The following is a 72,089-nucleotide window of genomic DNA, read 5'->3' on the forward strand; positions in this document are numbered from 1 at the left end:
TTTACATCAGGATTGAAAGAATAAACTCATTGGTCAATTTTGCATTGGAGGTTCTAGATAAGCAAAGAAATAAGATGTCTAAGAATATTTTAAAAGGAGATAAAACAGTCCTTATTTATAAACAATATGTTTATCTCCATAGAAAATTCAAGAGAATTTACAAAAAACTTTTAGACTGGTAACAAAGTTTGGCAATGTGCTGGGTACAAAACCAACATACTAACATTTTTTGCATTCTTACACATAGCAGTAACCACTTAGAAAATGTTTTCAAACAGCATTCTCATTTTTCATAGCTACAAAAAGTATGTTTCATAGTTACAGTACCTAAGAATAAATTTATACAAGATGTGCAAAACCTTTTATGGAGAAAATTACAAAAGAGTACTGAAGAATGTAAAATTTGATCTGAATATATGCAGAGATATAGCGGGTTCATGAAGAAAATACAAGATTAGGAAGACGACACTTGTCCCCATATTAATCTATAAATGCCACGGAATTAAAATTAAAATCCCAACAGAGTTTTCTATAGAGGTTGACAAGCTGACCCTAGTGTTTGTATAGGAGAGAAACGAGACTATAATAGGATTCTCCAGAGAAACAAAAGCAATGGGACACAAAAGATTTATCATGTGGAATCGGGAACTGGCTCATGCAGTTATGGAGGCTGAGAAGTCACGTGATCTTCTGTCTGCAAGCTGGAGGCCCAGAAGCGCTGATGGTTTAATTCCAGTCCTGGGAACTAGGGGAACCGATGGCATAAATCCCAGTCCAAGGGCAGGAGAAGACCGAAGTCCTGACTCAAACACGCAGGCAGGAAGGAAAAAAAATCCTCCCTTCCTTTGCTTTTTTGTTCTATTTAGGCCCTCAGTAGACTAGATGATGACTGTCCACATTGGGGAGGGCAATCTAGTTTACTGAGTTCACCAATTCAAATGTTAATCTTATCCAGAAACACCCTCACGGACATACCCAGGAATAATGTTTAATCTGGGCACCCCATGGCCCAGTCAAGTTGACACATAAAATTAACCATCACAAAAGCCAAGACACAGCCAGAGAGCTTGCTCTACCAGATACCAAGACTTACTAATTAACTACTTATTAATCGTAATGTAGACAGCATGCTATTTGAGTTGGACAAAAGAGGCCCCAGGCACATGCAGAGACTTGATGCTGGACAGAGAGGACCCTACAAATCAGGACGGAATGTATGAACTAGTCAAGAAACGAGTCTGGGAAAATTAATTATCCTTCTGGGAAGAAAATTAAGTCACTATCTTACACCTTGCAAAGACAAATTCCAGGCAGATTAAATATCTAAATGTACAAAAGAAACCACTAAAACACCTGGAAGAGAATAAAGGAAAATCTCTGTATGACCCTGAATAAATCTTGAGGATTCCATAGACAAGCACAAGAAAAAAAAACCTTAATTAAGGAAAAGGTAGCCAAATATAACTACACTAAAATTATAAACTTAAATACAATGAAAAACCATCTTAAACAAAATTTAAAAGACAAGTCATAGACAGGAAGAAGATATTGAGTGCCAACAGATTGGCAAAATGAAGAAAAAGGAGGTTTCATATACATTGTTGGTGTAGCTGTTACTTGATAAATCAGGATGGAGAAGAATTTCTCACTCCACCTTTGCAGATCTGTAACCTAGAGAAGGTCTCTGACCTGTGCATGAGGAAGCACACATCAGATTGTTCTTTGCAGCACTGTTTATGATGGTGAAAAATGGAAATAGCTTAAATGTTCATCAGCAGAAGAACAGGCAAGTACATTGTACTATATTCAGTAACAGAATATTATAGAGCAGTTCAAAAGAGGGAACTAGAACAACAAGGGTAAAACTCATCAAAACAATGAAAGAACGGGCGAGCTGCTGAATAACATCCCATACGACGCCACTTTCAAAACTATGGTCTTACTATGATACATGCACATATGGTAATAGTATAAAATATGCAGAAGCTTGATACCAGATGGGGTAATCACTACAGAAAGAAAGGGAATACATCAAAAGGTGGAAATGGAGAATGTAAAAGTGTTAACATCTGATAGACCCGAGTGTTGAGCATGTGGCTGGATGTCTGTTACACCACTCTCCAGATTAATATACGTTTGAAGCATTTTATAACAAAATGGGGAAATTGTTGCCTGTACTTTGTAAATTTCTTCCTGCTTGTAGAAAGTTTATGGTAAGAATCTTATTTCCCCTAAAACATTTGCCATCACCTTTGCTCCAAAACAACAGCTATTACTTGACTTCTTATTCTATGACCTGTACAACTGATAGTTTCTCAATCTTATATACAGTAAAAATAAAAACATCTTTAGAAAACTTTACTGTTCTTATTTACCATGATATAAATTCTAAGCTAAAAACTGTGTCTTTGCTGTGCAAACACAATTTCAAATATGTGTGTCTTCCCTCTTCCAGCCCTCAGCTCTACAAATTGTAACTTCTAAGTCTGTCCTGCCTAGAAATTCCACGGCCACCAGTTCATGTGGCCCTCCAAACACCATGGCAACATAAGTGTTTAGGAAGCTCTGGAGTTGTCCTTATCCATCAATGGCCAGAATTACAACTGGAGAATTATGCGCTCAACAGTCTATGGAACAAAACTAATTGATTCCGTGTATGTTGTGTAAGCATAAAACATCTTGGACATAGTTAATGCATAGCTTTCATCTGGCATTTTTCATATTATGTAAAATTGTTATGTCAGCAACAGATGGTACAGCTAAGTGTTAGGAGATCTTACTTATGTCCAGCTCTCAGGTTTGCAAATCTGAACATTAAACAGTTCACAGGTCTGTGGAAATGCATTAGGTGTTAGATTTTCTCCTGTTGCACTGTCTTGCAAAACATTAGTTTCTTGTTTCTTTCTCCTTCTCTCCTTCCTAACAATCCTTGATTTTCTTTTGATATCCTCATCTGAGCTCCTGAGATGACTCCTCCACTATTAGTTCAGCAAACCCTTGGCACATGTTTTCGGTAAATTGAAGAAGGACTTACAAGCTGGTACGAGTGAAGTGTTCATATCTCTGTCTCTCACCTGATGTGGCCAAAGAAGATGCTAGACATGATTTCCTCCAGCAGCCATTTAGTCACCATGAGGAAACCTCAGATTTAGGATGAAGCTGGTGTTGAGGACAGTGGAAAGGAGACTCAGAGAAAGCATGAGTCTTTAACATTATCAAGTTGTCAATTACCTATCACCTGCCCAACCTCTGGACATGGTTTTGGTCAGGTGAAATATTCTCTTGTTCAAGTCTGTGTGAGTCAGGCTTTCTTTTACTTAGAGCCCAAAGCACCTTGATAAAAGATGGAGAAACTTTAATATTCATTCATTTAGAAGTCTCTTGCTATAAAATTCATGAAATACGGTTGATCCTTGAACAAAGCAGAGGTTAAGGGCATCAATCCTCTGCACAGTTTAAAATACACACATAACTTATAGTTTGCCCTCCACATGCACAGTTCCTCTGTATTTGCCATTCCGTATCTGAGAATTCACCCAACTGCTCACAGATCGTGCAGTACTGTAGTAGTTAGTATTGAAAAAAATCTAGGGAATTCTCTGGTGGTCCAGTGGTTAAGACTTGGTGCTTTCACTGCCCTGGGCCTGGGTTCGATCCCTGGTCAGGGAACTAAGATCCCACAAGCCGTAAGGCGTGGCCAAAAAAAGAAAAATATATCTGTGTGTAAGTAGACTCACGGGGTTCAAACCCACGTTCAAGGGTTAACTGTACAAAGAAACGGAACCGTAGACCTGGATCAAGAGCATTTAACTTCCTGTTTCCCCACTTGGAGGCTACTGTGTTCACTGTCATTCGTTTGCAAAGCCAGAGCTCTGAAATCCAGCCTAGGACAGAAGGCTGCATTTACAGGTCTTACAATTGTTTAGCACTTCACAGCTTTTAAAATACTCCCATATATATGACCACCTCATCAACCCTGTGAAGACGGCTATGTAGGCATTTTTTAAAAGTACAGGTTCAGGGGAGTTCAGTGACATTATCAAGGGCAAACAAGTTAGAAACAGATCTAAATTCAGGACCACTGAATTTTCTGCTGAGTCTTAATGACTCTTCAAATATTATATATAAATAAGACTTTGTGGAAGAAAAAACCCTATCAATACTTAATTATGTGATAATAAGTGTTTTGGAAATTGTAATGGTCAGGATGGGATAGGTTATGCTGCAGCAATAAATGCCCCCAAATGTCAGCCGCTTACAACAGCAAAGGATTATTTCTCATTGTTGGGAAGAGTTGGGTTGGTCAACACCTCTGCCCCATGGGGTCCTCACTCCAGGCCCCAGGCTGATGGAATTATCTCTATCTGAATCATGGCTGGTCATCATGGCAGAGAAAAAGATGCATAGCAAATCACATGCTGGCTCTAGAACCTCTGCCTGTAAGTCATACGAGGTGGGTCCACTCTCATTTCATTGGCCAAAGTAACTTATACAACCAAGTGTGACATTAATGGGGTAGAGAAGGATGATCATTCCCTGGAGAGTGCTAGTGACTATGAACACAGAAGACTTTCCATATTTCCAATGAACTTCTTTTCTAATTTTGTGTCCCTAGACCCAATAACATACAGACTTAAGAATGAACATTTCACAGGGCTGTGATGTCACTCAGGGTTGGATGTAACTCATGATTGATGTAGGAAAATGTTTCTCAAAGTGCATCCTCAAGAACACTAGTTGGGTGAGACATTGCTAAAGAATGGCTTGCATGGTCTTATGATTTGGGAAAACACTATATACCAAATTCTCCATTATAACTTGGCAATTGATGGTAGTATGTTCAAGTCTCTGAGAAGTCTTGCAAAATGCTGGACTTTGTTTAATCTCAAACCTTCTAAATCTAATTCATCATGGAGCTTTTAATTTTTCTTAACTTTGTTTTGTGTAATACCTATTGACATCCCATAGCACTTTGTTCCCTGGCTACACGTTGGGCTAGCTTGCTACAGTAAAACTGGGCTTGTGGTCAGGTCCAGGGTTTTAGCTCCACCTCTTTCACCAAATAGCCATGTGAACTTGGCACACCATTCATAATTCTTTAATTTCCACACTTGTTAAATGGAAATAACATTTCCTGTGAGCCTCTAGTGAGATCATTAATGTGAAGACTCCTTGAATGATACAGTGTTTTACACATGCCAGGAACCAGCCTTGGACAAATATTTCAAGAAGATCTCTCTCTTCTCTTTGCACTGCCCATGAACCCATGTCTTCGAGCCTGTGTCAGAATGGGGATAAACCATCAAACGGGCTTGACGTGAGCTGTAGATCATAAGCTTATTTTTACAGCTCAGCTGTAAGCGTCAAGCCCTCCTCTCCCTGATGGCTCCCAGATATGAACCATATATAAGATAGTATCTGGGTACATGCCTTGTAAACTACGATACAGATTCATTAATTTATGAATGAGACGTTTTCCCTTTATTATGTATTAGTTCTTTTCAAGATTTTGTTAAACAGTAAGTTGCCTTTCAAATGCTATATTTATTTCTGAATTCAATAAGGAGTCCTCTTTGGACATTTTGAGAATACACATATACATACAAGCACATTTTCATTCATTCATTCATTCTTGCAGCAAGCAGATATTGAGGGTGTATATTTATATATGTGTATACATACACACACACATACGTACATATATATGTACACACACACACACATACATATACCTAGTTTTATCTTCCCCTAAATTTGAAGTGGATTATAAATCCAAGGTGCAACAAAAAATAAATAATTTGATGAAAAGGGGGAGAAAAAATTAATTAGGAGTGGAAGAAATAAAATGAGTCCAGAAGCAATTCGGCTCCAACCCCCATAGATTCCATAAGGTCCTGCCCTGATGTTGTAGCCATTGGACACAAGCTTGACTTGGAGCTATCAATGGCAATACAAAGACTAAAACACAGTCCACTGCAGATCTCCTTCAAGAAAAGCTGGGAATGCAAATGATGATTTGCTATATTCCAAGTTTTAACTGTTGACAGCTAATTTAAATTCGTTTAAAAACTGTGCACTGAACAAAGTATTTGTGAAAGCTGAAATCTAACGCATGGGTCTCAAGTTTACAATCTCAAGTGCCTGGGTTGGGGGAGGGTGGCTTTCACACGGGGAGAGGCACGGATGACGGGGCCCACTCTATCAAATGGATGCAGCACTGAATCTGGAGGAGGGGGAGTGCTATGATCTGAATTGCGTCCCCCTTGAATTCATACACTGAAGCCCTAATTCCCTACGTAATTGTATTTGGAGATGGGGCTTTAGGAAGTAATTTAGGTTAAAGGAGGTCATAAGGGTGGAGTCCTAATCCAATAGGATTGGTGGCTTTATAAGAGGGGGACCATCTCTCTCCCTGCGCATGCACTGAAGGAAGGCCCTGTGAGGACACCGTCTATAAGCCGGAAGAATGCTCTCACCAGAACCTGACCCTGTTGGCATTCTGATCTAGGACTGCCAGCTTCCAGAACTGTGAGGAAATCAAGTCCTCGTGTTTGAGCCAGGCAGCCTGTGGTATCTTGTCATGGCAGCCGGGCAGACCAACACCGGGAACTTAGTCTGCTTTGCTGGCCCCTGTGAGGGATGAGCTCCTGAGTCTCTCAAGGCAACCCCCACAATGGCTCATTCATCTCTTCAGGATTCTGGAGACATGCTTTGGCAGGAAATGAAGAAGAGAGAGAAAGACTTGGGGAGAGTCTTCTATTTGCAGGCTGGGCTCCCAGAGGAAGTGACACAGGCCAGCCAAGACGAGCAGCAATAAATGCCTGGATTTCGGAAGACATGCGACAGGAGGCTCCTGTCCCCAACGCAGCTGCTGCTCGAGGTGTATTTCGTAGTTGGTATAAACTTTAAGAACCTTCGTAGCCTGCTTTGTGGTTTAATGGCATTTGATAGCCCAATTACCAGTCATGCCCTCCTCAGGGTTTTAGACAAGCAAAGGAGATTTTGTAAGAGAGCGGAGTTAAAGCCAGAGAGAAAAGCAAAAGCCATGGTGTCACTGCTCATGGGGAGGCTGCCTTTCTCTTCTATTTGCATCTCCCCAAGCGGGTACCAAGGGAAGCCTCCAAATGCCCGCTCCAAAAGGGAGCAGCTCTTTTTGTGAGCAATGTCACCTTAAGCTACCAGGGGAGCATAATACATTGTCTCATCGATTTGTGCACCTGGGACTAAGTCCTTTATAAGAGTGATGGAAAAGTTACTTTCACATGAGTTCCACTGAGGATATAATTAGTATTTGATGATAAATGAAAATTAGTCCATGCAAACTACAGATACCATTCAGAAGCCTTCCAATACATCTTCATGTTATATGACTGGACTTTTCAGACTGAAATGAACTGACCCCAGCCTACATTTCCATGGTCTTCTGCTTCTTCTCTTCTCCATTCACTTTTGGTTACAGACACCTGGCTCTTCAAATATACCTGTGAATACTACCAGATATGTTCCTGGAAGGCAGCTTGTCATCAGACTTCAAGCAGGATTCTAAATCTAGGTTTGCGGATGCAAAGCACAGCTATGACCATTACTCCGTGACTTTGGCCAAGTTACTTAATATCTTTGCGCCAATTTCTTTTATCTGCAATGTGGGGATGACATTAATAGTACTTACCTCCCAGGGAGGCTGTGAGGAGAAAATGAGTTAATATTTGTAAAACTTTTGCCACATTGCCTAGGAGATGGTAAGTTTTATGTGCTTAGTAAATAAAATGCCTCTTTGCCTTGTACGTGCTTTTCCTGCTGCCCAGATGCTTATCCTCCACTTTGTCAGACCTCACCCTACTCCTATGACATTTTTAACAGCTTTACTGAGGTGGGACTGACATGCAATAAACCACACATATTTAAACTTTAGACATATGCAAATTCACGGTTACCAAAGGGGAAAGGTGGTAAGGGGGAGGGACAAATTGGGAGTTAGGGATTGACATATACACACTACTGTATTTAAAATAGATAACCAACAAGGACCTAGTGTACAGCACAGGGAACTCTACTCAATATTCTGTAATAACCTAAATGGGAAAAGGATTTGAAAAAGGATAGTATATGTGTGTGTATAACTGAACCACTTTGCTGCACACCTGAAAGTAACACAACAGTGTAAATCAACTATACTCCAATATAAAATTAAAAATTTTTTTAAAGTTTTGACATGTATACATTCATGACCACATTACCCCAATCAAGATAATAAACATATCTACCCCCCCAAAGGTTTCTCATGCCCCTTATAATTCCTTTCTTCCCTCCCTGTCCCCTCCTCTCCCACACCTGTTAGTCTGCTTCCTGTCACTATAGATTTGTTTGAATCATCTAGAGTTTTATAACAATGCAATCATAACATAGAGCCCTTGGTGTCTGGCTCTTTTCACTCAGCATAATGTTTCTGAGGTTCCTCCATGTTGCAGCCCATATCAGTAGTTAGCTCTTTCTTATTGCTGAGTAGTCTTGCACTGTATGGATACGCTATGATTTATTGGCCACCTGCTGACAGACACTGCAGCTTTGTCTCTTTGTAACAGTTGTTTTCCTAGTACCTTGAACACTGCCTGGCACATAGCAAGTACTCAATAAATAATTTTAAACAAATGAATGGAAGAATGTCCTTCTGATGTCCTTCAACTTGTCCTTGAAGCTCAAGTTAGTGCTCCCATGAATATTATGCAACCATTACAAACTATGTTTTCAAAGAATATTTGATCATATCTAAGAATGCAGATTGGGACTTCCCTGGTGGCACAGTGGTTAAGAATCCACCTGCCAATGTAGGGCACACAGGTTCGAGCCCCGGTCCGGGAAGATCCCACATGCCACGAAGCAACTAAGCCCGTGTGCCACAACTACTGAGCCTGTGCTCTAGAGCCCGTGAGCCACCACTACTGAGCCCATGTGCCACAACTACTGAAGCTCGCATGCCTAGAGCCCATGCTCCACAACAAGAGAAGCCACTGCTATGAGAAGTCTGTGCACCACAATGAAGAGGAGCCCCTGCTCGCCGTAACTAGAGAAAGCCCATGTGCAGCAATGAAGACCCAATGTAGCCAAAAATAAAAATAAATAAATAAATAAGAATGCTGATTGATGATAGTAAGTTAGGTCATAAAAGGCAAAGCCCCAGAGTGTATAAAGGCATAGTATGCATGGAGAAGGACTCTAATATAAAAAATATCAACAGATGTAATCTCTTTGACTTTCCTTTTAATACTTGCCATATTTTCCAAAATTTTGACAATGAAAATAGACAAACCTTTTTTCAAAAATGGAATTTTATTATTTTTAAGAATAATCTGGGGCTTCCCTGGTGGCGCAGTGGTTGAGAGTCCGCCTGCCGATGCAGGGGACACGGGTTCGTGCCCCGGTCCGGGAAGATCCCACATGCGGCGGAGCGGCTGGGCCCGTGAGCCATGGCCGCTGAGCCTGCGCGTCCGGAGCCTGTGCCCTGCAACAGGAGAGGCCACAACAGTGAGAGGCCCGCATACCGCAAAACAAAACAAAACAACAATCTGCTTAAATGTTACTTCCTCCATGAAGTCTTTACCATCTCCCTCAGGCAGCATCAATTACTCCTTCTGTTGGCAACATGATATGTATCAGTCAGCTCTTGCCAAAGTAATACTGCCTAAGAAATCACCCAAATCTCAGTGATGTACAACTACAAGCCTTTATTGCTCACTTTTGGATCTGCAGGTTGGCTAGGTGGGGGGTACACTGCTTTGCTTCAGGCAGGGTTTGACTGGGCGTCTGATCTTCTCCTGATATGGCTTCTCCTGGAAGAGATGAGGGCAAACACATGATGCCTCTCAAAGCTGAGGCTCAGAACTGGCTCACAGTCCTTTATACCCACATTCCATGGCCCAAACAAGACACATGCCAAGGTCACGCCAATGGGGCAGAATGATCCCTCCCATGGAGTTGGTGGGGGTAGGAGGCTACATACTTGCTGAACAATAATTTAATCTACCACATGAGAGAAGAAAAAACACGGTTTGGGGGTCTTTAAAACTTGGCTTTGGAAGCTGGCTGGACCAAATCAGGGCCAAGTGCTTTGGGGCAATTTATTTAAGCCCTGTTTCCCCTTTTGCTAACTGGAGATTATAAAATGCTTGGAAGAGGGGTTGTGAGCTTTGAACATGATAGCTGTGTGGTGACCATGGACATGCACCAGCCAGAGCTCCTTCTAGAGAATCGCTGCTGGGAGCCTAAGTGTTTCACAGCCTCAGCTCTGGATCCTCCCGTGGGTTTGCACTGAGGCTGTGCTTCCCCTAGGCTGCAAGTGGGCGACAATGAAGCACAGCAGAGACACCCTTTCAGGCCCACTGCTGGGGGACAAGAGACTCCTCTGATGGGAGATGAGCTTGAAGATGACCCATTGATATGGCCCAAGACTTCGTAGACTGCACCGCCGCCTGAGGGCGCCCTCCCCAGCGCGCCTGCTCCCTTCCCTGCCTCCTCTCACCGGCATCAGACCTCGACCGCTGCCGGAAGACGGCCCTGGCCTGCTACTGTTTCCTCCACTCCATCCTGCACAAGGGTTTCCCCAATATGCCTCTAGCATGCTTCACTGATCATTTCCTCTTGGCATCCACTCCTTGGAGGACCTCGACTGACACAGACTATCAAGTACCTAGAAAAGGGCCTAAGAACTATATATATGTATATTTTTGTTTGTTTGTTTGTTTTTTGGGTGGTTTTTTTTTTTTGCGGTACACGGTGCTCTCACTGTTGTGGCTTCTCCCGCTGCGGAGCACAGGCTCCGGATGCGCAGGCTCAGCAGCCATGGCTCACAGGCCCAGCCGCTCCGTGGTATGTGGGATCTTCCCAGACCGGGGCACAAACCCATGTCCCTTGCATCAGCAGGCGGACTCTCAACCACTGCACTACCAGGGAAGCCCAATATATCTTGTTTTCAAAATTTTTTTTAACATCTTTATTGGAGTATAATTGCTTTACAATGGTGTGTTAGTCTCTGCTTTATAACAAAGTGGATCAGCTATACATATACATATATCCCCATATATCCTTCCTCTTGCATCTTCCTCCCACCCTCCCTAAAACACCCCTCTAGGTGGTCACAAAGCACAGAGCTGATCTCCCTGTGCTATGAGGCTGCTTCCCACTAGCTACCTATTTTACATTTGGTAGTATACATAAGTCCATGCCACTCTCTCACCTCGTTCCAGCTTACCCTTACCCCTCCCCATGTCCTCAAGTCCATTCTCTACGTCTGCGTCTTTATTCCAGTCCTGCCCATAGGTTCCTCAGAACTTTTTTTTTCTTAGATTCCATATATATGTGTTAGCATATGGTATTTGTTTTACTCTTTCTGACTCACTTCACTCTGTATGACAGACTCTAGGTCCATCCACCTCACTACAAACAACTCAATTTTGTTTCTTTTTATGGCTGAGTAATATTCCATTGTATATATGTGCCACATCTTCTTTATGCATTCATCTGATGATGGACACTTAGGTTGTTTCCATGTCCTGGCTATTGTAAATAGAGCTGCAATGAACATTGTGGTATGTGACTCTTTTGGAATTATGGTTTTCTCAGGGTATATGCCCAGTAGTGGGATTGCTGGGTTGTATGGTAGTTCTATTTTTAGTTTTTTAGGGAACCTCCATACTGTTCTCCATAGTGGCTGTATCAATTTACATTCCCACCAACCATGCAAGAGGGCTCCCTTTTCTCCACACCCACTCCAGCATTTACTGTTTGTAGATTTTTTGATGATGGCCATTCTGACAGGTGTGAGGTAATACCTCATTGTAGTTTTGATTTGCATTTCTCTAATGATTAGTGATGTTGAACATCCTTTCCTGTGTTTGTCGGCAATCTGTATATCTTCTTTGGAGAAATGTCTATTCAGGTCTTCTGCCCATTTTTGGATTGGGTTGTTTGTTTTTTTGTTATTGAGCTGCATGAGCTGTTTGTAAATTTTGGAGATTAATCCTTTCTCAGGTGCTTCATTTGCAAATATTTTCTCCCATTCTGAGGGCTGTCGTTTCATCTTATTTATGGTTTCCTTTGCTGTGCAAAAGCTTTGAAGTTTCATTAGGTCCCATTTATTTATTTTTGTTTTTATTTCCATTACTCTAGGAGGTGGGTCAAAAAGGATCTTGCTGTGATTTAGGTCATAGAGTGTTCTGCCTATGCTTTACTCTAAGAATTTGATAGTGTCTGGCCTTACATTTAGGTTTTTAATCCATTTGGAGTTTATTTTTGTGTATGGTGTTAGGGAGTGTTCTAATTTCATTCTTTTACATGTAGCTGTCTGGTTTGCCCAGCACCAATTCCTGAAAAGGCTGTCTTTTCTCCATTGTATATTCTTGCCTCCTTTATCAAAAATAAGGTGACCATATGTGTGTGGGTTTAGCTCTGGGCTTTCTATCCTGTTCCATGATCTCTATTTCTATTTTTGTGCCAGTAACATACTGTCTTGATTACTGTAGCTTTGTAGTATAGTCTGAAGTCGGGGAGCCTGATTCCTCCAGCTCCGTTTTTCGTTCTCAAGACTGCTTTGGCTATTCGGGGTCTTTTGTGTTTCCACACAAATTGTGAAATTCTTTGTTCTAGTTCTGTGAAAAATGCCATTGGTAGTTTGATAGGGATTGCACTGAATATGTAGATTGCTTTGGGTAGTATAGTCATTTTCATAATGTTGATTCTTCCAATCCAAGAACATGGTATATCTCTCCATCTGTTTGTATCATCTTTAATTTATTTCATCAGTGTTTTATAGTTTTCTTCATACAGGTCTTTTGTCTCCCTAGGTAGGTTTATTCCTAGGTATTTTATTCTTTTTGTTGCAATAGTAAATGGGACTATTTCCTTAATTCTCTTTCAGATTTTTCATCATTAGGGTATAGGGATTCAAGAGATTTCTGGGTCTTCACTGGTGGCGCAGTGGTTGAGAGTCCGCCTGCTGATGCAGGGGACGTGGGTTTGTGCCCTGGTCTGGGAAGATCCCACATGCCACGGAGCGGCTGGGCCCATGAGCCATGGCTGCTGAGCCTGCACGTCCGGAGCCTGTGCTCCACAACGGGAGAGGCTACAACAGTGATAGGCCCGCGTACCGCAAAAAAAAAAAAAAAATTATGAGGCCCATCAAATGTATCCAGAAACTTGTAAGAGTTCAATGTCAACACCCTAGTTAGAGACACAATCCTCTCTTTGACGAGATAACTGCAAAAAGCCATGGTAAACAAAAAAGTGATGTACAAAATGATAACTGACCTGGATACCTACATATCCTTCTGTCATTCCTAAGGAAAAACACACGTTATATTTAATCTCTAAAATCATAAGGGCTAATGCTTACTAGCATTGGTTGGGACAACATTTCTTACCTGAATACCTGCAAAAAAGGATGGTAACACAACAGTTAGGAACAATATCCACACTTCCCTAGATATCTGAAGATCAGATCGTCTGCTGTGTGCAAAAGGCCCACCTTATCACTTATCTGGATGCAAGCCATGTCCCTTTCATATCATTATGAGGTTCATCATGACCTCTCAACAGGAAACTGGAAAACACATTGTGACGAATGTGTCTATGGACCCCCCTTTACTACCTGGACCCTGAAGATAACCCTGTCACCACCACTCTTGCAGGAGTCATCAAATCTACCTGGAATCTTGCAGTAACTCCAAGGTCCTGCAAAAGAAAACCATGATTACTACTGTGACACGCAGCTGTATAAGAATTACCTGGATATCTGCAAGTCTCTCAACAATTACACAAACATAAACTTTTTATAAAATAAAGAACAGGAGGATAACATGGCTTCCAGAATTGGTGAGACACTATCAATTCTTACCTGAAAACCTAGCCCTCAAAATGCCATGGCAAAACAGGAACAAATATCACTTACCTAAGCATATGAAGACTGGATGGTCTCTATGGGGTGAAAGTGCCTATCATCACTTACCTGGATAACAGAAATGTCTCTGAAAACAAACATTGTCAGGTTCACCACAATCTCTTGACATGAACCTGAAAAGGTATTATATGTGTAAAAGGACACAACTTGTTCTAACATGACACCTGCAAAGAACATTCACTACTTTCATCATTATGAGAACATCAGCTCTAACTGAATACTGGCAGTAAGCCCAGTCAGGAATATTCTCAGGTAAGCTGACATTTCTTAAGGGAACACATGCAAAATTTCCATGGTCACTACCATGGCTGGGGCCATCATGCTAATTACATGGTTATGTGAAATTACTCAACACTCACAGAGAAAGACAAAAAGTTTCTTTAAAATATAATAAATGAAAACTCCTGGTTTCTAGAACTGGTAAGGGATCCATCATTTCCTATCTGAACGCCTGCAAGGAAATCATGGTAACAAGCGTGAGGGATATCATCATCACTTACCTGGCTACCTGGAGATCAGAAAGCCTGTGCTGTGGTTGAGGCCCATATCGTCACTTACCTGCATCCCAGCCATGTCCCACCATCCACGACCAATGTTAGGTTCACTGTGATCTCTTGAAGGAAACGTGAAAGACATGTTTTGAAACATTTGTTAGGGGCACAGTTTTTTCTACCAGGACACCTGCAAATAATCTTGCTCACTTAATCGTTCGGAGATATATCAACTTTACCTGGATACTTACAGTAATCCAAGGTTGATGCCAAGGTTGGAAAACTGTCATTTCTTGACTGGACACCTATACAAATCCTATGGGTAGTACTGTGGTGGGGAAAATCATGATAAATACCTGTATACCTGTAACCCTTGGGCATTCCTAGTGTTAAACATAAATTTTCCCTAACATATAAAAAGTGAAAACTCATAGTCTCTAGATTTGGTAAAGACTACCTGTTCATTTCTTACCTGAGCACCTGCAACAAAGTCACAGTGACAAGCAGCACTGACACCTGTCATCACTTACCTACGTACAGGAAGACTGGATGGTTTAGGCCCACGCCATCACTTACCTCAACACCAGCGATGTCCCGCCATCAACTGCCATAGAGAGGCTTGCGGCCTGATCTCTTGGCAAGCCCTGAAAAACACAGTGTGAAAAATGTGCTTGGTACAGTGTCTCATTCTACCTGTGCACCTGCAAATTCCCTTGTCATCTGTATCATTTTGGGACCACTCAACATTACTTGGATACTTGGAGAACTCTGAGGTCAAACCCTAGTAACACACACCTTCCTCCCACGAACAGCTACTTGCAAATATCCCACGGTTAATAACGCAGTTAGAACAATATGACAAACTACCTGGATGCTTGCAATCTGTCTACCACTACAAGTGAGAAATACACGTTATCTCTGTACAAGAATACAGTAAACATTACCACTTGCTACTATTACTAGGGACAAATTAATTTGGCTTACACTTGCCAAAAAACAAGGTAAATATCAGATAATTACATAGATATGTGAAAATAAGCAATCCTCTAATGAGTTAATGTCACATCTCATACCTATGTACCACCAAAGACCTGAACAGAATACCTGCAAAAAAAAACAAAAAAATAGGGGAGCACAAGTGTTAGGGACACAATCATCACTTACTCATATGTGTGACGATCACATGATCTGGGCTGTGGTTTAGGCCCAAATTATCACTTACCTCAATACCTGCTATGTGCCTTGTTACCTGCTGTTGATAGGTTCACTGTGATGTCTTTACATGAAGCTGAAAAAATTGTGTAAATTGTGTTTGGTATACATCTTATTCCACTGGGACACCCACAAATTCCTTGTTCAATTCTATCATTTCAAGACACATCGGCCTTCCGTGGATAACTGGACATCTGAGATTAAACGTTAATAAGACATACCTTCCTCTCTTGAAGGGATGCCGGCAAAAATCCCAGGGTGAATAACAACCACTGATGGGCAGTATGAGAAACCACCTGGCCATCTACTGATCCATCTAGCACTCTGGGTATATAAAACCCATAAACCCGGGCTTCCCTGGTGGCACGGTGGTTGAGAGTCCGCCTGCCGATGCAGGGGACACGGGTTCGTGCCCTGGTCTGGGAGGATCCCACATGTCACGGAGCGGCTGGGCCCGTGGGCCATGGCCGCTGAGCCTGTGCGTCCGGAGCCTGTGCTCCGCACGGAGGAAGAGGCCACAACAGTGGCTGCGAACCACAAAAAAAAAAAAAAAAAAAAAAAAAAAAAAAAACCATAATCCCTAAACAAGAATACAGTCAAATATCCTGCTCACTGGTATTGCTGGGGTGAATTTAATTTCTGAACTGCATACGTGCCCAAGCCATACTTAAAGTAGTCTTGAAAGCACCATCATTCACACATATGAAAATAAGAAGCTTTCTAATGAGCTAAAGTCACATAACCTAACACCTGCATATTAGGAAAGGACTTAACAAAACACTTCCAAAATGACAGGATAACACTGTGTTAGGGAAATCATATTCATTTACCCAGATATCTGAAGATCACATGGCCTGTCGCCTGCAAAAGGCGCACACTATCACTTACTTGGATAAAAGCCATGTCCCTTTAATGATCATTAAGAAGTTCTCCATGATCCCTAGACAGGAACCTGGAAAACACATTGTGACAAATGTGCCTATGGACACAAGTTTCCTTACTACCTGGACCCTGAAGATAACCCTGTCATGACCATCACTGCAGGACTCAGCAAACCTACTTGGAATCTTGCTATACTCCAAGGCCTAGGCCACTGTTACACAGACCATTATCTCCTGCATTTACACCTGCATGGAACCTTGGTTAGTACTGTGACTCATAGCTCTACGAGGATTACATGGATATCTGTCACTCAACAATCAGATGGTTAAATATCAAGTTTTCTAAAATATAAAACTATAGGATAACATGGTTGCTAGATGTGTAAGGTGTCTACAATTTCTTACCTGACTACCTGCAAAACAGTCATGATAACAAGAAGCGTGAAGACACCTCAGCATTACCTAGATATGTGAATGTTGATCGTCTGTGTTGTGGTTTATACACACATCATCATCACTTACCTCCACACCAACACGCTGCAACGTTCACCACCACTGATGCGCTTACTGTGATGTGTTATCCTGAATCTGCAAAACAAACTGCAGTAAATGTAGCTGGTACACATGTCATTCTACCTCTACACCCCCAGATTCCCTTGGTCACTTCTGGTATGATTTTGGTACCCATCAACACTACCTGGACACTGGCCTGCAGACACTGGGGTCAAACCCTAGGAAGAGACACCTTCTTCTCAGAAGGGCTCCCTGCAATAACCCCTGAGCTAGTAATGCTGTGATGTCAACATGATAAATTACAAGAATCCCTGCATCTTTCATTAGTAGTTAAGTACCTGTTACCTCTAAAGAAGGACATAAGAATCTTATGAGTATTATTAGGGACATATGAACTTCGTAACCACATATATGGAAAAAACTAGGTGAATTTAAGAGTCTCAAAAACATTCATTTTGTAAATACTGATATTGGGAATGTCTCTGAGTTATTGTCACGTCATCTCATACCTGTTCACCATCAAAGACCTTAACAGGATCCCTGCAGAAAACCACGGTAACACTGTGTGAAGAGACCGCATGCTCACTTACCTAGGTGTCTGAGGTCAAATGACCTGTACTGGGGTAAAAGCCACTTTATCAAATACCTGTCAACTAGCAAGGTCCCATTCATGAGCACTGTTACGTCCACTGTGGTATCAGAACTGCTGGAACATGTAAAATCATCCACGGCAAATGTGTTTAAGGACTGAAGGACAACACTTGTGTGACACGAAAAAGAAAAAACCCGAAGAAAACAACAACAAAATCAAACAAATAAGTGCAAGAAAAAACGGCACCAGCAAATAATCTTAGTCACTTACATCATTCAGGGAACCATCAACCCTATCTGAACCTTTCAGAACTTCAATGTCAACATCAGTGCTAGAGACAGATTTCTCTGAGCACCTGTAGGAATCTCATGGTCAATACTGTGAATCCGAACTAGGATAACTTAGCTGCCACCTGCAGATGCCTCTGTCACAACTGAGGTTAAGCACACGTTATATGTACACTCTAAAAAAAGTAGCTAATGCTACTATCACTGATTGGGAAACATAATTTCTTAATTGCATACCTGCATAAAAACACAGGAATAGAAACACTAGGAACACCATCCACACTTTCCCACGTATCTGAAGATCAGATGGTTTGAAGGGGGCTAAAGGTCCACGTCATCACTTACCTCAATACAATCAAGGCTTGTTATCGATCATTATGATCTTTACCAGGATGTCTTTGCAGGAACCTGAAAATCACACTGTAAAATATGTCTATGGACATGCCTTTTCTACTAGGACCCTGCAGATAACCTCATTCACTGCCTTCCGTGCAGGACCTGCCATCAGCTCTCCCTGGGTTCATGCAGTCCTCCAAGGTCTATGCCACTGTTAGAAACTCCATCCTCTTTTCCCTGCTCACCTGCAGAAACGCCACGGTCACTACTGTGCCACACGCTCGGTCATCATTGCGTTCATACACGGGAATCGCTCAACACTCACAGGGTTCAAAATAAATTCTCAAAAATATAAAACAGTAGGTTAATATGACTGCTAGGATTGATAAAACGCTATCATTTCTTACCTGACGACCTGAAACGAATCACATGGGAAAACAAGTTTAGCCAATCAACACCGCTTACCTAGAGATGTGAACGCAGGATGCTCCGACGTGGCGAAGGTGCACATCATCACTTACCTGGACACCAGAAAGGACCCCCTATAACAACCATTCATTTTATCTTGATCTCTTGACGGGACCCTGAAAAACACATGCTACAGGTTCAAAAGGACAGAACTCGTAGCAGGACACCTTCAAACAACCTTAGACATTTCCTTCACCATGAGAATATCAACTCTACCTGAATACTTGTAGTACGCCAAGGTCGAGGGCATTGTCCAATATGACAGCATTTCATCATGGGGCACCTGCAAAGTCTCATGGTTACGAGCATCATGACAATCACCCGAATATGGCAAGTGCTCATCACTCACATGGCTCATTAAAAATTTTCTCTAAAATAAGATAAATGAAAACTCATGGTTTCTAGAATTGGTAAGAACAGTCATTTCCTACCTGAATACCTGCAAAGAAAAATGGTAACAACAGTTGTTAGGGAAACTATCATAACTTACCCAGCTATGTAAATATCAAATGACCTGTGCTCTGGTTTACTCCATATCTGGTTTAGTCCATATCGTCACCTACCTGTACACAAGCACTGCCCACCATTAATGAGCATTGTTAGTTTAATCATGATCTCTTCACACAAACCTAGAAAGGTAATATGAAATGCCTGTTAAAGGACACAGCGTTTTCTACCAGGACACCCACAAATAATGGTGGTCACTTCATCATTAGGAGACGCATCCATCTACCTGCATACTTGCAGCAATCCAAGGTCAACACCAACGTCAGATAAAATGTCCTTCTTTGACTGGACACCTGTACAAATCCTATGACTAGTACTGTGATGGGGAACGCCATGATAAATACCTGTATTCACATAATACCTCAGCATTCACACGGGTAAAAGTGAACATTTCCAGAAATAGAACAAATGAAAACTCATGGTATCTAGAAGCGGTAAAGACTATCATTCCCTACCTCGATACCTTCAAAAATCATGGTAACAAGACATAGGAGGACACATCATTACTTCCTTAGGTATACGAAGGTCAGATGGAATGTGCTGTGGTGTAGCCCCACACCAGCACCTATCTCCATACCAGCAATGACCCACAATAACTACCATCAATAGGCTCACCAGGATGTCTTGACATGAATCTGAAAAACACAGTGTGGAATATGTTTGGGGCACATAAATCATCCTACCTCTAAAGCTGTAAATTTCCTTGGTCCCTTGTACCATTTTGGTACCCATCCACATTACCTGGCTAGTTGCAGGAGTTCAAGGTCAATTCCTGAGAAGAAACACCATCTTCTCTTGAAGGGATACCTGAAAAAATTCCCAAGGTCACTAACTCAATGATGGCAATATGATAAATTACCTGGATCACCTGCATATCTGTTCATCACTACAAGTATTAAATACATGTCATCTCGAAACAGAATACAAAAAAATCTCATTTGTACTAATATAATTAGGGTCAAATTAATTTCTTAACTACACACATGCCAACAACAAGGTAAATATTAGAGTCTCAAAAATTAATTACACAGATATCTAAAAATCAGAATGTCTTTAATGAGTTAACATCACAACATCTCATACTTGTATACTAATAACTGAAAACAAACATGGTAACACGAATGTTTGGGACACAATACTTACTTACCTTCATATTGAAGATCAGAGGGTCTTCACTGTGGTAGGATCCGCTTTATCACTTACCTGGTTGAAAGCAAGATTCTGTTAGCAACCACTGTTATGTTCACAGTGATCTCGTGACAGGAACCTAAAAAACACCTTCAACAAATGTGTTTAAATATACCATTTGTGGGACTTCCCGGGTGGCGCAGTGGTTAGGAATCAACATGCTAATGCAGGGGGACATGGGTTCGAGCCCTGATCCGGGAAGATCTCACATGCCGCAGAACAACTAAGCCCGTGCGCCACAACTACTAAGCCTGCTCTCTAGAGCCCAAGAGCCACAACTACTAAAGCCCACGTGCCTAGAGCCCGTGCTCCACACAAGAAAAGCCACCATAATGAGAAGCCTGAGCAACACAACGAAGAGTAGCCCCTGCTCGCCACAACTAGAGAAAGCCCACAGGCAGCAACAAAGACCCAATGCAGCCAAAATTAAATAACTGAATTAATTAAAAAGAAAAAGATTAAAATTTGTTCTACCAGGACACCTACACCTAACCTGGTTTACTTCCATTATTATGGAACACATCAACTCTACCTGGGTACGTGCGTTAATTCAGGTCAACAACAATGTCGGGTAAGACTTTCACCTCTTAACTGGACACCTGCAAAAAACTAATGGTTACGACTGTGGTGGCAACTTCAAAACACTTACAAGATATGATCAACCTACAATATTCACAGGGTTAAATATCACTAGCCTCTAAAACGTAAAAAACGTAAACTCATGGTTACTACAATTATTAAGAACTTTTAGCATTTCTTACCTGAATACCTGCAACAAAATCTAGCTAACAAGAAGTGTTAGGAATGCCATCAACACTTACCTACATACATGAAAAACAGATGGTCTGATCTTCATGTACGTAGGTATATGAAAACTGAAAGCTAATGTTTTAAGAACTGGAAAGGAATCTGTCCTTACCTGAATACCTGCAAAGAAGTCATTGTAACAAGTGTCAGGCTCACACTCATAACTTACCTACGTATGCGCAGGTCAGATAGCCTGTGCTGTGGGTGAAGCCGAGATCGTCACACAGCTGCCCCCCAACAGTGTCGCCCGTTGACACAAATGCTAGGTTCAGAGTGATGTCTGGACAGGAACCTGGAAAAGACATGAGATATGGCCTTCCTACCAGGACACCTTGATTATGTTATCATTATAAGACGCATCAACTCTATCTGGTTACTTGCAGTACTCCAAGGTCAACACCAAGGTTGGAAAGCCATAGTTTCTTGACTGGACATCTGAAAAACCCTATGGGAAGTAGTGTGGTGGGAAAACCGTAATAAATATCTGCGTATGTGCAATCCCTCGACACTTAAGAGTGTTAAACTTTCTCTAAAACATCAAAAGGGAAAACGATTGTTTTCCAGATTGGCAAAGACACTATTATTTCTTACCCTAATCCCTGAAAAAAAACCCATGGTAACAGGAAGTGTTAGGACACATCCTTACTTACTAAGATATCCGGAGGTCAGAAGGCCTGTGCTGTGCTTTACGCTCACAGCATCACTTACCTGGACACCAGCAAGGTCCCATCTGCAAATCCATCTCTCACTACTGTGTTAAATACATATTATCTCTAAAGGAGACTGCTAAAAATCTCATCCCTACCAGTATTATTAGGGACACATTAAATTCCTAACACATCACATGTCAAAAACAAAGTCAATATGAGACACTGAAATCAGACATTATGTAGATATCTGAATATAAGAACGTCTTGAATCAGTGAATATCACATGATCTCATACTGGCATAACAAGCAAAGATAGTAACATGATACCTGCAAAAAAAAAAGACATAAACACAACTGTTAGGAACAGCATCCTCACTCACCTAGATATTGAAGATCACAAGGTCTGCAGTGTGGTTAGACGCACTTTAACACGTAACTGTTTAAGTGTTACGCTAGTAACCATTAGGTTCACCCTGTTCTCCTAACAGGAACCTGATGATATACATGCAACAAATGTGTTCAACACACAACTTGTTCTACCAGGATGCCTGCACCTAACCTCGTTCACCTCCATTATTAAGGAACACATCAACTCTACCTGGCTCCTTGCATCCATTCAAGGTCAACACTGTTGTCAGGAGAGACCAGGGGCACCTACCTGGGTACCTGCAAACATCTTATGGATACGACAGCGGAGAGATGTCACAACAACTACCTGGAGGTGAACGACTCCTCGATACTTACAGGATTAAACAAATTCTAACTAAAATACGAAAAGTGTAAACTCGTGTTTACTAGAATTTGTGAGGACTCTTAGAACTTCTTACCTGAACACCTGCAACAAAATCACGCTAACGAAAAGCGTTAGGAACGCCATCATCACTTAGCTACGTACGTGAAGAACACATGGTCTGTGATGTGCTTTAGGCCCACATCATCACTTACCTAGATGCCAGCAACGTCCCCTGTTATCTACCACTGCTAGCTCACCATCATGTCCTGACAGGAGTCTGAAAACACATTCAGAGAATGTGTGTGATATCCATATTATTCTAGGGTACACCATCAGATTTCCTCAGTCAACGGTATCATTTTGTATCCCATCAACATTACCTGTGTACTTGCAGAACTGCAATGTCATACCCTAGAAAGTGACTCCTTGCTCTCCTGAAGGGATACCTGCAAAAATTCCAGAGTCAATAAAGCAGTGGTCGACTATATGATAGATCACCTGGATACATATATGTTGCAGGATCATTCCAAGTGTTAAATATACAGTGTTTCCAAATAAATAATAAAATCTTATTCTTAGTAGTATTATTGGGGACATGTTAATTTCTGAACTGCATACATGCCAAAAACAAAGTAAATTTAAGAGCCTTGAAAACATTAATTATGTAGAGATCTGAAAATAAGAAAGTCTCTAATAAGTTAATGCCACATCATCTCATATCTGTATACTACCAAAGACCTTAACAGGATACCTGCAAAAAAAAAAAACCAAAAACAAAACGAAAGTATGGTATCACCAGTGTTAGGACACCAACAACACTTAGGTGGATATTGAAAATTAGATAGTCTACATTGTGGTTAGACCCACTTTTCAGTTACTTGGTTATGAGCAAGCTTCCATTAACAATCATTCTTAGGTTCACTGTGTTCTCTTCACAGGAACTTAAAAAAACACATGGATAAAATGTGTTTAAGGACCCAACCTGTTCTACCAGTACACCTGCACATCACCCTCTTCACTTCTATTATTACCTAACACATCAACTCTACCTGAATACTAGCATTAAATCAAGGTTAATACCATGGTCATGAGAGACCATCATTCTTCACTGGACACCTGCAAAAATCCTATCCTTACCAGTGTGGTGAGAAACTCCAATTACCAACACGATCAATCCCTGAACACTTACAATGGTAAACATAACTTTTCTGTAAAATATGAAAGTATGAACACATGGTTACTAGAATTGGTAAGAACTCTATCATTTCTTACCTGAATACCTGCAAAGAAATCATTCTAACAAGAAGTGTGAGAGACACTTCCTATCACTTACCTAAATATATGTAGATCACATGATCTATGCTATTGTTTAGGTCCAAATCATCACTTACCTCCATACCTGCTAGGTGCCTTGTTAACTACCATTGAAATACCTGACAAATGTGTTGTGGGAAATGTTCAGTACATGTCCTGTTCTACCTGTACACCGAAAACATTCCCTTGGTCAGTTGTATCATTTTGTAACTCATCAGTGTTAGCTGGGTAACTGCAGAACTCCAAGGTCCAACCCTAGTAAGAGGTACCTTCTTTTTTTGAAGGGATACCTGTAAAAATTCTATGGTCAATATCGCTGTGATGGACAATGTGATAAATTACTTGGATACTTGCATATCTATTATCACGAGTATAAAAAACACATTATTTCTAAACAAGAATACAGTTAATGCTCTTGCTTACTAGTGTTGTTCAGGAAGAATTAATTTCTTAACTGTATACATGCCAAAAGCAAGGTTATTGTAAGAATCATGGGAACGTCACTAATTAATTACCTAGATGAGTGGAAACAACTAAAGTCTCTAATGAGTTAATATCCCATAATATCATACGTCCTTACTAGCAAAGACCTTAATGAGATACCGGCAATAAACATGATAACACATATGTTAGGGACATCATCCTCACTTACTAGATACTGAAGATCAGACAGTCTGCATTGTAGTAAGACCCACTTTATCACTCACCTGGTTACTAGCAATGTCCTGGTAATGACCACTGTTAGATTCACCATGATTCCTTGACTGGAATCTCAAAAAAATATACATGACAAATACATTTAAGAAAACAACTTGCTCTACAATGACACCTGCAAATAATCTTGGTCACTTTCATCAATGAGGGAACCATCAACCTGGCAGTACTTCAAGGCCAATAATGTTCTTAGAGACACCACCACCTCTCTGCAGGGCACATGTAAAAATCTCCCGATCAGTACTGTGGTATGGACCTGTAGGGTCCCTTACCTGCATATACCTCTAGCACTACCTAGGTTCAACACACATTATATTTAAATTCTCATCCTGTAAGGTCTAATGCTTACTAGATTTGGTTGAGACAGTGTCACTTCTTACCTGAATATCTTTAAAAAAAAAACCATGGTGCACAAATGTTAGACACACCATCCTCACTTACCAAGAAATCTGAAGATCAGATATTTGAAGGGGGCTTAAAGACACATCATCAGTTACCTGGATATAAGCAAAGTCTCTGTTAACAATCACTTATGAAGTCACCATGGTCTCTTGATTGGACCCTGAAAAATACATTGTGACAAATGTGTCCAGGGAGACACATTTTCACCTGGATACCTTAAATGACCTTCCTCATCCATCACTGTAGGACCTATCGACCTACCTGATATTTGCAGTAGTCCAAGTTCTACACCACTGTTAGAGACGCCATCAACTCTTCACTGCACACCTGCAAATATCCCATGGTTACTACTGTGACATCATCCGCATTTACCTAAATCTGGAGATCACATGATCTGTAAGGTGCTTAAGGCTCACATCATCACTTACTGGGATTCATGCAAAGTCTCTTGATGATGATGAGGAGGTTCACTATGATCTCTTGACTGGAACCTGAAAAACACATTGTGACAAATGTTTTATCTACGGACACACATTTCCCACATGAATTCCTGCAAATAACCTTCTTCACTTCCACCACTGCGGGACCCATCAACTAGATTTTTGCAGTATTCAAGGTATAGCCATATTTAGCGACACCATCAACTCTTGACTTTACATCTACAAAACCCCATGGTTACTATTATGAAGCAGAATTCCAGGATAGTTACCTGAGTAAATGCAGATTACTCAATACTCACAGGGTTAAACATACATTTTTTGTGCAATATAAACTGAATAACAGAATAACACGGTCACTAGACCGCAGAATAACACGGTCACTAGACCGCAGAATAACACGGTCACTAGAACTGGCAAAACATTATCATTTCCTACCTGACCACCTGCTAAGAACTCACACATAAAACCCATGTAAGTGATCCAACATCATTTACGTGGATATATGAAGATCAGATGGTCTCTGATATGAAGATCATCACTTAGCTAGATATCAGAAATGTCCCCCTGTTAATGACCACTGTTTAATTTATCATGGTATCTTGATAGGAACCTGACAACTACCTTGTGAAATATATGTTAAAGGACACAACTTTTTTTTACCAGAACATATGCAAATAACCATGGTGACTCCATCATTACAGAGCATATCAAGTCTATCCGGATACTTGGATTAATTCAAGGTCAATACCATTATCAGATAACATCATAATTTCTTGCAAAACCCCTATAAAAATCCCATGATTACCACCTGGGGGCGGGGATGGGGAAGACCATGATAATTACCTGGATACGTACAATACCTCAGCGATCACAGAGTTAAACATAATTTTTCCCTAAAATGTAAGATGTGGAAACCAATGGTTATAAGAATTGGTTAGGAATCTATCATTTATTACTTGAATACTTGTAAAAATCATGGTAACAAGAAGTGTCAGGGATATATCACCCCTTACCTATATACATGAAGACCAGATGGTCTGTGCTGTGGTTTAGGACCAAATCATCACTTACCTTGATATTCCATGTTCACTATCATTTATAAGCTCACCACGACATCTTGACATGAATCTGAAAAACACATCGTGAAAAATGTGTTTGGTACACATCTTATTCTACCTGAACACCTGCAAATTCCCTTTGTCACTTATACGATTTCAGGACCCATCAATGTTGCCTGCATACTTGCAGAAGTCCAGAGTCATACCTTAGAAAAAGACATCATCCTCTCTTGGACGGATGCCTGCAAAAATCCCATGGTCGAGGACTTCCCTGGTGGTCCAGTGGTTAAGACCCCATGTTTCCACTGCACGGGGTATGGGTTCGATCCCTGGTCGGGGAACTAAGATCCCACACGCTGCATGGCGCGGCCAAAAATAAATGAATAAATCAATCAATCCCATGGGCAATTAGGTGTGATGGAGAATAAGATAAATTACTTGGATGCCTGCAAACCTATCACTGCGAATGTTAAATACACATTAGTTCTAAACAAGAAGATAGTAAAATCTCATGCTTACTAGTGTTCTTATGAACAAATTAACTTAACAGCATACATGCCAAGTAAGAGGTTAATAAAAGAGTTTCTATAACATCATTCATTTCTAGATATCTGAAATAGAGAAGGTCTCCCATGGGTTAATGTAACATAATTCCATATTTGTGTACTATCAAAGGCTGTAATGAGATACCAGCAAAAAAATATGGTAACACAAATGTTAGGGACACCATCCTCACTCACCTAGATACTTGAGGATCAGATTTGAGGCCTGTATTGTGGTAAGACCCACATTATCTTTACCTGATTAAGAGCAAAATCCCACTGATGTCCACTGAGAGCTTAACTGTGATCTCTTAACCGGTACCTGAAAAAAATTTAACAAATGTGTTTAAGGACACAACCTCTTCTACCAGGGTATGTGTAAATACTCTTGGTTATTTCTATCATTATGGGACACATCAACTAGACATGGATACTTCCAGTACCCCAAGGTTAATACCATTGTCACGAGGCCATCATTTGGTGAATGGACACCTACAAAATCCCCACGTTACCTCTGTGTTGTGGAACACCGTGACTGTTACCTGAACACATGCTCACTCAGCACTCTAATGAATAAATATAAATTTTCTCTAAACTATAAAAAAATGAAAACCCATGGTTTCTAGAATGGTAAGGACTCTACACTTTCATACCTCAATAGCATGCAATAAAATTATCTTAAGTATTATTGATACCATCATCACTTACCTATCTATCTGAAGATCTGATGGCCTGGGCTGTTGTTTAGGCCCTCATTATCACATACCTTGATACCAGCCATGTCTCACATTAAGTACCGATTATAGGCTACCCCCGATCATGGTTACTAGAATTGGTGAGGACCCTATTATTCTAAACGGAATAGCTGTACCAAATACACGGTCAGAAGGTGTTAGGGACACCATCACCACTTACCTACATTTCTGAAGGTCAGATGGCTTGTGCTCTGGTTTAGGCCCACATCATCACTTACCTGGACATTAGCAGTGTCCCCATTAATGAGCACTGTTAGGTTTACCATTATGTCTTGATAGGAGCCGAAAAACATATTATGAAGTACGTGTCAAAGGACACAATTTATTCTACCAGCGTACCTGCAAATAACCTTGTTTACTTCTATTATTATGGGACACATCAACTCTACCTGCATATAAGCAGCATTCCAAGGTCAGCATCATTTTGGGGGTAAGACCGTCATTTCCTAACTGTATACCTGCAAACATCCCATGGTTACTACTGTAGGAAAGAACACCATAATTACCTGTAGACTTGTAACCTCTGGACACTTGGAAGGTAAAACAAATTTTCTCTCAAAATATAAAATGTAAACACTCATGGGCTCTAAAATTGGTAAGGACTCTATCATTTCCTACTTAAATAGCTATAATAAAAACATGTTAAGTGTTAGGGACACTATTGTCACTTACTTAGATATCTGAAAATCAGATGGCCTGTGCTATGGTTTAGGCCCACATCATCACTTACCTGGACACCAGCAAAATCCCTGTCAATGACCATGGTAAAGTTCATCATGCTTTCCTGACTGAAACCCGACAAACACATTGTTACAAATGTTTCTACTTACACATCTTTTTTCTCCTGGATACTTATTGTATTCCATTGTTTGCACCTTTGTTAGTAACAATATCCTTTGTTGACTGGACACTTGTAAAAAACCTAGTGAACAGTAAGGGCTAATTCTTAGTAGTGTTTATGAGAGCACTAACTTTTCTTACCTGATATCTGCAAAAACAAAGCAAAACATGGTGACACAGATGTTCGGGACACCATCATAATTTACCTAGATTTCTGAAGGTCAGAAGGGCTATAGCGTGGTAAGACTCATATAGTCACTTACTGCATCCAGCAAAGTGTCATTAACCACCATTGTTAGGGTCACTGTGATCCCCTGACTGGAACCTAAAAGAAACACACTGAGACAGATGTATTTAAGGACATAACTTTTCCTAGCAGGACACTGGCAAAGAACTTTTGTCACTTCCAACTTTATGGGCACATCAATGCTACCTGAACACTGGCAGAACTTCAAGGTTAACACTGTTGTTACAGGTACCATCATCTCTTGACCTTGTACCTGTAAAAATCTCATGGTCAACACTGTGGTGGAGAAGGTTATGCATACTTACCTGGATACCTTCAAATCTCTCATTCATTCCTAAAGTTAAACACACATTATCTCTAAACTAGAAAACTGGTTAAACTAGATCTCACAGTTATCAGTGTTTGTAAGCCCCGTATCATTCTTTTATCTGAATATTTGCAAAAAACATGGTACTAACACGTGTTGGGGACACCATCATCGCTTACCTAGATTTCTGAAAATCAGATGGTCTATATAATATTTAAGGTCCACATCATCACTTGCCTGGATTCCATGATCTTCACCATTATCTCATGATTTGGAGCCTACAAACACACATGATGGCAACTATGATTAGGGATACGTCTCCTACATGGACCTCAAAAAATCCTATGATCACTACTATCATTAGGGGAATCATGATCTCAACCTGGATCCTTTAGTTCTAAGGTCAACACTGTAGTTAGAGACACCATCATCTCTTGACTGGGACCTGAAAAAAACACATGGTGGCAACCCTGGTTAGGAAAACGTTTTTCCATCTGGGCCTCTGCTAATTCCATCTGTCAATTCCATTATGGCAACCACCAACTCTACCTGGATATCTAGAGATTTCTAAGGTCAACACTGTAGTTTTGGACACCATCTGCTATTCACTGGATACCTCAAAAATCCCATGGTCACTACTACAGTGAGGGCGCTGTGATATATTATCTGGATACTTTCAAGTATCTTTGTCACTACTAAGTTTTAAGACAAAATCAACCCTGAACTAGAAAACAGTAAAATCTGATGGTTGATATTTTTGTTAGGGACATTAAAATTTCTTACCTGGATACCTACAAAAACACATGGTTTAGGGTGTTCTGAAGATGGCGGAAGAGTAAGACGCGGAGATCACCTTCCTCCCCACAGATACACCAGAAATACATCTACACGTGGAACAACTCCTACAGAACACCTACTGAATGCTGGCAGAAGACCTCAGACCTCCCAAAAGCCTCAGAAGCAGCAGATTAAAGCTCCACAATCAACTTGATGTACCTGCATCTGTGGAATACATGAATAGACAACGAATCATCCCAAATTGAGGAGGTGGACTTTGAGGGCAAGATTTATGATTTTTTCCCCTTTTCCTGTTTTTGTGAGTGTGTATGTGTACGCTTCTGTGTGAGATTTTGTCTGTATAGCTTTGCTTCCACCATTTGTCCTAAGGTTCTATCTGTCCGTTTTTTTGGGTTTTTTAAATTTTTTTTCTTAATTATTTTTTAATTTAATAACTTTATTAGATTTTACTTTATTTTATTTTACTTTATCTTCTTTCTTTTTTCCTTCCTTCCCTTCCTTCCTTCCTTCCTCTCACCGTCCCTCCCTCCCTCCCTCCTTTCTTTCATTCCTTCTTTTCTTCTTTCTTTCTTTCTTTCTTGCTTGCTTCCTTCCTTCCCTCCTTTCTTCCTTTCTTTCTTCCCACTTCTACTAACTCTTTCTCTCTACTTTTTCTCCCTTTTATTCTAAGCCATGTGGATGAAAGGCTCTTGGTGCTGCAGCCAGGAGTCAGTGCTGTGCCTCTGAGGTGGGAGACCCAATTTCAGGACACTGGTCCACAAGAGACCTCCCACCTCCACATAATATCAAAAGGCGAAAATCTCCCAGAGATCTCCATCTCAACACCAACACCCAGCTTCACTCAACGACCAGCAAGCTACAGTGCTGGACACTCTATGCCAAACAACTAGCAAGACAGGAAAACAACCCCACCCGTTAGCAGAGAGGCTGTCTAAAATCATAATAAGGCCACAGACACCCCAAAACACACCACCAGATGTGGACCTGCCCACCAGAAAGACAAGATCCAGCCTCATCCACCAGAACACAGGCACTGGTCCCCTCCACCAGGAAGCCTACACAACCCACTGAACCAACCTTAGAGACTGGGGACAGACATCAAAAACAACGGGAACTATGAACGTGCAGCCTGCACAAAGGAGAACACAAACACAGTAAGATAAGCAAAATGGGAAGACAGAAAAACACACAGCAGATGAAGGAGCAAGATAAAAACCCACCATACCAAACAAATGAAGAGGAAATAGGCAGTCTACCTGAAGGAATTCAGAATAATGATAGTAAATATGATCCAAAATCTTGGAAATAGAATAGACAAAATGCAAGGAACATTTAACAAGGACCTAGAAGAACTAAAGATGAAACAAACAATGATGAACAACACAATAAATGAAATGAAAAATACTCTAGATGGGATCAATAGCAGAATAACTGAGGCAGAAGAAAGAGTAAGTGACCTGGAAGATAAAATAGTGGAAATAAGTACTGCAGAGCAGAATAAAGAAAAAAGAATGAAAAGAACTGAGGACACTCTCAGAGACCTCTGGGACAACATTAAACGCACCAACATTCGAATTATAGGGGTTCCAGAGGAAGAAGAGAAAAAGAAAGGGACTGAGAAAATATTTGAAGAGATTACAGTTGAAAACTTCCCTAATATGGGAAAGGAAATAGTTAATCCAGTCCAGGAAGCAGAGAGTGTCCCATACAGGATAAACCCAAGGAGAAATACGCCAAGACACATATTAATCAAACTGTCAAAAATTAAATACAAAGAAAGCATATTAAAAGCAGCAAGGGTAAAACAACAAATAACACACAAGGGAATCCCCATAAGGTTAACAGCTGATCTCTCAGCAGAAACTCTGCAAGCCAGAAGGGAGTGGCAGGACACACTGAAAGTGATGAAGGAGAAAAACCTGCAACCAAGATTACTCTACCCAGCAAGGATCTCATTCAGATTTGATGGAGAAATTAAAACATTTACAGACAAGCAAAAGCTGAGAGAGTTCAGCACCACCAAACCAGCTATACAACAAATGCTAAAGGAACTTCTCTAGGCAAGAAACACAAGAGAAGGAAAAGACCTACAATAACGAACTCAAAACAATTTAGAAAATGGGAATAGGAACATACATACCGATAATTACCTTAAATGTAAATGGACTAAATGCTCCCACCAAAAGACACAGAATGGCTGAATGGATACAAAAACAAGACCCATATATATGCTGTCTACAAGAGACCCACTTCAGACCTAGAGACACATACAGACTGAAAGTAAGGGGATGGAAAAAGATATTCCGTGCAAATGGAAACCAGAAGAAAGCTGGAGTAGCAATTCTCGTATCAGACAAAATAGACTTTAAAATAAAGACTATTAGAAGAGACAAGGAAGGACACTACATAATGATCAAGGAATCGATCCAAGAAGAAGATATAACAATTGTAAATATTTATGCACCCAACATAGGAGCAACTCAATACATAAGGCAAATACTAACAGCCATAAAAGGGGAAATCGACAGTAACACAATCATAGTAGGGGACTTTAACACCCCACTTTCACCAATGGACAGATCATCCAAAATGAAAATAAATAAGGAAACACAAGCTTTAAATGATACATTAAACAAGATGGACTTAATTGATATTTACATAACACTCCATCCGAAAACAACAGAATATACATTTTTCTCAAGTGCTCATGAAACATTCTCCAGGATAGATCATATCTTGGCTCACAAATCAAGCCTTGGCAAATTTAAGAAAACTGAAATTGTATCAAGTATCTTTTCCGACCACAATGCCGTAAGACTAGATATCAATTACAGGAAAAGATCTGTAAAAAAATACAAACACATGGAGGCTAAACAGTACACTACTTAATAACGAAGTGATCACTGAAGAAATCAAAGAGGAAATAAAAAAATACCTAGAAACAAATGACAATGGAGACACGACGACCCAAAACCTATGGGATGCAGCAAAAGCAGTTCTAAGAGGGAAGTTTATAGCAATACAAGCTCACCTTAAGAAACAGGAAATATCTCGAATAAACAACCTAACCTTGCACCTAAAGCAATTAGAGAAAGAAGAACAAAAAACCCCCAAAGTCAGCAGAAGGAAAGAAATCATAAAAATCAGATCAGAAATAAATGAAAAAGAAATGAAGGAAACAATAGCAAAGATCAATAAAACTAAAAGCTGGTTCTTTGAGAAGATAAAATAGATAAATCATTAGCCAGACTCATCAAGAAAAAAAGGGAGAAGACTCAAATCAATAGAATTAGAAATGAAAAAGGAGAAGTAACAACTGACACTGCAGAAATAAAAAACATCATGTGAGATTACTACAAACAACTCTATGCCAATAAAATGGACAACCTGGAAGAAATGGACAAATTCTTAGAAAGGCACAACCTGCGAAGACTGAATCAGGAAGAAATTGAAAATATGAACAGACCAATCACAAGCACTGAAATTGAAACTGTGATGAAAAATCTTCCAACAAACAAAAGCCCAGGACCAGATGGCTTCACAGGTGAATTCTATCAAACATTTAGAGAAGAGCTAACACCTATCCTTCTCAAACTCTTCCAAAATATAGCAGAGAGAGGAACACTCCCAAATTCATTCTACGAGGCCAGCATCACCTTGATACCAAAACCAGACAAGGATGTCACAAAGAAAGAAAACTACAGGCCAATATCACTGATGAACATAGATGCAAAAATCCTCAACAAAATACTAGCAAACAGAATCCAACAGCACATTAAAAGGATCATACACCATGATCAAGTGGGGTTTATTCCAGGAATGCAAGGATTCTTCAATATACGCAAATGTATCAATGTGATAAACCATATTAAAAAATTGAAGGAGAAAAACTATATGATCATCTCAATAGATGCAGAGAAAGCTTTTGACAAAATTCAACAGCCATTTATGATAAAAACCCTGCAGAAAGTAGGCATAGAGGGAACTTTCCTCAACATAATAAAGGCCATATATGACAAAACCACAGCCAACATCATCCTCAATGGTGAAAAACTGAAAGCATTTCCACTAAGATCAGGAAAAAGACAAGGTTGCCCACTCTCACCACTCTTATTCAACATAGTTTTGGAAGTTTTAGCCACAGCAATCAGAGAAGAAAAGGAAATAAAAGGAATCCAAATCAGAAAAGAAGAAGTAAAGCTGTCACTGTTTGCAGATGACATGATACTACACATAGAGAACCCTAAAGATGCTACCAGAAAACTACTAGAGCTAATAAAGGAATCTGGTAAAGTTGCAGGATACAAAATTAATGCACAGAAATCTCTTGCATTCCTATACACTAATGATGAAAAATCTGAAAGTGAAATCAAGAAAATACTCCCATTTACCACTGCCACAAAAAGAATAAAATATCTAGGAATAAACCTACCTAAGGAGACAAAAGACCTGTATGCAGAATATTATAAGACACTGATGAAAGAAATTAAAAAGGATACAAATAGATGGAGAGATATACCATGTTCTTGGATTGGAAGAATCAACATTGTGAAAATGACTCTACTACCCAAAGCAATCTACAGCTTCAATGCAATCCCTATCAAACTACCACTGGCATTTTTCACAGAACTAGAACAAAAAATTTCACAATTTGTATGGAAACACAAAAGACCCCGAATAGCCAAAGGAATCTTGAGAACGAAAAAAGGAGCTGGAGGAATCAGGCTCCCTGACTTCAGACAAAGCTACAGTCATCAAGACAGTATGGTACTGGCACAAAAACAGAAAGATAGATCAGTGGAACAGGATAGAAAGCCCAGAAATAAACCCAGGCACATATGGTCACCTTATCTTTGATAAAGGAGGCAGGAATGTACAGTGGAGAAAGGACAGCCTCTTCAATAAGTGGTGCTGGGAAAACTGGACAGCTACATGTACAAGTATGAGATTAGATCACTCCCTAACACCATACACAAAAATAAGCTCAAAATGGATTAAAGACCTAAATGTAAGGCCAGAAACTATCAAACTCTTAGAGGAAAACATAGGCAGAACACTCTATGACATAAATCACAGCAAGATCCTTTGTGACCCACCTCCTAGAGAAATGGAAATAAAAACAAAAATAAACAAATGGGACCTAATGAAACTTCAAAGCTTCTGCACAGCAAAGGAAACCATAAACAAGACCAAAAGACAACCCTCAGAATGGGAGAAAATATTTGCAAATGAAGCAACTGACAAAGGATTAATTTACAAGCAGCTCATGCAGCTCAATAACAAATAAACAAACAACCCAATCCAAAAATGGGCAGAAGACCTAAATAGACATTTCTCCAAAGAAGATATACAGACTGCCAACAAACACATGAAAGAATGCTCAACATCATTAATCATTAGAGAAGTGCAAATCAAAACTACAATGAGATATCACCTCACACCAGTCAGAATGGCCATCATTGAAAAATCTAGAAACAATAAATGCTGGAGAGGGTGTGGAGAAAAGGGAACACTCCTGCACTGCTGGTGGGAATGTGAATTGGTACAGCCACTATGGAGAACAGTATCGAGGTTCCTTAAAAAACTACAAATAGAACTACCATACGACCCAGCAATCCCACTACTGGGCATATACCCTGAGAAAACCATAATTCAAAAAGAGTCATGTACCAAAATGTTCATTGCAGCTGTATTTACAATAGCCCGGAGATGGAAACAACCTAAGCGCCCATCGTCGGATGAATGGCTAAAGAAGATGTGGCACATATATACAATGGAATATTACTCAGCCATAAAAAGAAATGAAATTGAGCTATTTGTAATGAGGTGGATAGACCTAGAGTCTGTCATACAGAGTGAAGTAAGTCAGAAAGAGAAAGACAAATACCGTATGCTAACACATATATATGGAATTTAAGGAAAAAAACGTCATGAAGAACCTGGGGTAAGACAGGAATAAAGACACAGACCTACTGGAGAACGGACTTGAGGATATGGGGAGGGGGAAGGGTGAGCTGTGACAAAGCGAGAGAGAGGCATGGACATATATACACTACCAAACGTAAGGTGGATAGCTAGTGGGAAGCAGCTGCATGGCACAGGGATATCAGCTCGGTGTTTTGTGACGGCCTGGAGGGGTGGGATAGGGAGGGTGGGAGGGAGGAAGATGCAAGAGGGAAGAGAGATGGGAACATATGTATATGTATAACTGATTCACTTTGTTATAAAGCAGAAACTAACACACCACTGTAAAGCAATTATACCCCGATAAAGATGTTTAAAATAAATAAATAAAAATAAAATTAAATATATTTGATAGTCCAAAAAAACCACATGGCTACGATAAGAGTTTGGGACAGCATCATCACTCTTCTAGATATCTGAAAATCATATGTTCTCTAATGTGTTTAAGGCCCACATCATCTTTTACCTGGATATTAGCAAAGTCTCACATTTACTCCATTAGGTTCACCATCATCTACTGATTGGAACCTGAAAAATTCCATGGTCTGTACTGTGGTGAGTGACACCATGATAACTTATCTGGACAGTTACAAAATACTGTGAAGTCCACTTGGTTAAAGCCCACATTCTTTCCTTGTCATATTAAATCCCATGGTTACTACTGTGGTAAATTTCAACTTCATTTCTTTACTGGAACCTGCAAAAAATCATGGTGACAATCTTAGAGATATATCATCTCTTACCAGAACACCTGAAAAACCCATGATCATTGCCATGATTTAAGTCACCATTATTACTTAATGGATACTGAAGGGTAGCAGAGTATGCAACCACAAAATAGGCTTCCTTGGCACAAGGATTATTTTGAGCTTGTCATTTTGAGAAACTGAAGACATAGAAGCTCTGAAAGCAGGGTAGAAGTTACCCTTTTGTAAGGGAAATTTACATTAAAAAGGGGGCTTGCACCAGAAAGAGAGCTATTACTGGAGATCACTTTTTCACCTGAGAGACTTATCTTCATGGCAGGGCAAACTTTGTTTACCATCTATTTCTTCTTCTCGGCTTCCTGTAAATCGCCTTCCTCCCCTTGGAAACCCCAGACCCCTGTCTCTTCCCTTAGCTCAGGATGGTATGTATATAAGCCTCAGTTGCCTGGCTGCCTTTTCATATATCTTTGTGGGGCTCCCATATGTACATATGTGCATATGTAATTAAAATCACTTGTTTTTCCCCTGTTAATCTGTCTTTTATTACAGGAGGGTTTCAGCCAAGAACCTAGAACACTAGAGGGAAAATGTGTTTTCTTCCCCTACAATACCTTCATAGTCGCATATTCACTCTAGGTTTACCATCAGTTCTTGACTAGATACTTGCAAACTACCTTGGTTACCATAGCGGTTTACGACACATCATCTTTACCTGGATAAATGCAGAAGCCTGTAGTCTTTATTAGGTTTAGAAAAACATATCTTACACGGAGACCTACCAATTATCCAGATAAATGCCATTGTTAGGGACACATCATCTCTAACCTGGGTAACTATAAAGTATCTTGGTACTACCATTGTCAGTTATACATCATGTCTTACCTAGACACCTTCAACCCATGGTCGTCACATTTTTAGGGACACCAACATCTCTAACCTGAATACTTGCAAAATCCCTTGCTCAGTACTGGGGTTAGGATCACTAACATGTCTTGGCTGCATATACCTGCAAAATCCCATCATCAATTTCATGGTTAAGGACACCATCATCTCTTCACTAAACCCCTGAAAAATCCCATGGTTGCTTTTGTGGTTAGGTTCACCATCATACCAGGACTACCACAAAACACCACGTTCACTAATGTGGTAAGGGACACGATCAGCTTCTACCTGCCTATCTGAGAAATCCCAATTTCAGTACTGTATTGATAGTTAAGGCCACTATTCTATCTTAACTGGATATCTACAAAATACCATGGTCACTCCCATGGTTACATCGATCATAATTTTGTTGGAACATGTTCCTAGGTAGGAACATCCTCATTTCCTACCTCGCTATTTACAAAGTCCCATGGATATAAACATAGTCAGGGTCTCTGCCGTCTTTTTACTCTCCATCTACAAAATCCCATGGCACTAACATAGTTAAGGATACCATCATTTCTTCCCAGGATTCCTTCAAAATACTGTGGTCACTACATTGGTGACAGCCACTGTCATCTCTTACCTGAACAACTGCCAAGTCCTATGGTCACTGAACCTCTTGACTAGACATTCAAGGCTCTTCATGTCTGACTCTGCCTGCCTCACCAGCCTCAGCCCGTCATCCCCTCTCATCCTTTATGTGAACATTCTAAACCATTGAATTTCCCTGGTTACGGGCAGTAGAATTCTCAAGCCAGCCCTTACCATCTAACAGGAGCTGATAATTGCCATCTCTTGGCAACTCAGTGTTCAGCAGCCTTGAAATAGGCCATGGTGGAGTATTTACACCACAGAAACTGGCAGACGCTACACATCAGGCCCTTTCTTCTAGGTATTTACCAGGATGTACTGATGAATAAAGTAATAAATGAACAGACGGAGGCACCACTTAACATGACAACTCAATCTTGCTTTCTCATGAATCTGATGTGACTTTTGTGGATGAAGGAATGTGTCAGTTTATTCTACATATGCCTTAACATTTATTATTTTTCCAAATTTGTATACTTAATGAAAAAAATGGACGAACACTTATATTTCAAATTACTTAGTTTATACTAATGTTGAACTTAGTTTATACAACATTAATGTATATTAATGTTGATCAGGACTTACTGGATTTCAGTATGTCCAAAGTTGACAAACTTGCAACAACAACAAAAAATCCCAATAGTTAAATATTATTACACCTAACCAAAAAATTATATATCTATATATATATATATATAATTTAATATATATATCACCCCATTTACCAGAGCAAATCTTTTATCTCCCTTACCACTAAATTTCTTATTGGGCTTTTCATGACAATCTAGATTTCTATCAGTAACCATATTTGAATTTCATAAAGTTCTTAGTCACCTTTCCTTCGAAAATCAAGTAAAATGTCAAGAGGGAGAAGCAGCAATCCACACCCCCTCGTTTTAGGTCCACAGTGTGGGAACCAATTTTATGGTGATCCTTGGGGGAAAAAAGCTCCACGTGATGGCTGCAATTTTGATGGCTGTGTCCTTCAGATTGCCCAGAGGCTAAAAGAAGCAGAATGCAATTAGTAAAGGCTCCACTTCTCATGTTGAGGTTGGTTTCAGCTTCAAACTTCTTTATTTCTCCTTGCACCCTCACTTTTCTGCAACCCTTCCTGATAACAGAAAACTGATAAGTTAAATGGACCACAGAGATGATAAACACTACGTAAAACACTACGATAAACACTACGTAAAACTGATAGACCGGGGCTTCCCTGGTGGCGCAGTGGTTGAGGGTCCGCCTGCCGATGCAGGGGACATGGGTTCATGCCCCAGTCCGGGAGGATCCCACATGCCGCAGAGCGGCCGCTGAGCCTGCGCATCCGGAGCCTGTGCTCCGCAACGGGAGAGGCCACAACACTGAGAGGCCCGCTTACACCAAAAAAGGAAAAAAAAAATCTGATAGACCACCAGGCAATTTTCCTTTTATAAAGAAAACCTTCTATTTCTTAATGATTATTCTTAGCTACTAGCCATTTCTACTTACCAAGATCAGCCATCACCCGTGAGAAACGATACTGGTGACAAATTAATGCAGCAACCGGGGCACAAAGGGTCCCTGAGACCACCGTTCTACTAAACCTACATCCCACCTAATTCACTCTTTCCTTTTTCAAAGTGAAAAAGATGATTTTCCTTTTTCAAAGTGAAAAAGATGATTTTCAAAGTGAAAAAGATGATCTTCTTCTAGTACTGTAATGATCTTGTTACATGCACTGGTTGAATTCATATGGAATTATTTCCTGCCTTGTAGGAAATTAAATGTGCTTTAAAATTATAATGTGCTACTAACTGGGTTTTTATGTTCAAAACTCCTGGGGTCAGATTCATGTGGGGCTCTCCCTTTATATTTTGACACTAGGAGAGAAAACGCTTTACAGTCAGATCTATTACCAGTATGAAAGAGCAACTGAAGAGCTTGCCTCTCTGTGTTTATCAGCATCTACTGGGCAACAAGAGACAGCTGGGCCCTGCTGTAGGCAGAACAGAGGGCAAAGTCTGGCATTTGGGCTTCCAGCTATGGCACTTCCTGACTCAGCAAGGACCCTTGTCTTTGCAGCCTTGCACCCTCTCAGGCCATGACTGAGATGACTTCCAAAGTGAATTCTGTATTTTGTATATCTCATGTCTTGACTGTTATCTCTGAATACAATCACAATACTATATAGCTGTTATTATACGCATGATATATATTATATCATACATATTAGTATAAATCCTAATAATAACTTTATTTTATGTAAGCTTGGAACTCCAGGGGTTGATACTAAAATTACTATTACTAAAATTACTATTTTGGTTCTTAAGGTGCTAAGAACAATGATAACATGTATGGGGGGATTCCCCACACCAGCTGGGTGTCCCACAAATTTAATTCAGTTCTGACCCTAACTACCAGGAGAGAGCATCAGATCCCGCAGGTTAGGGATTCAGTCTCACAACACTGTTCCCCACCACCACTTCAGATGCCAATTGCAAGTCCAGACTGTTCTCTGTACTTCTGACAGAAGTACTTCTCTGTACTTCTGGCCTATAAATCAGAGGTTCCCACAACCCCCTCCTTGTGTTTGATTAATTTGCTGGAATGGCTCACAGAACTCAGGAAAACATTTTACTCATTAGACCACTGGATTATTATAAAAGAAGGTACCTCAGGAACAACCAAATTGGATGAGAGGCAGAGGTCAAGGTATGGGGAAGTGGCACAAAACTCCAAAGCCCTCTCCGAGCGCCCCACTCTCCCAGCACCTCTACAGGTTCACCAACCCAGAAGCCCCCCAAATCACATCCTTCTGGGTTTCTATGGAGGCTTCATTATACAAGTATAATTGACTGACTCACTGGCCACTGGTGATTGATTCACCCTCCAGCCCCTCTCCCCTCTCCCTTCCCTGGAAATCAGGGGGTGGGACTGAAAGTTCCAACCCCCTCAACAAGGTTGGTTCCCCTGGCAACCTGCCCCCCTCCTTAGGAGCTTTCCAAAAGTCACCTCAAGAACACAAACCCAGTAGTAGTGGAAAGGCCTTGTTTTGAATAACAAGACACCCATTTCACCTTTATGGCTCTGAAGGGATTTCAGGAACTGAGGACAGGAGACCAGATATTATAACAAAAGACACTCTCACTTACTCTTTTCACTCAGGAAATTCCAAGGGTTTGGGGAAGCTGTGAGCCAGAAACCATGAACGAAGACCAAATCTATATAAATCTCATAAATCACAATACCAGAGTACTTTTTTAAAAATCAAGAGAAACCAAATAGATACACAAACAGAACAGGTTGCCACTTCTAAGCATACTATTTATTTTAAAAATGAAACTCTATTTATGAATTCTGATTACTTAACTTCATTATCCTTTCCCTTTTTTTAAGCAGACACCAAACAATTAGATGTTCTAGGCCCAGTAAAAAACATCAACATCACTGTACATGGATCTGTATACCATTTAACAGATATTTATACAACCCAGCATTGTTAGTGTCAAATGACAAAACTAAATTTAGTAATGAATCTGATGCCCTTTATTCAAGGGAAAACAATCCGTGGAGTCGGGGTACAGTGCCTCACAAGCAGCAGACTGCTCTTCTTGAGGGATTATGGGCAAGAAAGAGTTTTAGAGGATATTGGAAGAGGCAACGTGCAAATGTTAGACCTGCGCGGTCTCCTAGGAGTTTCGACTCGCCCAGGAAACAACAAGAGTCGGAAGTCGATGCAAAACGCAAGAGGTTTATTGAAGGCCGGTGCACCGGGGTTCCTTGGTCCTCACGCAGGAGGTCGAAGAAGGAACCCTTTTGGGCGCGAATATGTCAGTTTTATAGGTTCCCACTTCCCCGTATGTAAATTATAGATTTGGTTGTGTTCTCCTGCTGATTGGTCCCGGCTTAGGCTCGGACCAGAGAGGGAACTTGTCCCCAGCTGCCTGATTGGTCTTTGACAGACACCTTTTTTACATTTTGTTATCTCCCTCCTTCTCCCCAGCTGCCTGATTGGTCTTTGACAGACACCTTTTTTACATTTTGTTATCTCCCTCCTTCTCGGAAGGGGGCCGGACATCCTGGAAATTCACCCATTGTCTAAGAAGCCCCTATTGTCTGGAGAGTTCTTAATCATTAGCTGGAACAATGTCCCTCAAGTCCCACATTCCCCCCTTTTTCTTGTGACTATTGATTCCAATCATGGAATCTCAACCTTCTGTTCGTAAACTTTGGTACTGTTGTCTTAACATTAGAACTTGTACAGTACTGATACGTTCTCTAATAAATGCTATCAAGCGATTTAGAACACATGGTCCAAAAGTTAAAATCAACAATACAACAATAAGAGGTCCCAACAGAGTAGAGATTAAGGTGGTAAACCAGGGGGACTTATCAAACCATGATTGAAACCATCCTTTTTCGTTCTCTCTCTCCCTTTGCCTTTTATCTAAGGGTTCCCTTAGTTTATCCATGGTTTTGGTAATGGTTCCTGAATGATCAATATAAAAGCAACATTCTTCTTTTAGAGCGGCGCATAATCCCCCTTCCTTAAGAAGCAGCAAATCTAGGCTGCAACACCATTTCTGAAAGTGAGGTGAGTGATTCCTTTAGTTGAGTTATGGAACTTTCTAATGCTCGAAGGTCGATGTCTACAGCCTGTCTTAAACTTGCATAATACTGGGGTTGTTGTATGAGGGCTGTGGTTCCTGTTCCTATCCCGGCAGATATTCCTAGTCCTAGAAGGACAGCCAATGTGAGGGTTACAGGTTCTCTTTTGTTTTTTGTTTTTTCTACATATTCATCTAAAAAGGATGAGTCTGAATGGTAGATAAGTCTAGGGACTAATTGCACTAACACACAAAAGTCAGCTGAAGTATTAAGAACCTCTAAAGAGACACAAGGGGTGAGCCCCGTGTTACATGTCCACCATCCATCTTGAGGAGGTACAAGATATCCTGAGCCTGAAGGGAGGCTAAAATCATGACAAAGGTGTCTATGGGACTGGGGAGGTGTTCCTATACAAGTACCATTTCCAAAAACCGAGGACAGGGTTAATTTACTGTTCCCTTCTTGCTTCCATCGACATTGGTCTGAGGAGGTAGAATTAGTATAGTTGGAGCTATATCTTATAGCATCATAATAAGGGGGAGGGGCAGCATAGCAAAGCCAACATGATTTTGTAGCCTCTGGGTTTGTAGCATTGAGAACCGTAAAGGCTGCCTGCACCAAAGAAAGCATCCTATCCTGAGGAGTCCCAGGCTTAACTGTGGGTTCTTTGGATCCAGGTTTCATTAGTCTCATTCTTTGTTGACGTAGTTGAAGGGGCCGGGGGAAGCAAAGGGGGGCCAAGTATGGGATTTGGGCCTATTGATGTAGGAGCAGGAGTCTCAATCTTTAGCTTAAGGGTCATTAATATTCCTAAATCATATCCCCTCACGTAAAATCTAACGCCCCAAGAATGACCATTTATCCATTTTTTATCTCTTTTTCCGGGATTACTAAAGGAAATTTTAAGGGGATGACACCATCCTGAACATTTACTCCGGTGTCCGGTATCCTCATTATGAGAATAATTAGCCGTTACAGTAATAAAATCCCAAGTTGAGGTGGGTTTCCAATTAGTATCCCCGGTAGTTTCACATCCCCAGCTTTTGCAATAAGTTTTCAGTTCCACCACATTTATAATTCAGAGATCAAGGGCGGTGGAACCCGGGGCATACGTAGAAAGTGAGGATACCAAGCATCATTCTTTTGCCTGCATTTTTGCAACCCGGCCCAAACCAATCAGTTTCCGAAACTTTGGAAGGGGCAGTGTTCATATCATGAGAATCTTCTGTATCCCAATAAGGTGCTCCTATAGCCAATTTACAAACATCAGGAAAAAGATCTGGCCACTAGGTCCAGGGGGGGTGCAGTATGACTAATGGACCAGGTTACATCTCCAGTCTGAGAAATTACCTGCCAAGTTAAACGTTGGGGGAGGTGAGGGCTAAAATCACTTACAGTCAGTAAAGGCAGTAAAACCAAAATTATAAGTCTTAGGTTCGTAGAAGCTTGAGTTTGAGCGGGTTGTCGGTTCTTTGGGCCCGCCATCCTGATGATGCCGTCGCTGGTGCAGCCTTCACATGTGAAGCATGGATCCAGGCAGCGATGCCGTCCACTTTTATGGCCGTTGGGGTGGTGAGGAGGACGGTGTATGGTCCTTTCCATCGAGGTTCCAACGTCTGGGTTCGATGCCGACGGACGTATACGGAGTCTCCGACTTGGAAAGGATGAGTTTCTCCCGGTGTTCCCGGTTGGTAGGCCTTGGCGAGTTGGGACCATATTTCTTTCTGGACCAATTGGAGTCCCAGTAGCCTAGCATATAAGTCAGTGTTATTTTGACAATCAGGTTTTATTTCTTTTCCTAAAGTGAGGAGGGGAGGCAGGGCACCATATAATATTTCAAAAGGAGTAAGATGGTATCGGGAAGGTGTATTTCTAACCCGGAATAGGGCCAAAGGAAGGAGCACCGTCCAATCGGTACCGCCAGTCTCCAAGGACAATTTAGTTAGGGTCTCTTTTAGAGTCCTATTCATTCTTTCTACCTGACCTAAACTTTGGGGTCTATAGGCACAATGTAATTTCCAATCAGTCCCCAAATATCTGGCCACATCCTGACTTACCTGGGCGACGAAGGCTGGACCATTATCAGACCCTATTACCTTTGATGCTCCAAATCGAGGAAAAATTTCTTCTAAAATCTTCTTGGCTACTACAGCAGCTGTTTCTTTCTTTGTTGGGAAAGCCTCTATCCATCCTGAAAAAGTGTCTACAAAAACTAAAAGGTATTTATTACCGTACCTTCCAGGACGCACTTCGGTAAAGTCCACTTCCCAGTAAGTTCCTGGGCGGTCCCCCCTGAGTCTCTTTCCAGTTTCAAGTTTCCCTTTGTGAGCATTTACCTGTTGACATGGGACGCATTCCTGCACAATTTGTTCAGCTAATTTTGTCATTCCAGGGGTTTCGTACCCGGCTTTTTGTAACAAGGCTACCATCTTTTTAGTCCCCAAATGTGTCCATCTGTGCATCTGTTGTAACATGGATTCTGCTTGCTGAGGGGACAAAGTTCCTTTTGTTGTGGCCGGGATGATTTCTTCATCGCGGCCTGGTTTTTCAGGAACTTTATCTGACAGTCCTAAAATGACTTCTCCCGATGCTATTTCTCGGGCCACTTGGTCAGCCATATTATTTCCCCTAATTATTGGGGCATTTCCTTTTTGATGTCCAGGGCAGTGGATGATACTGACTTTAGTAGGAAGCATGAGTGCAGTCAACAAAGCCACGATTTCGTCTTTGTTTTTAATTTCTTTGCCACCTGAAGTTAGTAGCCCTCTGTTGGTAAATGGCACCGTGGATATGAGCGGTAGCAAACGCATATATACTGTCTGTGTAGATGTTTACTTTTTTATTCTCTGCCATCTCTAATGCCCTCGTCAGGGCAATTAATTCAGCTCGTTGGGCTGAGGTCCCTTGTGGTAGTGCCGCTGCCCATATGACTTGTTTTCCGTCTACCACGGCTGCCCCAGTTCGACGCTTACCTTCCTCCAGGAAACTGCTCCCATCCGTGAACCAGGTGAAATCAGCATCAGGGAGGGGCAGGTCCATCAGATCCGGCCTACTGCCGTGTGCTGCGGCTAGTACTTCCTGACAATCATGTATGATGGTGGAGCCTTCCAAGTCAGGATCAGGTAGCAACGTGGCTGGATTGAGTCCTGTGGCTGGAGCAAACTTGATGCGATCTGAGTTTAGCAACAGGGTTTGGTAATGGGTCATCCTGGCATTAGTTAGCCACCTATCCGGTGGTTGACGGACTACATTTTCCAGGGCATGAGGAGCTGTTATCGTTAGATTTGGTCCTAAAGTTAGTTTGTTAGCATCTTTGACTAGAACGGCCACTGCAGCGATTATCTTTAAACAGGTGGGCCATCCTGATGCCACAGGGTCCAATTTTTTTGACAAATAAACAACTGGGCGATTCCAGGGACCCAATTTCTGAGTCAATACTCCTTTTGCAATGCCCTTATTTTCGGCCACATATAAATGAAAAGGTTTGGTTACATCTGGCAGTCCTAGGGCTGGAGCTGAAAGTAAAGCTCGTTTGATTTGGTCAAAAGCCCGTTGTTCCTTATCGCCCCAAACGAAAGGAGTGCTGTTTTTGGTTAGGGGGTACAATGGGGCTGCCAGCTCAGCAAACCCTGGAATCCATAGTCTACAGAATCCGGCCATCCCCAAAAATTCTCTAACCTGCCTGGAGTTTTTGGGAGCCGGAATTTGGGCCACCGTATCCTTTCTGCTCTCCGTGAGCCATCTTTGCCCCCCTTTTAATAGATACCCCAAGTAACTAACCTGTTGTTGGCATATTTGTGCTTTCTTGGCTGAGGCTCTATATCCCAGGGTTCCAAGTTCCGTTAACAGTTTTTCAGTACCCTTGATACAATCTTCTTGGGTCTCAGCAGCTAATAAAATATCATCAACGTATTGGAGTAATGTTACCTGGGGATTTGATTCTCTATATAATGCCAAATCCTGATGGAGGGCTTCATCAAAGATGGTCGGGGAGTTCTTAAATCCCTGAGGTAGCCGTGTCCATGTCAGCTGACCAGACATTCCCGATGTTGGATCTTTCCATTCGAAGGCAAAGTAGGGTTGGCTCAGGGGAGAGAGTCTTAAACAGAAAAAAACATCTTTAAGGTCCAAAACAGTATACCACGTATGTTGAGGTGGAAGAGTGCTCAGGAGGTTGTAAGGGTTTGGAACTGTGGGGTGGAGGTCTGCCACCCGTTTGTTTACCTCTCGTAGATCCTGCACCGGCCGATAATCATTTGTTCCTGGTTTCTTTACCGGCAGGAGAGGGGTGTTCCATGCTGATTGACATCTTATTAAGATGCCCAAGTCTAGTAGCCTCTGTATATGGGGACGGATACCGTCTTTGGCTTCTCTACTCATGGGGTATTGACGGACCGTTATTGGGGTGGCAGTTGCCTTGAGTTCCACTAGCACCGGGGGCCGATTTTTGGCCATCCCCATTCCGGCAGTTTCTGCCCAGGCTTGAGGGAACCGAGTTACCCAATCAGTAACATTAACTCGTGAGGATGAAGGCTGCTCGTATAATTTATATTCATCTTCTAATTTCATAGTCAATATTTGAAGTAACCTTCCCTTATTATCAGTTATGGTGGGACCTTCTGGCTGAAAGTGAATTTGAGCCCCTACTTTGGAGAGTAAATCTCTTCCCAGCAAAGGATAGGGGCATTCCGGAATAATCAAAAATGAATGGGTTACTCGTCCAATCCCAAGATCTACTGTCCTTCGTGTGGTCCATGAATATTGTTTATTCCCAGTGGCTCCTTGTACCCATGACCTTTTAGCTGAGATAGGACCTTTTGAGTGGAGAAGGGCGGAGTGCTGGGCTCCGGTATCTACCAAAAATTGAACAGGTTCCCCCTCCACTTTAAGAGTTACCCGGGGCTCGGGGAGAGGGTTCGAGCCCTGACTTTCCTAGTCGTCTTCTTTCAATGTTAAGATTTTGTTTTTGGTTGGCCTTCCTCCATTCTTTTTCTTAGGGCATTCTCTCGCCCAATGTCCTTTTTCTTTACAGTAGGCACATTGGTCCTTGTCTAATGGCCGCCTTCTGTCTGCCGTTCGCCCTTCCTGCCTATTTCTATCCCCTATATTTCTTCCTCCAACCACAGTGGCCAGTATCTTACTTAAATTCCTCTCCTGTCTCTTATCCCGTCTTATTTCACGGGGTTCCTGCTCTTTCTGCTTTCTTTCTTCCTTCTCTTCCTCTGTTTCTCTTTTGTTACATACTTTATCTGCCTCTTTTACTAACTCCTGAAGCGAAAATCCCTGCAAGCCATCTAGCCTCTGTAATTTCTTCTTAATATCAGGGGCCGCTTGATTTATGAAAGCCATTGCTATAGTAGCCCTATGTCCCTCCGAAGTTGGATCATAAGGGGTAAAGCGTCTAAAGGCTTCCATTAAACATTCCAGGAACACAGTTGGCGATTCCTGGGGCCCCTGAGTTACTTCCCTTACCTTAGCCAAATTAGTGGGCCGTCTGGCCGCTCCATGGAGACCCGCCACCAGAGCCTGGCGATACATTTTCAGGCGCTCCCTACCTTCTGGGGCATTGAAATCCCAGTTTGGCCTGACGAGTGGGAAACCAGCATCAATCTCGTTAGGCAGCTGGGTAGGTTGCCCATTGGCGCCTAATACATTTTTTTTTCTGGCTTCTAAAAGAACCCGTTGCCTCTCCTCAGTCGTTAGGAGAGTCTGGAGCAGCTGCTGACAATCATCCCATGTGGGCTGGTGGGAGAAAACAAGAGATTCTATTAAAGCGGTAAGGGCCTGTGGATTTTCGGAAAAAGTTGGGTTATGCATTTTTCAATTATAAAGATCTGCAGAGGAAAAGGGCCAATATTGGAGAGGTCTATTCCCTTGGCCATCGGGGGCTCGCTTCAAAACCGAAACTTCTTCAGATGGCAGTTACCACCAAGGGAACTGCCGAAACCGAGTGAAGGGGAGACAGAGTTTGCCTCTCCTTCCAGATGAGCCACCAGGGCGTCCCCTAGGGCTCATGGACGCCGGCTATTAGCACGTCTGCCTAGCCAGAGGTCCGATACAGATTCCATAATAAGCCGATTCTTACGGCTTTCCTCCGATAATGGCCCACAAAAACAAGGGACAAACAAGACAATCAAGCTCGAGCTTACCTGGTACCTCCAACTCCCGATGTTCTTGTGGTCCGGGGCGAGTGGAATCCCGGACGAGCCCCCAAATGTTAGACCTGCGCGGTCTTCTAGGAGTTTCGACTCGCCCAGGAAACAACAAGAGTCGGAAGTCGATGCAAAACGCAAGAGGTTTATTGAAGGCCGGTGCACCGGGGTTCCTTGGTCCTCACGCAGGAGGTCGAAGAAGGAACCCTTTTGGGCGCGAATATGTCAGTTTTATAGGTTCCCACTTCCCCGTATGTAAATTATAGATTTGGTTGTGTTCTCCTGCTGATTGGTCCCGGCTTAGGCTCGGACCAGAGAGGGAACTTGTCCCCAGCTGCCTGATTGGTCTTTGACAGACACCTTTTTTACATTTTGTTATCTCCCTCCTTCTCCCCAGCTGCCTGATTGGTCTTTGACAGACACCTTTTTTACATTTTGTTATCTCCCTCCTTCTCCCCAGCTGCCTGATTGGTCTTTGACAGACACCTTTTTTACATTTTGTTATCTCCCTCCTTCTCGGAAGGGGGCCGGACATCCTGGAAATTCACCCATTGTCTAAGAAGCCCCTATTGTCTGGAGAGTTCTTAATCATTAGCTGGAACAATGTCCCTCAAGTCCCACACAAACAGCACACAGCTGGCTAGGAGGCTGTGGATCTCCTTACAAGACGGGCAATCCTATTGTTACGGAATCCAAGCTCGCTCTGCTCACCACACGACAGGTCAATGAATCGGACACGAGGTGTGATTCAAGGAAGACGGCTGACCGAGAAGATGGCAGACTAGAGTCTCCGAGAAACCCTCCTATCGGGGTCTCATTGCGGGTTTCTTTTATGAAATCAGAGAGGGAGAGGCAGTGAGGAAGTAAAGTAAAAGGGCCATCAGTCTTGCAAAACATCTCCTGGAATGACAAGCCTCGGAGGGGATCTGTTAGTTTCTTGTAGCCATTCACAGGCGGCAGGGTCAGATTATCTCCCAGAGAGCTGAACAGCGGAGGCGCAGGGTTCCCTGAGGCAGGCCATTATGTATGATTATAATAACAAAAGCAACGAAAAGCAAGGGCTAAAGTCAAAGAAACAGATCCAACATGGAGTCCTATTTAGCTCTTCCCTGTTACACTATTTTCTAGGGTAAGGTAAGCGACCTAAAGCTGAGTTGGAGGGCTGTGACTGGTGTGTGCTAGATTCCCTTGAGAGGTATTTCTCCTAAGTGCAGGCTGACTTAGGGTTAGAATTGTGATGTGGGCCGTGCCGCAGGCGTGGCCTCCATTTTGTGGGCGCCGATATACGCATTGACCTTACCATTAGATGTAACAGAAAGTCAAAGATGGCAGTATTTCTTTTTTGTTGTAGAAGTTCGGTGTTTGGTGCTATTCAAGAGGACAAAAGTACTCTTGTCTGTTTGTTTTTCGGTACGCGGGCCTCTCACTGTTGTGGCCTCTCCCGCCATTGCGGAGCACAGGTTCTGGACGCGCAGGCTCAGTGGCCATGGCTCACGGGCCCAGCCGCTCCGCGGCATGTGGGATCTTCCCAGTCCGGGGCACGAACCCGTGTCCCCTGCATCGGCAGGCGGACTCTCAACCACTGCGCCACCAGGGAAGCCTTAGGCTACCAATTTTAAGATGCAACATCTTTAATACTAACTTTCTGAAGAGAAAGAATATTGTCACCTTATACCAAAACGTACCCTGATATATAATAAAGGAAGAAAAATGTGTATCTTGGAATTGAGGAAATACGTAAATTCAAAAGGAGAAAAATCCATATGTATAAAGACATTTACAGCAGTTATTAATAATTTTTTTAAAAAACAGCATTTGCATCCAATAATAAGGAAATGATTAAATAAAGGATATATATATTTTTTATATAAATACAATGGAATGTAACATGGTTATCAAAAATTTATGATAAAAGTGAAAATCAAGGGAAAGTGTTTCTAAAATAATGTTACAAAACGCATAAAATTTTTAAATGTATAATATATATATAGTTTGATGAACTTAGAAGCAATATATCCATATGGATAAAAGTTTGAAAGAACTCCAAGCAAATGCAAATCATTATGTTGTTGAGATACTGGAATTATGTACATTTTTAAAATGTCCTTCATATATTTTAAAAACACTTTAATCACAAATAAAGGTTTTACAAACATTCCCATCTTAAGTCATTCTCTTCCCTGTTTTTCCTTGGGTCCAGTTTTCTCCCCTCCTTGGCAGAGTGGGTAATTTAGATATTTAGCTGGGCAGCCAGGAAGAAGCCATGTTGTGATTTTTGGTAATGACATGTAATGTGTTTACACAACCACTTCCATTTTGTTTCATGAGTAAAGCGTATAATTATGTAGACACCGAGGGCCAGAGCCAATCAAGCAATCACTGGTCTGTACCCAAGAATCCTGCCCTCACTTTCCAGGAAGGGGAGGGGCTGGTGAGAATGCAGCACCCTGGTCACTGGTAACAAACCTCAGCATCTCTGCTGGTATTTCTCTTTCCTCACCTGGTGCTGCACCTTGGCCAGAATTCTAATCTCTGTCTAAAAATTAATTGGAATTTCCTGTTTAGAATAATAAGAGCCCTGAAGAATTTATGTCTTGTTACATTAGAGCATGGAATAAATCTATATGGGTACATCAATCAGTGAGTTTACATATGTGATCTGCCTATGAAAACTCAAACTATGAACATCCAAGACTTAAGCAGGCACGATATCTATATTTTAGGGCCAAGAGGCCCCTCTCATTTTCTCTACTTTTTCCATCTCTTGCTCCATAAGCCCACGCAAACTGGCTTTGACTCCAACCACTGCATGGAAATGTCTCTCGCCAGAATATTAATAACATCCTGATTCTACATTAAAAAAAAACTATTTTTAAACATTTTATTTTGAAATGATTTCAAGTGTACAGAAGATGTGCAAAAATAACACAAAGCTCCAGTACACCCTTTACCCAGCTTCCCCAGTTAACGTTTAACTACACTTGCTTTCTCTCTCTCCCTCGTGTGTGTATATAGTCATTTCCCCAGTGACCCTTCAGTATTTCCTAAGAACAATGCCATCCTGTAACGTAACCACAGTGCAATTCTTAAATTTAGAAAATTTAATGGTGATACACAGTACTATTTATCTAGTAGGTACTTCTAATTCAAACTTTCCTAAGTCTCAATAATTTTTCAACTGAACCAAATTATTCTTATCAATAGATTTTTTAAAACAAACAAAACAGGTTAAAATTTGAACTTTTAAAAACATTTGCAGTGCTTTTAGACCATATTTACAATAATTATACTGACTTCCCAATTTAATAGACTTTTACACTCACCATCAGGACTTCTACCATGCAGTTTTACTTCAAAAGTCTTCATTTTGATTAACCTTTCAGTCATTTACAGTACACACGTGAGCGAATTTTTTCAGAGAGGGTTGAATCTTCAGAGCCCGTATATAAGTGAGATTTCTGTGGCTTTCACCCATGACTTGACATACTATTATGACATATTATTGAGTCACAAACAGCCTCCCCCTTCAAAATATTACATATGCTGTCTTGTGTGTGCTGTTACTCTGACACGCAGCAGAAGCCAGATTTTGTACTTTGTGAACAATCTTTTTTCTAAAAAACGATGACATTCTTCATCTTTGAAATTTAAAATGTTAGCTCTTCACATCTAGGTACTGAACAATTTTCGTCGATTTTGTGTTGACTGTGGTAGGGACTTCTCATCTGAAGATGAAACATTTTTCTTCGTCTAAAGAAAACTATTCTCTTCTCCAAATATTGCTTTTCTTCCATTGGTTCTCGAATTTTCTTTTAGACACTGGATCTCTAGTCTCTGGGTCTCTTATCTGTTTTCCTTAGGCTGCTACCTAAGATAGGTCTTAAGATAAATGTGTTTATATTTTGAATTTGAATCTTCCAAACAGTTCATCTCCTGGTCAAAGCTGGAGCGCCCCATTAGCAGTCAATGAGAACAGCAGCTATCTTTCCCTCCCTTCGTGTGCAAGTCACAGCAGGTTGTAAAGTTTTTGAGGTTCTTTATTTTGTAAAACTGGGTGCTGGGCGGGGAGGTGGGGGTGCTAACCAAATTTCTTTGGAAAAGGAACTTTTGGTTGCTTTTTTTTTTTTTCGCAGTACACGGGCCTCTCACTGTTGTGGTCTCTCCCGTTGCGGAGCACAGGCTCCGGACACGCAGGCTCAGCGGCCATGGCTCAAGGGCCCAGCCACTCCGCGGCATGTGGGATCCCCCCAGACTGAGGCACGAACATATGTGCCCTGCATCGGCAAGCGGACTCTTAACCACTGCGCCACCAGGGAAGCCCTTTTGGTTGCTTTTAACAGATGTGTCCACCAGCAGTCCACTCTCAGCCACATCTGCGTAGGTCAAACGGATGGGTTCGCGCAGGCGCACAGGGAGAAGATCACGCAGGTCGCGCGCGTAAGCTGCGGACTCTAGTCGCGCAGTACCCGGATGTCTCGCGTATAGTTTAGGCGCGCGCAGGCGCTGGAAGTGGCGAGAGGACGGGGCGCGGGGACGTGACCCAAGTCTGAAATCTCCAGAGCCCATCAGTTACTACCCAGCTGTAGCAGCTACACCTCAGTAATGTTTTTGTTTTTGTTTTTTGCGGTACGCGGGCCTCTCACTGTTGTGGCCTCTCCCGTTGCGGAGCACAGGCTCCGGACACAAAGGCTCAGCGGCCATGGCTCATGGACCCAGCCGCTCCGCGGCATGTGGGATCTTCCCGGACCGGGACACAAACCCATGTCCCCTGCATCGGCAGGCGGACTCTCAACCACTGTGCCACCAGGTAAGACCCCAGTAATGTTTTTTAATAGCAGTTCCCCTCTCTCCCAATCCAAGACCCTATCCAGGATCACACATTGCATTTTATTGTCATATCTCTTTAGTTACCTTTAATCTGGGAGAGTTCCTTACCTTTCTTGGTCATTTGTGGCATTGACATGGTTGAAGAACACAGGGCAGTTGTTTGTGACATAATGGGGGTTGTGTGATATTTTCTCATGATTAGGATCAGGTTATGGATTTCTGGCAGAAGAATTTCTTAAGTGATGTAGCATCCTTATCAGTGTATTGTATCGGGAGACATTTTGGTGTTGACTCATCATTCGGTTAAGGTGGTGACTTCCTGGTTTCTCCACTGTAAAAAAAAAAGTATCTTTTTCTCATTTGCAATTAATATGAACTATTAACAAGGAGACACTTTGAGACTGTAAACTACAGTGTACTTTTAGTTTTTGTGCCACCTAGACACTCCACAGTTACTTTTATCACAAGTCCACGACCAACCTCTTTAGCTTCACCTCTGCTTTGCTCTCCTTTATAAATTTAGCTTTTAGCTTTTGATATCATTGTCCACCTAGATACCACAGCTGGAAACCTCAGGCATCTTTAACTTCTTCTCCCTTACACCCAAACAGCTAACAAATAAAATACTGATTTCTGTCTCAAACCTCTCCCAAATCAAGTGCCTCCTCTACTTCAATATTTCAACAGCCTCCTAATTGGCCTCTGTGCTTCCAGGGTTATCTCTGTTCTAGGCCATCCTCCGTGCTATGCCTAGAATTATTTCCCCTAAACCTAACACGATCAGGTCACTCACTGCTCTGCTTAAAATCTATCATCTAGGGCTTCCCTGGTGGTGCAGTGGTTGAGAATCTGCCTGCTAATGCAGGGGACACGGGTTTGAGCCCTGGTCTGGGAGGATCCCACATGCCACAGAGGAACTAGGCCCGTGAGCCACAGCTGCTGAGCCTGCGCGTCTGGAGCCTGTGCTCCGCAACAATAGAGGCCACGATAGTGAGCGGCCCACGCACCGCAATGAAGAGTGGCCCCCGCTTGCCACAACTAGAGAAAGCCCTTGCACAGAAACGAAAACCCAACACAGCAAAAACAAATAAATAAACTCATACCCCCAACATCTTAAAAAAAAATCTATCATCTATGATTATCTATTTGTTGGCCACCCTCTTACAGAGAAAATAAATGTTCAAGATTTATAGACTATCATCCAAGGCCCTATAACTTGGCCCCCAGTCTGCCTCTCCAGCCTCCTATTCTGGTACTCCCCAGTTTCCCCCTAAAGTCTAGCCCAAATGAACTCATCATTCCCCAGATACTTCAGGTTCATTAAGAATCTTATGACTTGGTCCCTGTTCTCTCAACTTGAGATGCCCTTCCTTGGTTTATTCCTATCACACTCTCAGTCCTCCTTTCTAGACCTCTATCAGATAGAATCTTGTATGTGAAGATTCTCCTGTCTCTTTCCTCATGAGAATTAGTCCCCCTCTGCCCAGACCTATAAGCTCCTCAGTTATCAAGACTGTTTCACATTCAGTCTTGTGCCCCAAGCACCTAGACAATTCATAGTCACTATTTAATAAATGTATGAGTGAGTAAACAAAAGAGTGAAGCAGACAGCAAGCCTAAACACTTATCTGAAGGAATGTGACACTGAATATAAAGCTTTGCATATAACTTGTGAAAGTTAGATATACTTGTGTCCCAGAAACAGTAAGGTACTATAGCAAGCCTCAACTGCATGACAGTTTCCATTTCCACACGTACTGAGGTATGCTGAGAAAATTTCCAGCAGAGCCCAGATGGTATCCCAGTTGTAAAATAGAAATGCTGTCATTGCAACTGACTGCGTCACGTCTTGGGGGCCTGAGAAAGTTACAATTCCAAAATTGCTTAATACTCTGCGTTTAGTTATTAGAATAACCTCTGCCATTCCTAAAACATTAATTAGAATAATGCATTTCAGTTGAGGGGGTCTTTTTTTTTTAACCTTCTGTGTTCACGAAAAAGGAAGGATGTTATCATTAACAAAGTTCTTATCAGAGATTTATTTCTACAAGCATTTTTCAGGTGACATTAACATGCCAGTGTGGAGTATTTTCTACATAGTAAACAATGAAAATATAATACTGTTATTGGGGGAACATAGCAATTTAGTTTTAAAAGTACAGTATAAATCTTTATGAGTTAAGGTAAAACTATGCTATAACATGTAAATCCAAAACCTCAGGGGCTTAAAAAAATAGAAATTCCTTTCTTTCTCATGTAAGGTCCAAGAAAGGTATTCCTGATAGGTGGGCGACATTTCTCCAAGTGGGAATGCTGGTACCCAGGCTGTATGCATCACGTGGCTCTGCTGTTTTCAACATATGGCCTCCAAGGTCATGAGACAGTGGGAAAGAGTACGGAGGATGGTGCTTAGAGAGTTTTAATGGGCCAGGCCTGGAATTCACCTGCATTACTTCTGTCTGCATTTCATTGGCCGGGATGCAGTCACATGGCCACACCTAACTGCAAGGGCAGCTGGGAAATGTGGGTGCCCAGGAGGAAGAGGAGAGGGGTTTGTTCAACAGCTAGCTAGTCTATGCCAAGAAGGTCTGGTCTTCTGTGTGTAGCTTAATCAATTCCTGAAGGCCTAGTCAGTGAAAAGCTACAGTCATAATTATGAACCCACACTGCAAGACTTAATTGTCAAAAGAAAAACCTTGGGCTTCCCTGGTGGCACAGTGGTTGAGAGTCCGCCTGCCGATGCAGGGGACACGGGTTCGTGCCCTGGTCTGGGAAGATCCCACATGCCGCGGAGCGGCTGGGCTGGTGAGCCATGGCCGCTGAGCCTGCGCGTGCAGAGCCTGTGCTCCGCAGTGGGAGAGGCCACAACAGTGAGAGGCCCACGTACCGCAAAAAAAAAATAAAAAAGAAAAACCTTATTGAATCATGCATGGCACTTACTAAAGCATGAAACCAAGGGATGAAAACAGAATGATTTTTTAAAGTTCATCCTGAATTGGATAAAAATTAAATTAAATAAAAACATACTTGTTTATTGAGACTTGCAGCTAACTCAAATTTTGCTGTCACTGTAACATAGAGAGCTGTCACTTTAACTCATGCCTCAAAAGCCTGCAGGGTTGATCTGTTCCTTGGGTACTAAGAAATGCTATGGCATAAATAAATGTTGCCACTTAATGCTTGACAAAGGCAGCCTGCCCAAAGAAAGTCACTCAGGTGGAGGCAAAAAATGTGATTGTGACTGAATGACTCAGCTTGTGTGGTGGTGAATCACAACCCCAAGGAAAGAAGGGCCTGTGTAGGAGCAGAGTTGTGTGATTAAGCTAAGAAGTAGCTGGCTAGCCCTGGAACAATCTGAAGGCTTTTTGGGTAAACGTAGAGCCAGCATTCTGAGGAAAAAAAGAAGGGTCTAGAAAAGCAGGCCTTATATAGCGGTAGCCAAATGGAGTGAGAAAAGGTGGAACAGAACTGGGTCTTCTTTGCCTGTGTGTCGTGCGGAGCATAGCCATTGAATTTCTAAAGCTGCAACCACCTCTCTGTTTATGATGAATGAAGTCAGGAAATCTCATGGGCTGTACATTAATGAGAGGAAGCATTTGGAAAGTCATCTTATTTCCTCTTCTAGTGTCATCTCCAGATGCCTTTGTGTGAGGCAAGTTAATACGGCAGCCTTGCCGGGAAAAGGGAGCCATAATACCAGCGGCCATTACTGAGCAGACAGCATGGACCAGGGACTCTACTAGGTAATACCCCCTTTCTCCACTGCAGATGATGATTGTTTTTGAAGGGAACTTGCTAATTTTACTTATTTTTATATTTTTTTCTGATTGTGCTAAATGAATAAGATACATTGAACCCCATTAAAAAATAGCAATTTTGAAGGGAAAGTCCCCTTCCTTCTCTGAAAGTGATGGGAGGTGATTTGAAAAGATTTGGATTAAGCAGTTTTTGCTATTCCCTGGACTTATGTTCTAAAGAATTCAGTAGTGACAAACACATTTTGAAGAAAGTTACTTCCCAGGCTCTATGTATTTATTGATTTTGTACTAGGCACTGAGTTTATAAGAGTAATTGCATGGTCCCTGCTTGCCTGGAGTCTTCATTTGGGGGAGGAAAAAAAGTGGTCCTTTTTTTGGAATCACTAGGGGAGTTTTTAAAAATGCTGATGCCTGTGTCTCATCTTTAGAGATTCTGATGTAATGAACTCAGGATGTGCAGCCAAGGCTGAGACCCTTTGCAGATGGACATGAGCGACGTGTCTGGAGCACAGGGCAGCAGGATTCATTGGCTGGGGGGTGATAGGACGTGACAGCTTTGAGCTAAGATGTGAAGGATGAATAGGAGTTTCCCAGGCACACAAATCAGGTAAGTTATTTTGAGAAATGTTACGTGTGAAGGTCCAAAGAGAAGAGAGAGCGTGACATTTTGAGGGTGTTGCTCTTAATGAGTATTGCTGGCAGGTAACTTGTGATGGGGAAGGGTTGAGGGAGATGAGTCAGAAGGCAAATCACAGAGACTTCCCTGGTGGTCCAGCGGCTAAGACTCCTGACTCCCAATGCAGGGGGCCCAGGTTCGATCCCTGGTCAGGGAACTAGATCCCACATGCCACAACGAAGTTAGGCTTTACTATCATTCAGAGCCACCAGAACATCATATCTTCACATTTAAAGTATACAGAGGTGTGTTAAATATATTACTTGTTTAAAATTCTTTTTCATTGCTGCTTTTCTGTGTCGCTTGCTGTACAATGTTAGATGAGCAGAGTCACCACGGTAAAGTGGGAAGGATGCTGAACACGGCCCAAAGACAAACATTTCGTTCTGAACAGAGGCCCACGTAGCTGCCTCGCACCAGTTCTCTGTGCCTCAGTTGCCCTGTCCCTCAGGCTTGCTTTCAAGATCAGAATGAGATGAGGTATTGATACAAGAAAGGCTTCACAAACTGTGCTGTCCTACAGTTGCTGTCCCCACATCACCGCTCTCTCTCCTTCCATGCCTGCTTGGCATATTCACGGGAGACTGTATTCCTCTGTCTGCTTCCCGCTTCTTCTCCAGGACCTTCTCTCTGCTCGATTGCCCATTTTCCTTTCCTACCTGTCCTTCAAAGCCCAGCTCAAAGTCTAACATTTTCATGACGTCTCTGCCTTACGTGTGCCCACTCCTTTCTCTCTCTTTGGACTCCTTTTGTCCTCGTGGTTCATGTCATACTCGTTTGCTCAATGGTCCCTGTTTGTTTTTCCCTTCAAGTAGGTTACAAATTCCATGGGAAAAAAAGGTGTCTTTCTTTGGGGGGTGGGGTAGTCCACCATCTTAAAAAGGACATGGTAGGCATTCCATGCATAATGTTGATTTGCTTGGGAGTTTTTTAAAAAGAAAGGACAAAAATCAATGGTGTGCTGGTAGAAGTCCTGATCGTTTGCTGATTCCCTTGGTGTAAATACTTCCATCGTGGCTGATTTCAAGTTACCAATATGATGTCAATGAACTCACAAAATTCCTGAATATTTTAACAATTAGTTCTTATGGGCCACTGTGAGCTGGCTCTGGTAACTCACTAGACAAAATGTTATAAATAAGAAGTCCTTTTTAGGTGCTTGCACTGCCAAGGGCCCGGGTTCAATCCCTGGTCGGGGAACTAAGATGCCACAAGCCGCATGGCATGGCCAAAAAAAGAAGTCTCCTTTAAAAAAGAAAATGTATTTTATACTTTCATCCTTCTGTCCCCAAGCACCCAGTACAATGCTAGAAAATAACAAATACTGAATAAACGTTTGTTACCTTTAAAAAAAAGTAGTCCTTTTTTTCTTTTTTTTTTTTTTTTCAGTACACGGGCCTCTCACTGCTGTGGCCTCTCCCATTGCGGAGCACAGGCTCCGGACACGCAGGCTCAGCGGCCATGGTTCACAGGCCCAGCCACTGCGTGGCATGTGGAATCTTCCCGGACCGGGGCACGAACTCGTGTCCCCTGCATCGGCAGGCAGACTCTCAACCACTGCGCCACTAGGGAAGCCCAAAAGTAGTCCTTTTTAAATAAACATTATAACCTTCTTCCTGATTCATAAGAAAATACGATACTTGACTGTGGAAAAGTCATTCTGTTATTTCTTAATCTCCCAAAAGAAGGTTGGATGTGAGCATTTTTCAAGAAGTAGATTCATGTGGACAGATGCTAGAAGCCAGTGCCTGATTTTTCTGAAGCATCTTGCTCTGTCTGTCAAGTATGGCAAATCCCATAAAGTGATTCATCTGTATCATGTGTGACTTGATGTCACCTTAGTTAAAAATGCTACTCTTCTAACCAGAGCTGTGCTGCAATTTTAATTTCAAATATGAAAAATGTTCTGCAGTGGAAACTTTATTTCCAACCTGTTGAAGCTTTGGGTAGAAGGCTCTTAATCAGTGAGGTGCATGAGAATGGTCTTGAAGCTGTAGGACATTGGTCGGAGCTTGAGGGTGACGTGGGAGGGCGGTCAGGGCACCAGGGAGATTTCCAAAAGAGAAGCGTGCCATAAAGCAACCAAAGATCTTATATATCCCTTGAATGTTTTGAGAGATTACGTACTAAAGTCTCAACAATATGCTTAAAATCTTACAGGAATCATCTGGCTGGCAGAAAAACACATTCTCTTAAATAACCATATGAAGTTCATTTTAAAATAATTATGTCTATGCAGAGAAAGCAAGCTGGTTGAGCGAGGTCAGAAGAAGCTTCTCTAAAGCCTCACATAAGATTCATCTAAGATGTAATAAATTGGGACTTTTTAATCTAGCCTCAAAAGCCAGGTCTTTGGAGGCTTACTATCTCTAGGTCACAAAGAAAGAGCAGGGTGAAATGCACACGAGCATCTGTACAAAGGCCATATTAAGAAATAGTTGCACAGGGAGATCAGCTCGGTGCTGTGTGACCGCCTGGAGGGGTGGGATAGGGAGGGAGGGAGGGAGGGAGGGAGGCAGGGAGGCAGGGAGGCAGGGAGGCAGGGAGGGAGGGAGACGCAAGAGGGAGGAGATATGCGAACATATGTATATGTATAACTGATTCACTTTGTTATAAAGCAGAAACTAACACACCATTGTAAAGCAATTATACCCCAATGAAGATGTTAAAAAAAAAAGAAATAGTTGAACTATGCAAGTTCTAGCTGAACCCTAATCCTTTGTTTTCTAACCAAGGCAGAACTAGGAACTGACCTACATACCAACCATTTATTTTCTTTAGTTTCCTGAATTAAAAGTGAACTCACTGTACAAAAGTGGCTAGTTTCCACAGGAGGGAAAAATCAAGGGAATGATACAAATGGTTTGCATGCAAAGGACCTCTGTAACCAATGAAAAGCAATTCTCTGGGACTGCAGAACTCAAAATAAATAAAGTATGTGCGTACTTATGCTGGAAATCACAAGGGTTTGAGATGTTGAAGTTCTAACTAACAGTTATTTCAGAATGTGACCCTGTTTAGAAATAGGATCACTGCAGATGTAATTAGCTAAGATGAGGTCATACTCAAAAATCTTCAACAAAATACTGGCAAACCCAATTCAACAGCACATTAAAGGATTATACACCATGACCAAGTGGGATTTATTCCTGGAATGTAAGAGTGGTTCAACATATGAAAATTAATCAATGTAAGTATAACACGTTAATAGAATGAAAGACCAAAGGGTAGGGGAGAAAAACCCACATGACCATCTCAAATGATGCAGAAAATGCATTTGACAAGATCCAACACCTTCCATGATGAAAACAACATACTAGGAATAGAAAGAAACTACCTCCACATAGTAAAGGCCATATACGAAAATCCCACTGCTAACATCATATTCATTGGAGAAAGGCTGAAAGCTTTTCCTCTAAGATCACAAACAAGGTAAGAAAACCTGCTCTCACCACTTCTTTTTTTTTTTAATTTATTTTAAACTTATTTATTTATTTATTTTCGGCTGCATTGGGTCTTCATTGCTGCACGCGGGCTTTCTCTAGTTGTGGCGTGTGGGGACTACTCTTCCTTGTGGTGTGCGGGCTTCTCATTGCAGTGGCTGCTCTTGTTGTGGAGCACGGGCTCTAGGCGCGCAGGCTTCAGTGGTTGTGGCACGAGGTCTCAGTAGTTGTGGCTCGCAGGCTCTAGAGCGTAGGGTCAGTAGCTGTGGTGCACGGGCTTAGTTGCTCCACGGCATGTGGGATCTTCCCAGACCAGGGCTCGAACCCGTGTCCCCTGCTTTGGCAGGTGGATTCTTAATCACTGCGCCACCAGGGAAGGCCCTTCCAATGCTATTTTGAATAGAAGTGGTGAGAGAGGACTTCCCTGGTGGCGCAGTGGTTGAGAATCCGCCTGCCAAAGCAGGGGACATGGATGGGTTCAAGCCCTGGTCCGGGAGGGCTCCACATGCCACGGAGCAACTAAACCCGTGTGCCACAACTACTGAGCCTGCTCTCTAGAGTCCGTGAGCCGCAACTACTGAGCCTGTGTGTCACAACTACTGAAGCCTGCACACCTAGAGCCCGTGTTCCACAGCCAGAGAAGCCACTGCAATGAGAAGCCCGTGCACTGCAATGAAGAGTAGCCCCGGCTCGCCACAGCTAGAGAAAGCCCGCGCACAGCAACAAAGACCCAATGCAGCCAATAAATAAATAAATTTAAGAAAAAAGGTTTAAAAAAAAACAAACAAACAAAAAACCCAAATAGTATTGCAAATCCCAGCCAGAGCAGTCAGGTAAGAAAAAGAAATACAAGGCATCCAAATTGGAAAGGAAAAAGTAAAATGATCTCTGTTTGTAGATGACATGATCTTATATGAGAAAACTCCAAAGATTCCATGCCAAAAAATATTAGAATAAATGATATAGCAAAGTTGCAGGATACATAATCAACACACTAAAGTCACTTGTGTTTCTATACACTGACAGTGAACATTCTGAAAAGGAAATTGAGAAAAAAAATCCATATAAAATAGCATGAAAAATAATAAAATATTTAGGAATAAACTTAACCAAGGAGGTGAAAGGCTTGTACCACTGAAAACTAGAAAACATTGCTGAAATAAATTAAAGACACAAATAAATGGAAGGACATTCTGTGTTCATGGGTTGAAAGACTTAATATTGTTCAGATGTCAATACTGTCCAATGTGATCTACAAAGTCAATGTAAGCCTTAACAAAATCTCAAGGGCACTTCTTGCACAAATAGAAAAATTCATCTCAGACTTTATGTGGAATTTCAAGGGACACGGAGTAGCCGAAACAATCTTGAAAAAGAAGCGTAAAGTTGGAAGTCTCAAACTTTATGACTTCAAAATGTATTTTAAAGCCATAGTAATCAAAACAGTGTGGTACTAGCATAAAGACTGATGTATAAACCAATGGAATAGACAGTCCATAAATAAACCCTCATATATACAGTCAAATGAATTTTGACATGAGTGCCACGACCAATTGATGAGGAAAGGACAGTCTCTTCAACTAATGATATTGGGAAAACTGGATATGCATATCCAAAAAATGAAGTCGAACCCTTATCTTACACCATATACAAAAGTTAACTCAAAGTAGAAATGCAAATCAAAACTACAATGAGGTATCACCTCACACCAGTCAGAATGGCCATCATCAAAAAATCTACAAACAATAAATGCTGGACAGGGTGTGGAGAAAAGGGAACCCTCTTGCACTGTTGGTGGGAATGTAAATTGATACAGCCACTATGGAGAACAGTATGGAGGTTCCTTATAAAACTAAAAACAGAACTACCATACAACCCGGCAATCCCACTACTGGGCATATACCCTAAGAAAACCATAATTCAAAAAGAGTCATGTACCACAATGTTCATTGCAGCTCTATTTACAATAGCCAGGACATGGAAGCAACCTAAGTGTCCATCAATAGATGAATGGATAAAGAAGATGTGGCACATATATACAATGGAATATTACTCAGTCATAAAAAGTAACGAAATTGAGTTATTTATAGTGAGGTGGATGGACCTAGAGTCTGTCATACAGACTGAAGTAAGTCAGAAAGAGAAAAACAAATACCGTCTGCTAACACATATATATGGTTTCTTAAAAAAATGGTTCTGAAGAATCTAAGAGCAGGACAGGAATAAAGACAGAGACATAGAGAATGGACTTGAGGACACGGGGAGGGGGAAGGGGAAGCTGGGATGAAGTGAGAGAGTGGCATGGACATATATACACTACCAAACGTAAAATAGATAGCTAGTGGGAAGCAGCCGCATAGCACAGGGAGATCATCTCAGTGCTTTGTGACCACCTAGAGGGGTGGGATAGGGAGGGTGGGAGGGAGACGCAAGAGGGAGGAGATATGGGGATATATGTATATGTATAACTGATTCACTTTTTTATAAAGCAGAAAGTAACACACCACTGTAAAGCAATTATACTCCAATAAAGATGTTAAAAAAAAAAACTACAAAGAGGTACCACCTCACACTGAAAACAGTATGGAGGTTCCTCAAAAAACTAGAGTTACCATATGATCCAGCAATTCCACTCCTGGGCATATACCCAGACAAAACTATAATTTGAGAAGATACATGCACCCCTGTATTCATAGCAGCACTATTTATAATAGCCAAGACATGGAAACAACCTAAATTCTGATCAACAGATGAATGGATAAAGAAGATGTGGTACATATATACAATGGAATACGACTTAGCCATAAAAAAGAATGAAATAATGCCATTTGCAGCAACATAGATGGATCTAGAGATTATTATATTAAGCAAAGTAAGTCAGAAATAGAAAAACAAATACCATATGATATCACTTATAGGTGGAATCTAAAATACAACACAAATGAACAAATCTATGAAACAGAAACAGACTTACAGACATAGAGAACAGACTTGTGGTTGCCAAGGGGGAGAGAGGGTAGGGGAGGCAGGGATTGGGAGTTTGGGGTTAGCAGATGCAAGCTATGATATATAGGATGGAAAAACAACAAGGTCCTACTGTAGAGCACAGGGAAGTATATTCAATATCCTGTGATAAACCATAATGGAAAAGACTATGAAAAAGAATATATATGTGTATAACTGAATCACTTTGCTGTACAGCAGAAATTAAACGCAACTTCGTAAATCAGTTATACTTCAATAAAATTCTAAAAAATTAAGTCAAAATAGATTAAAGACCTAAACTTAAGACTTAAAACTATGAAATTCTCAGAAGGAAACAGAGGGAAGAGCTTCAGGACTTCATATTTGACAATGATTTCTTGGACATGACACCAAAAGTACGGCAAACAAAAGCAATAATGACACAAATGGAACTATATCCAACTTAAAAACTTCTGTGCATTAAAGGACACAGTCAACAGAGTGAAAAGGCAATCTACGGAGTGGGAGAAAATATTTGCAAATCATATATCTGATAAGGAATAAACATCTAAAATATATAAAGAACTCCTAGAACTCGGTAACAACAAAAAACTGAAATAACACGATTAAAAAATGGTCAAAGGACTTGAATAGACATTTCTCCGAAGAAGACAAATGGTCAACAAGCATAGGAAAAGATACTCCACATCACTAAGCATTAGAGAAACGCAAATCAAAAACACAGTGAGATACCACCTCATACCCATTATGATGGCTAATGTAAACAAACAAACCAGAAAATAACAAGTACTGGCAAGGATGTGGAGTAACTGGAACCCTTGTGAACTGCTGATGGGACTGTAAAATGGTGCAGCCATTATGGAAAAGAATGTGACAATTCCTCAAAAAACTAAATATAGGACTACTATATGAGCCAGTAATCTCACTTCTGGGTATATATATTCAAAAGAATTGAAAGCAGGGTCTCAGAGATTGCTTGCTTCTGAGGGAAGCAAACTGCTATATTCTGAGCAGGCCCATGGGAGACCTGCAGCTTCTGGCCAAAAGTCCACAAGGAGTTGAGGCCTGCCAATAACTACCTGCGTGAGCCTGCAAACCAATCTTCCAGCCCCAGGGAAATCTTCAGATGACTGCAGCCCTGGTCAACAGCTCGACGGCAACCTCAGGCAAGTGTGTGAGGCACCACCCAGCTAAGGTGCTCTTGAATTCCTGATCCACAGAAATGGTGGAATAATAAATGTTTGCTGGTTTAAACTAAGATTTCGGGGAGTTTGTTGTGTAGCAATAGAAAACCAGCAGATAACCCTAACATTCGGAATGGAATTCATGATATTCGTACATAACTACAGAGAACATTCAAACATAACTACAGAGAACATTCAAACATAACTACAGAGAACCACCCCTGCTTTTCAGCTGTTTTACATTTATGCGGAAAAGAAGGAGTTCATTGTTTAAAGTGCTTTTTAAACGTACATAAGCATGGCTGTTTCTTATAGTGGTGAGAATGACATACATAGTCAAATATCAGAACCAGAACACACAGAGGATTATACGCAGTCACTTCAGAATGTGACCACTGGTACACGAGGGATCAAAGTAATGTATTTTGAATAACTGAAAAATGTTGACCTCATATACCCTAGCGGTATTTTCGTTTCATATTCGAGCTATTCAGATGATAGGCTGCGTTCACTGGCATCCCATGCTCCAGATCACAGAACATTGCCTCCCCTCATGATTGGGAAAATTCTGTTCGATATTTCACTGCAATTACGATTTTCAGGAATGACAAGTGCTGAATAATTATGGGAAAATTGCTTTAATACGCTTCCATAAAATTTACATGTTCCCAAGCCTGGCCCTTGTTGAGACTGTAACCCCCATGCTTGAAGATGTGTAGACACATGTTAAAGATCAAAAAAAATCTAAATATTTTATAAGATTTCTTTGAATACTTTGGCTGCTTTACAGCGTCAAGCAGAGGGAAATGAGAATTCTGTGAATTATCTAGTCAACCAATTTTTTTTTGTTTTATTTGTCCCGAATTGTCATTTTAAAAAACATGGAATGTATGACTCCTCCCTAAGATGAAAGGTTGGAATAGATGCTAGATAATTTTTAAGGTCCATTTTATGTGTCAGAATGTAAGTGTATCTAAGAAGTGACTTGTGGGGCTAAAATGAGGCATCTTAGGGCTAGTCTAGGAGCCCTCTGACCAGCTAGTGTATGGCCTTCTGAGGAGGGGTCAGCTCTCTCTGAGTAGTCAGAATGGAAAGCAAACTGACCCGAAGTAAGATACAAGTTATCCTGATAAGGATGGAATCAACGATAGGAATGTCCTAGACTCTAGGCTCTTTGTTGGGGTTCCACAGCAGGGAGGCTGGTTTTTCTGAGCAAAGATCAAACGGAAGCCTTGGGCAGAACCCTTGGTGTGTGGCCAATCCACGCAGGAGTCCCAAAGCAGCAACAGAAATGTGTGTGTGTGTGTGTGTGTGTGTCTGCACATGCATAGGAGCGCCTTTAGGGGCCACTTTATATAAGCACACAGATCTCAATGAGGGGACAGTAAACCCTGGACAAGTTGGAAGGGATGTTTCCAGGCTCCCTTGTACTGATATGTGGCATGCTTGAGGAATCATAACAGAGAAGTGTCCGTCAAGATGCAACTGAGAAAGGAGGAAACACACCAGTTACTTTAACAGAGATAATTTAATATAGGGACTCGGGGAAAAAGGACTGAGAAGAGAAGGAGGCAAGACTGAGGTAACACAGAGGTAGTCACTGCTACTTGGAAGCAAGGCCCACTCCTAGGCCTGCAGGAACAAATGGAAGAAAGTGACATTATCAGAACCTAAAGTCTATGAGCAGAGCTTGCAGAGCTGGGACCAAGGCCTCCGGGGAGGCAGCTACCAGTTGGCTGGGGCTAATACCTTTAAAGAGCTGGAGAATAATACTGGAAATTGGAACCAATTGTTACTGGAAGCAACTGCTGCCATGGCAAGGAAGCATGATTGGGATGACACTGACAGGACCAGCAAGCAAAGGGGAAGAATTCCTGGCCTGGCCTCCACCTAGCACCCCTTCCTGGCAGAGCCCAACAGGGAAGGGAGACAGACGGCAAACGGGCAGTGACGTTCGCAGAGTTCCAGCCCCAGCATCAGCGCACAGAGTCTAGAAGGGAGGGCTTGAGACAGTACAAAAAAGAGGGGGCTGTGGTCCTAAGTGAACCTAGGAGGAAAGAACAGCAGGATTGGCACTGCTAACAGAGTAGCAGGAAGCCATGGAATAGACATTCATGGGAAAAACAGGTAACCCATGGATTGGACCCCTGGGGGCAGCAGAAGGCACAGGGGCCAAGGGGGTTCAGGCCTCAAGTTTGGGTTTGGACAGGGCTCAATTTCAGCCACTGTTCAGTGAAAAATTTTGTGAGAGAGCAGGGTAAGGCTTCATCCATTTACCTAGGCCATTAAGAAAAAGAAACTGCTGCATTTAGGTTTAGCTCAGAAAATAATTCAGAAAAATTTAACTTGCATACCTCCAATGGTGTTGGAATTTAGGTGTTAAAATGCTGTGAAAAATGATTAAGAGTTTCCTGACTTGTCACTAGATGAAATAGGAAGTTTCTGTCTACTTGTATTCTGGATTTGAGGGAACGGGGTTGGGTGAGTAGGAACTAACAGAACCTCTGAAACATGTATTACACCTGTATTTGCATTTGTGTGAGTGTTAGTGTATGGGTCAGGATTAGACTACGAGTTAGGGTGATGGTTAGGGTTAAGGTTAGGGAACGGGTACAGTTTAGGGTACAGGTTAGGGTACGAAAACAGGTTAGGGTTAGGGTAAGTGTCAAGGTACGGGTTAGTGTTATTGTACGGGTTAGGATTAGGGTACGGGTTAGGGAACGGGTACGGTTTAGGGTATAGGTTAGGGTATGACAACGGATTAGGGTACGTGTTAGGGTACAGGTTAATGTTATTGTACAGGTTAGGATTAAGGTACGAGATAGGGTAAGGTTTAGGGTTAGGGTTAGTGTTAGGTTTAGGGAACACGTACGACTTAGGGTACAGGTTAGGGTACGACAACGGGTTAGATTTAGGGTACGGTACGGGTTAGTGTTAGTGTACGGGTTACGATTAGGGTATGGGTTAGGGTAAGGGTTAGATTTAGGGTTAGGGTTAGGGAACAGGTACGGTTTAGGGTACAGGTTAGGCTACGTGTTAGGATAAAGGTTAGGGTTAGAATTAGGGAACAGGTACTGTTTAGGGTACAGGATAGTGTATGACAACGGCTTAGGTTTAGGGTACGTGTTAGGGTACGGGTTAGTGTTAGTGTAGGGGTTAGGCGTAGGGTATGGGTTAGGGTTAGGGAACGGGTACAGTTTAGGGTACAGGTTAGGGTACAACGGGTTTGGGTACATGTTAGGGTACGGGTTACTGTTAGTCTATGGGTTAGGATTAGGGTACGGGTTAGGGTTACGGTTAGGGTACGACAACGGGTTAGGGTATGTGTTAGGGTATGGTTTAGTGTTAGTGTACGGGTTAGCATTAGGGTACAGGTTAGGGTAAGGGTTAGGATTAGGGTTAGAGTACGGTTTAGGGTACACGTTAGGGTACGACAACGGGTTAGGGTTAGGGTACGGGTTAGTGTTAGTGTACGGGTTAGGATTAGGGTACGGGTTAGGGTAAGCGTTAGGGTTAGGGAACGGGTACGGTTTAGGGTACAGTTTAGTGTACGACAACATCACCTTTTGGGGGTTTATCCGGGAACATTCCTCTCCAGTGTATAACCGAGGAACATCACTAGCCGGAAAGACTGTTTCCCTAGTTACCAGAGTGGGGAAAGCAGAAATGCTGCCGCCCAATGGCCGTTACCGGCAACAGCAGCTTTAAAACCTGTGCTGAGGGTCACTTCATATGCACAAGTACTGGAGGGCTGTAAATGAAACCTGCCCTCAAAATGTCTTCAGGGAGGTAATGGCCAAAATATTTCGAAATGTGGCACATACTTCAAGAAAACCATTTGAGGAGGTAAGCTGTACTCACAGTTTGAAGAAAAATAGGACATGCCTGAAAGCTGAATTTCAAGGGATTATGAGACGCATGCAAATCCAACCACAAAGAGGTATCAGCTCACAGCAGTCAGAATAAACATCAGCAGAAAAACTACAAACAATAAATGCTGAAGGGGTTGTGGAGAAGTGCATATCCTCAACTTTAGGTGGGACGTAAGCTGGTAAGAGCCACTAATAAGAACAGAATGGAGGTGCCTTTACAAGGTAAACATTTGGCTACCATATGACCCAGCAAGCCCACTCCTGGGCCTATAACCGAAGAAGACAGAATTGGAAAGACACAGGCAAATGTGCATTGCAGCAGTATTACAATAGCCAAGACATGGAAGCAACCGAAAAGTCCATCAACAGATGAGAGGACAAAGAAGAACTGGTACAGGTACAGATGGAATATTAGCCAAGGAGACAAATGACACAATGCCATTGCAGCACCGTAGATGAGTGCAGAAGTAATTACGCGACTTGTAGTAAGTCAGAAAGCGAAAGACACATATCCTATGATATCCCTTATAGGTGTTACCTAAAAATTGATACCAGTGAAGATATTTCCACAGATAAAGGCAATCACAGACTCATTAAACAAACTTATGGTTCACCAAAGGAAAGGTGTGAGGATTGGATACATTAGGATGTCAGGGTTAACAGAGATATAAAAACACAGGTGAAGTATATAATCACCAAAGACCTACGGAATACCAAGAGAAGAGTACTCAACATTGTGTCATAACCTATTGGGAAAAGGATCCAAATAACAATGGATATATATACGTGTGTGTGTGTGTGTGTGTGTAAAACAACCACATCTTGCACACCTAGAACAAGCAAAACATTGTAATCACACTTGCTGTGATAAAAAATGAAAATTACATTTACAAAACGAACAAGAAGTAGTGAGATATAAACTTAAGGGGCTTCTTCCTGGCACATTCCATTCTAATTTGCAACCTAGAACACGACTTCCATTGAGGCGCTATTGCCCTAGTAACCAGACTTGGTCAAGGAGAACTGCTGCCACCTTGTGGCCGTTTCACACAACAGCAGCTCTAAACCCAGTGCTAATGGTAACTTGATATTCAAAATAATTGCAGGCCTGTAAATGACACCTGCGCTCTAAACAAATCCTTGGGTCGTAAATCGAGCAAAAATCTCAAAAGACGTGCGTATTTCAAAACGAAAACTTCAAGAGGCATATTTTACGCACACTTTGTATTCTTTTTCTTTTTGTTGTTAAAAAAAAAGGGCATGGAAAAATGCTCAACAACAGGAATTAATAAAGCCATGCAAATCCAGTCTACAAAAACGTTCACCTCACAGCCGTAAGAAGGATCATCAGCAAAAAAGGCTACAAAGTATAAATGCTGAAGGGGTTTTAGAGAACTGTGTACCCTCTAGCTGCTGGTGGGATGTAAGCTGGTAACAGCCAGTACTGAGAACAGAATGGAGGTGTGTTTAAAGGTAAAAATTGAGCTACCATGTGATCTGGTAGGCCCAGTGATGGGCCTATCACCTGAGTAGACCAGAATCAAAAAGACACAGGCTGGAAATCCTGAACTGCAGCAACATGTACCAGAGCCAAGACCTGGAAGAAACCAAAATGTCCATCAACAGAAAAATGCACCAGGAAGAAGTCGTCCGTGTACACAATGGAATATTAGCCATGGAAAAGCATGGAACAGTGCCGTTGGCACCACCATAGAAGGATCTAATCACCCAACTTGAACTAAGAAAGAAACCAAAAGACAGGTATCCTATTACATCACTTATAGGTGCTATGTAAAACTTGATACCCATGAATTAATTTCCAAGAGAAGAACACTCATAGATTCAGAAAACCAAATTATGTTGAACCAAAGGGAAAGGTGTAAGGAATGTACGAATTAGGATATGGGGGTTAACAGACATGTACTAATACATGTGAAATATATAATCACAAAATACCTATGGAATGCCAAGAGAGGTCTACTCAACACTGTAATAACCTACACGGGAAAGGATCCAAAGATGAATAGATCGATACATAGATATAATGAACCAGATTCTGTACACCTAGAACACACACATTCTTTCTCAAATTTGCTCTGATAATTAATAAAGATTAAATTTAAAAACCAAACAAGAAGTAAGGAGATATAAGCCCTTGGGGGTTTGCCCTGGCACATTCCACTCTAATTTGCAGCCTACTAACACGATTTCCAGGAAAGCTCTGTTGCCCAAAAACCCACAGTTGGAAATGTAGAAATGCTGCCGCCTTGTGGCCGTTTCCCGCAAGAGCGGCTTTAAACCCATAAACCCACAGCTAACGGTCACTTAACATTCACAAGGACTCAGGGCTGTAAGGACACCTGTCCTCAAAAATTGTGCTGACTCAGGGAGA

The 72,089-nt window shown here is 41.6% G+C and overlaps 4 long non-coding RNA genes across 5 annotated transcripts; 1 reads left to right on the forward strand and 3 right to left on the reverse strand.

The window, feature by feature from the left end:
• Positions 1-9,273: 9,273 nt before the first annotated feature.
• LOC117312541 (uncharacterized) lies at positions 9,274-14,085 on the reverse strand. Its single transcript, XR_004526858.2, has 3 exons — positions 13,300-14,085; positions 9,734-9,827; positions 9,274-9,499 (listed from the first exon to the last, which is right to left on the reverse strand). It is a non-coding gene; the product is annotated as an uncharacterized lncRNA (long non-coding RNA).
• Positions 14,086-19,942: 5,857 nt separating this feature from the next.
• On the reverse strand, positions 19,943-26,894 carry LOC141278853 (uncharacterized). The gene is made up of 11 exons (XR_012332243.1): positions 26,748-26,894; positions 26,555-26,611; positions 26,327-26,376; positions 25,472-25,534; positions 25,305-25,370; positions 22,989-25,203; positions 22,826-22,890; positions 21,400-21,522; positions 20,956-21,022; positions 20,439-20,502; positions 19,943-20,042 (listed from the first exon to the last, which is right to left on the reverse strand). It is a non-coding gene; the product is annotated as an uncharacterized lncRNA (long non-coding RNA).
• Positions 26,895-39,103: 12,209 nt separating this feature from the next.
• LOC141278929 (uncharacterized) lies at positions 39,104-57,409 on the reverse strand. Its single transcript, XR_012332326.1, has 3 exons — positions 55,538-57,409; positions 53,888-54,110; positions 39,104-39,217 (listed from the first exon to the last, which is right to left on the reverse strand). It is a non-coding gene; the product is annotated as an uncharacterized lncRNA (long non-coding RNA).
• Positions 52,569-60,688, forward strand: LOC141278928 (uncharacterized). Of its 2 annotated transcripts, none has more exons than XR_012332324.1 (5): positions 52,569-52,625; positions 52,878-52,967; positions 57,405-57,522; positions 57,966-58,693; positions 59,603-60,688. It is a non-coding gene; the product is annotated as an uncharacterized lncRNA (long non-coding RNA). The 2 variants fall into 2 exon arrangements; XR_012332325.1 differs by having other exon boundaries at positions 57,966-58,144; positions 60,374-60,688.
• The last annotated feature ends 11,401 nt before the right edge of the window (positions 60,689-72,089 follow it).

This window comes from Tursiops truncatus, chromosome 6 (genome assembly GCF_011762595.2).
Source record: "Tursiops truncatus isolate mTurTru1 chromosome 6, mTurTru1.mat.Y, whole genome shotgun sequence".
NCBI lineage: Eukaryota > Metazoa > Chordata > Mammalia > Artiodactyla > Delphinidae > Tursiops > Tursiops truncatus.